Raw genomic sequence first — 72,089 nt, 5'->3', positions numbered from 1 at the left:
CCATTGCTTGAGTTTATCAGTAACACCTCTACCATGAAAACGTTCTCTATTGCTTTTGCTTATATGATGTCTGAGAGGCAAGACAATGTTAATTGGGCTCTTGAGTGGTGTCGTGAGCTGTTGCATTCTAAAGATCTCTATCCCAAAGTAGTTGTCACTGATCAGGAAATGCTTTGATCAATGCTGTGGAAATCGTTTTCCCTGATGCAACTACTCTGTTGTGCTCATATCACATCGGACAAAATGTGAGAGCAAAGTGTAAAACGGATTGCAAAGTGAAGGATCTCAAAGGCAAGGATGGGAAAGAGATCAAGCCTGGTTCGATGGTGAAGACTGTGATGGCTGCATGGATGGATATTGTCGATTCCGAAACGGAGGATGTAACGCCCTATTTTTATTACTTATTTATTTATTTGAGTTTAGAGTCTTTTCCGTTATAATTTAATTAATATGTTTGATAAGTGATATTTTTATTATTATGTGTTGATATTTATTAGTAGCCCCTATTTTATTATTTAGTGGAGAAATATATTTAGTGGAAGTATATATTTAGTGGAGAAATGTATTTATTGGAAGAATATATTTAGTGGAAGTATATATTTAGTGGAGAAATATAATTATTTAGAATAATGAGACTTTGGGGCAGAATTAGAATTAAGAGAAAATAAATAGGTTAAGGTTTATATAAAGAGGAGAGTCAGAGTAAGAAAATAAGGATTATGTGCAAACTGTTTTTGGGAGAAAGATGAGAAACCTAGAGAAGAGAAGAACCATAGAAGAGAAGTCTGTAGAATCCTTGCCATCAATCAATCTAAGGTAAGGATGGGACTATCATTCAATAATCTTGAGTCTATGATTCTGAAAATTTCATTTAACATGTTGTAGGTTTAGTTTTTGAGAATTGGAGAATTAGGGTTAAGAGTGATAATTGATGATTTATGTTATGTTGTCAATTTGTGGTTATTGATGATTGTTGTTGTTAATGTCATATTATGAATTGGGTATGAATTATGTTGAGTTGTTGTTGTTGATTGTGATGATTTTTAATGAATGTGAAGTTCGAATAATATAAGTTGCTTTTCCTGATTTTTCTTATCTCTGCCCCGAATTTTGAAATAGAAGCTGGTATTGATCGGTACAAAATTGGTCTTAGGTGTAAACAAGAAAGTTGTAGGTATGGATGTTAGTTTTCTAATGCCGTTGGTTTGACGTCAAAACGATTTATAGAACTTGAGTTATGGTCAAATTACTGCACGTAGATCACAGTGAATTTTTATGGAAATTCTGCACAACGTTTTAGAATTTGAAACGAAACTGGTATTGATCGGTATAGAATTAGTCTTAGGTGTAAACACGAAAGTTGTAGGTATGGATGTTAGTTTTCTAATGCCGTTGGTCTGATGTCAAAAAGATGTATAGAACTTGAGTTATGGTCAAATTACTACACGTAGGTCACAGTGAATTTTTATGGACTTTCTGCACAACTTTTTCTAATTTGAAACAAAAACTGGTATTGCTCGATACATAATTGGCTTTGGGTGTAAACATGAAAGTTTTAGATAATTTTGTTAGCTTTCCAGTGGCTTTAGTTTGACATGAAAATGACTTTTAGTTTTTGAGTTATGATGAAAATACTCCGAGGATGTCTTAGCGAAATTGTACGGTGACAGCATTCTCTGTTTCATGTTTTTGCGTCTTTTTCACACGTCTCTGTTTTAAATTGGTCTTTGGTATAAACATGAAAGTTGTTGATAATTGTGATATCTTTCTAGTATCCTTGGTTTGACATGGAAATATGTTTATGTATAATTTATTATGTTTTTACAAAATTGCATGATGAATTGTTGATGTTTGAATACGATGTTATATGCTGAATTCTTGATGTTTGAATATAATATTAACGATGATCTGTGAAGTTGTTATAAGATGATTTAATGTTGTTACTGATGATATATATATATATATATATATAATCGTATATGCATTATGTGAATTATAAGTGATGTTTTGAGACGATGATTACATTTTGATATTGTTATATATTGAGATTATTGATGTGCTGCCATGTTGCTGTTTACTATTGATTAAAGCTGCATGTGTCGTCTAAGATGTGAGATGTCGATCCAAATTATTGGAGTCATATAAGACGTTCATGTTGTCTAAGTTGTAAGATGTTGAGTCCATGCATACTCATTTAAAGACGAGGGCTCATGCCCCAGGAGCTTTTGCTCAATAAAGACGAGGGCTCATGCCCTAGGAGCTTTTTCTCAATAGCGACGAGGGCTCATGCCCTAGGAGTATATTTATGCTCAAAAGCGACGTGGGCTTATGCCCTAGAATGGTACCACATGCATGAGTAAAATGATAGAGTTGCATAGTCGAGTTAAGTTGCATGTCGAGTCAAGTTGTTAAGTTGATTTATGAAGTTGATATGAATGTTGATTATGAAGTTGATTATGATGATGATAATGATGCTACACGACCATTGTTATGATATGTTGATGATGTTTATGTTGTTAAATATAATTGTTGAATTATATGCTTAACATTATTGTTTGTGAATCTCACCCCTTCTGCTTGGAAATGTTGCTCTTCGTATGAGTAACTTGCAGGTGATCGAGAATAAGTAGCTGTTGATTGCTGTCGTGAGTGGCTATCTCTCACTGTGTCTTTAGGTGCTCTGATACGTAACTGCATGGGAACTTTTGTGGCTATTTTCTATTCCTTACGCACTGCTTATGATTTTACATGACTATGATTTAGTTTTTGGATTGTTACGAGATGTTTTGATGAGGCCTTCGTGCCAAGACTAATTATGTTGTTGAATTAAAATTCGCTGCAAAGTTTTTGAATATTTATGTTGACCAATTTATGAAGGATGAATTGTTATTTATTCTATTTATGATTTTTTAAGAAGTGTAGCATTCTGTTTATGTTGAATGACTCTGATTTATATGTGAAATTTTTATGTTGGGAAAACGGGGTGTTACAGAGGAAGCTTATATTGATAATTGGAACCGGTTCAAAGTTGTATGTGGAATATTGCCTAAGTTTTTGGAATATGTTGAAAAGACAATTTTGGATCCGGTTAAGGAGAAGGTTGTGAGGTTTTGGGTCAACAAAGCAATTCATATTAGGAATACTACAGCAAACAAAGCTAAATCTGCACACGCTCGGTTGAAAAAATATATGAGTAGTAGTATGGGTGATTTAAGTACAAACTGAAAATCTGTTCATGAAATGCTAGAGTTGCAACATACCACAATACATGCTTCGCTTCAAACGAGCATTATCATGCTTGAACATAGGTTCAAAGGAAAGGTGTTGTGGTCTAGGTTGATCCGAAACATTTCAGGGGAAGCTTTGTATCATCTCGTAGAAGAAATAATAAAGCACTTGAAATTGGTACGGATAAATCAAGATGTGGTTGTTTGAGTTTGATCACTCACGGATTACCGTGTGCGTGTACGATTGCTTTGAAGATCAAGAACATCACCGCCCTCTGTTTGGATGAAATCCACACTCACTGGAAGAGGTTGGGGTTCGAGTACGAGGTTGACCCGAAGCTTCATAAAGCAAACATATCTCTACTGCCAGAATGGGATATTCTTCAGGTATTTTTTTTTGGAAAACTGTGTTATTTTAGGTTCTGCCCAGGATTTGTGTTTATGTTTTCTGTATTGGTGCAATTCGGATTATATAATCCGAACTATGTTGTTGTATTCCGGATTATATAATCTGAAATGATAGCCTTTACGCCCCATGCAAGTGCATTTAAGACTCATGCAAAAGGTGTATCAGGATGTTCCAGATTTTATAATCCGGAATGTTCATATGCATTCCAGATTATAAAATCCGAACCGTATCAGTGCTTAGAACAGAATGCATGTTTTTGCCTATTTTTCAGCAACAACAAAAATGACAGTTTTTTTTACACATTGTAGGCCCAGTTTAAGGACGCCGATTACAAAATCAAGGTGCATATGAAAGAACAATTCCGACAGTTGGTTTTATCGGAGACCACCCCTATGCGTCCACCACCAAAGGAGCTCCAAACAAGGATAAATAAAGCATTCGATCGACAAGGTAGTCCCATTCGCTATGGGAGATTGTTGACTCCCAGGAACAATAGATACAGGGATCACACACAAAATCAATAGGGACAAGTAGAAAGAGTGCACGGAAAATCAACATGTCTCCTACTCCTCCTAAGCTGATTATAAATAATCCGAAGACAATACTGGTTAAAGTCCACATACCATACAAAGACCAAATCCCACTTTGGATGCATGATTTTTTTGAAAAGGTTGAGGATGTACCTGATGATGGCCATTGTGAGTTCTGAGCAGTTGCGGTCATACGTAACTTGACTATTGATGATCACCAAATGATCTGTTACCACCTTTACAAAGAGCTTATCGGTGTAGAAAATGCTTGCTATCGAAGGATGATTAATAATGATAGGCGGTACGAAGAGGTCTCAGACGCACTGTCCTTTAGCGGTATTAGGAATGTACCACCTGATAAATGGATGACCATGCCAGATATGGGTTTCCTCCTTGCACAGAAATTCAACCACGCAGTTGTTGTGTTGTCCATTGGGAAAGGGTGATCAGGAACCTATTTCCCTCTATGTGGTCGACCGCCATGTATCGATCAGATGATGTGTCTGGCATATGTGAATGACAACCATTTTATGGCAGTGGATTTAAAGGATAGTTGTATGATTCCTCCCACTTCCCCTCTATGGAGACGACACTCTTGAGAGGATGCACAAAGCTGGCCTGATAGATATGTCAGTCGGATGGAAGATTATAATGAGCTAAGTCGGGCGGCAGGTGAAGAGGTGATAGGAAATGAGGAAGAATTGTACATTATTGAAAATCTTGATCCCGATGAGAGAGTTGGTCCTGGTCTTGGTGTGAAGGTTGAAGTGGATGATAGTCCCATTGATCTTTCGACGCCATAGATTAAATTTATATCACTAGCTTAGTTGAAATGTATATCATTAGGTGAAATGTGTAATGATATAAATTCAACTTTTTGGGATAATGATATATATAAATAAATATATATATATATATATATGAAATCATTTTTTGATATAATTTTAAGTTAACTGTCTTATATATATATATATATATCTATATGTATATGTATATGTATATCTATATGTATATGTGTATATATATATATATATATATATATATATATATATATATGGGTTTTGCTAGAAGACACCTTTTATAAAGGTGTCTTTTAGCAAAATTATAACTAAAAAGTGGAAATCACACCTTGAGGTGTGGATTGCTAAAAGACACCTTCATGAGGGGCTTCTAGCAAAACCCTATATATATATATATATATATATATATATATATATATATATATATATATAATGATTATTGAAAAACAATGATAAAAACCACAATGACATGCAAATCTGGCTGTTCTGTTTCAATTCTGTGTACTGAAGCAGTTCGGATTTTATATTCCGGACGAGTTCGGATTATAAAATCCAAATTAATTTGAGGGTATTTTTGGAAAAAATAGGGCGCGCGAGAATTCCATAGGGTGGGAAAAGTAATACTCAATTTTTTTATTTGAGTAGGGGGTGGATATTAGACTATAATTTATTTTTTTAGGCCCACGCCTTTTAAAGGCCTGACTTGGTTGAGTTGTTTGCACCCCCAGGGCCGGGATTAATGATCAAATGTCTCTTCAGAAATTTGAACATGTGTTGCCTCCAGTATTTTCCCTTGGATGCCCCTTCATGAGTATTGGTACGGTTGGTGTTGCGGTAAGTGTAAGGTGAGTTATAAGGTACACGCTGGATGAAAACTTAATTATTGTTGAGTAACATATACGTTAGATGATCTATAAAAACGCTTATGGTTTTTGATTAAGATTCATTGTCCAACTCACTTATGTGATAATTCTTAGCCCAGCGTAGATGATTCTCGGGTCTTTCCTCATCATCCAACATTGGTATCAAAGTTCATGCTTTCAATATGTGTTCGCTGACTCCTTGTTTCTAAAACCTTCCTAAGATAGTGGTCAGGAAGCATGTAGAGTTTCCACTTTAAGAAGAGAATAACTAAATGAATGGAGTGACTCACATTCCTCTAACTTCCCTTATGACCCAATCCTTTAGAACTTTCTTGTCCCAAAATCTTAGATCATATTTAAACATATATTGCGTTTTACCAAATACATGTAGTGACACATACAGGGGCGGAGCCAGGAATTTCAACTAGTGGAGGCACTATATTGTATACTTTCACATTCATCAAAGGTGGACTCAATTGTATACTTTCACATTCCTCAAGTGTTTGAGGATTAGGATTAGGAGTTGATGATTGTTCTGATTCTGAAATTGGTTTGTAAAATCTCTTCATTGAATGTTTACTGCTGCAAATTACAAGTTTATTCATCAGAGTAGAATCAATTTATAATTCTAAAAACACTACTTTTTTTTATAAGTTATAACTACCCTATAAACACTACTCATGAGTACATAAAAATCATAGGAAATCAATCATAAAAAGAACATAAAATCATCAACACAAACACTTAAAGCAATAAAATAACAGTAAAGTTTAAGATTGTTGAATAATTCCAAATAATCACTCATCGAACCCTAACAATAAAGTTTACAAAATCAACATAAATTCAATATCAACAAGGTAATAATAGATGTTAACTCTCATTACAATAATAAACAAATAAAACAAATAAGTTTAAAATCATAAAAATAAGGAAGAGAGTGTACCTCTAAGATCACCATCAATGGAGGAAGAGAGAAAAAAAATAAGGAATAAGAAGATTAGAGACACAAAGGAAGAGGAAGTTTTATTTTGTAAGAAGGATGTGGAAGTGGTTGATTTTTTGATGTTGTTGAAACAGAGAGGGAGTTTGTTTGTTCCTTGTGAGATAGAATGAAAGAAAGAAGCGTGCTGTGAATTGGTGAACTGATGGTTGGCGGCTGTGTTGTGTTGTTGGTGAAGCAGAATTTTGTTAGCCAATTGGGCCTTCGGCTTGGGCAGTTGGGTTGTAAGTGTTTGATATGTTGGAAATTACTAAAACAATTGTGGGTGGGGTGTTATTAACAGTATATGTATATGTATAAAAAAAATAGAAAAATTTGTGCAGGCAGGAGCCCCTACAACCATGTGAGTGGCTCCGCCCCTGGACACATACCTATATCTTACCAACCTATATTCCTAATTTTTTTTTGAGCAAGTATTTTTAGAATGCTTTTCAACAATTCATGTATTTTTCGGTACAATTATGTAGAATTTTTCCATGAATATTAGGGCCATCAGCGGGGCTGTCTTGGACATTTTTGAGGCCTTGTTCTAAAATTATGCGTAGAAAATACCCTTAAGATATGGGTAGGAGTAGGCCGGAAGAAATTTGGGCGTACAATCACCTGATTCACAATTCACTTCAGTTCATGATACGAGTTTGGATACATGGTACACAACCTTGAAAGTATTCGATATGTGAGGGGTATATATGGTCGGTGTGCTATTTTTGTTCGTGGTACATTCTAAGGATTACACTATGAATAAAAAATTTCATTTATTTTCATGTCCTTGTGAGTTTAACTCAATTGGTAGGGACATTGCATTATATATTCAGGGGATAGAGTTTGAACTTTGAGCTCTCCACTTATTCACCTTAAAAAGGTGAATTATAACCACTAGACTACAAAATAATAAAAAAATAGAAAAAAGGAAAATGAGAAAATGGGCAGAGCTCCTAAAGAGGTCTTCCCAGTCATGATTGTGGTGACAATGGCTAACTCTAATGTATCCACAATCCTGGTAGAAAACGGAGAACTTCAGATCTATTTTACGAGAAGTTATTCATAAAACTAGGTTTCACAAGAGACATCATTTCAACGTATGAGGGAACATATTTGTTCGAGTTCAATGGAACAATCTCTCACCTATGGGTTACTTGAACATCCTCGTCACATTTAGAGATGACGAAAAATCTCATTGTACAATCAAAGTCCAATTCTTGGTCGTCTATTGCAAATTTATATACAATTGCATCATTGTCCGACCAATATTGGTAGCATTGGAAGTTGTACCATCTACCATCCGCAAGAAAATGAAGTATCGTAACTCAAAGGGTGAGGTGGTGACCTTATGCGTAGATATTAAGGGAGCACGAAGTTCCTAAAGGCCCTGCAATAGAGTTTGGAGGCGGTCATGATCTGAGAACAGGAAAAGACCAAATAGACTGGCCCCTCTAAACAAGCAATAAAGAAAACTTCCTTTCCCCATCAAGTGAAGTGCACGAGCACACACCGAAGACCACAACGACTTCCACTCCCAAAAAATGGATATATGCCCAGGCAGCACCCAGAAGGTCGAGCTCCGATCCTGATCTTTATCCAAAAACCAGCGACAAGCCCCAGAGATAAGGCAAAGTCCTAGAAACAAGTGAAAAGTCCCAAAGAGGAAGCTAAGTTTCAAAAAAGTTTTTAAAAAAGTAGTAGCTTTTTAAGAGAGGAAACAACATCTTATCTCTTTCAAATGCATTATACATAACATCTTGTGAATATGTTTAAAATAAGTTTTGTCTCACAAATAAGTTGGCAAAGTTTCTACTTTGCATGACGGCAAACTCTTAGTCGGAGCCACGAGCCTGAGCCTAGATGAAAGAAAAGAGACTCACTTCTAAGTCAACCTCGTTCCCAAATGGATGGGCTATAATGAGGCGGCCTAAAAAGACCCGTTTCAAAGTTGACCTCGTTTTTAAACGGCTGAGTCTATAATGGGGTGGGCAAAGAAATAAAACTTCCTTAGATGTACCCGTTCTTAAACGGCTAGGCCATAATGGAGTGGTCAAAGAAATCAAACTTCCTAAGTCGACCCCGTTCTCAAATAGTTAGGCTATAATAGAGTGGTCAACGAAATCAAACCGACTAAGTCAACCACTCTACTAAGTCAACCACTTTATTAAACGGCTAGGCTATAATGGAGAGGACAAATAATGCATAGCTAACGCCCAACCCTGAAAGACAGGTAACAAGGATATGCTAAATGGAAGAGAAGACTTATTCCCACATCTAGACACTATGGGCGCAAAAGTAAGTACTAGGTTTTCACTTGGATGGGGAGGTGAGCTACAACTTAGCCGATTACGCATCCCTAATCAGCCTCCAATCATGGTTTCTCCTATGGATATTAACGAACGTGACCAATCTTATAAAAGAAAATCACAACAAAGAAACTCAAAGTTTAAACAACAATGAAGGTACAAAGTTATCATTTTGAAATAATCATTGAAATTACAATTTTTGAGTGTGTGTGAGCGCACACACGCGTCTACAGGTACAAAGTTATGATTTTGAAATAATCATTGAAATTATAATTTATGAGTGAGTGTGTGTGTGCATGCGCACGTGCATGTGTGTGTGGATGATCAATAGTATAAGACGAACTGAGGTGCTTGACAAACCTAGTGCTAGTCAACAAAGCCTAAATAAAGTTCTACAAAAGAAATCATCTAAAATAGACCTAAAGCAAATCAAATATCGTCGATCGAACATGCTTAAGATGGGCAAATTCTATGAAGAACTAAGAACACTCCCAAGGAGCCCCCATTTTCATATTCAAAGCAAGCAACCTTGATCGGACATAAGGCTGTTGCCAGGAAACTCCAGAAAAGGGAATTGTGAACGACTATCGTCCCCCATGGGGAAGATGGGCTCTTTGCATCATTAGCTACAACTTTGGGCGGACAACATTATGCATAATTATGGTCATATTCATATCGGTACCAAACCGATTAAAGCGGAAGCCCGAACGGGGAATTTGGAAAGGAGTATCAAAAACAAATAGCATGGCCATGGGAAGAGCGACGTCGCACCAGCTGGTCCAGGATTCGATCTAGGTCTCCATCAATGGCTGAACACCATACCCGTGAATATTCTCTCCGCCGCGCCACCGACCTGAGACATCTAGCTGAAGCTTACCAGAAGTAAAACATATATCTTCATTCAACCAAACATACTAATCTTAAAGCGGTTTGGTGATCCAGCGTAAACCACCATACTATCCACGGTACCTCCGACAAAAGGAAATAAGAATAGTATGATTAGTTAACGACAAACAACATCCGATGGGAAACTCAAGCAATCAACCCATCTCTCACCAACCTAGTGTTAACCCACAATTTGAGTATAATTGTGTGAGCCACGTTCTCTAAAGTGGGCTCTAGCCTCATGCATATTACTTCCTCTTCCTGTAAGACCGAGGAAGGCTATTTCAATGAATTTCAGTGACATAATAAATTATCAAACGAAGGATACAAATACAAAGGTTTTGATAAAACCGCCATTTGAAATTCTTTGTACTTTTTTCGACATTTGAAATTGGTTTCCTGATCGTTGGGAGTTTATTATACAATTATTTGAATTTTCTGATGTATTCCTCCAAGGATATACTCCCCTTTGATATAGCATAAAGTCTATTTTTTAGTCGGCCTTTACTATTGAAGAATAATATGGAAGATATAGAAACACAGATGATTAAAGATAAGGAAGAGGAACACACTACACACTAGTGACTTGCATCACAAGCTAATTGAACTCTTAGCTAGTTTCATAGTTATAACAACCTACAAAGTTAGTTAGAGTTCAGGCTACAATCACATATGTAATGTACATGCTAGCTTAGTGTAGTCCACCTACCGTTTCTCTATAAATAAATGTGATATTGTTATCTCAATTCATTCAATACAATTCACCATTTTTCTTCAATATTCCTTTTCTTCTGTTATTTTCTCTTACAGTTTGGTTTCTCAATATGGTGTCAGTAGCCTCTTGATTCAAGAGAGCTTCTTCTTCCACTACAATTTTCTCATCTTCTTCTTCGTTTTTCACCTCTGTTTTTCTGTTTCCATGGCACCTCGCAACAACAATGGTGCAAGTTCTTCATATGAGGTTGCTCTTGATCAAACCAGCCAGTATTTCGTTCACCCTAGTGATGGTTCATCCTCTGTAACGGTTGCGCCATTGCTGAATGGTTCGAACTATCATTCTTGGGCTTGTTCGATGCGTAGAGCTCTTGGGGGAAAAATGAAGTATGAGTTTGTTGATGGCACCATTCCTCCAGTTACAGATCCGTTTGAACCTTCTTTTCGCGCATGGAATCGGTGCAACATGCTAATTCACTCATGGATCTTGAATTCAATAGATCCTTCAATTTCTCAATCTATTGTTTTCATGGAAAACGCCATGGATGTGTGGAATGATCTCAAGGAGTGTTTTGCTCAAGGTGATTTGGTACGAATTTCTGAACTCATGCAAGAAATCTATTCTTTACAACAAGATTCTAAATAAGTTACTATGTTTTACTCTGAATTGAAAGTGTTATGGGAAGAACTAAAGATATATTTGCCCATGCCTAGTTGTAGTTGCAGAGTTCAGTTTTCTTGTGAAGCTATGCGCACTGCTTGGAAAAATCATATTTTGTTGTATGTTATGCGCTTTCTTACTGGTCTCAATGAAAATTTCAACATGGTTAAGTCTCAGATCCTTCTCATGGATCCTCTTCCACCAATGAATAGAATTTTTTCCATGGTATTGCAGCATGAAAGGCAGGGTAACTTTACACATGTTGAAGATTCTTTACCCTCTATCAATGCTGTGAATTCTGGTAAACCTAAGCATGGTAATTCTGGAAATATGTACAAGAATAGCAATCAAGGTTCTAATTCCAACAAGACTAAGGTTTGTACTTTCTGTGGTAGAAGCAATCACACCATAGAAACATGCTACAAAAAGCATGGATACTCTCCTCATCTTCAGAGAAATTTCAATAATTCCTCTTATGCTAATCATGATGCATCCTCAGAGACTGAAGGTTCCACTCCTGATGAGACTAGGAGAGTTGCTTCTACATCTATTACAAATGAGCAATATGAAAGGCCAATGAGTTTACTTCAGGTTTCATCTTCTAAACAAGATTCAGTGCCTGCACAAGCTTCTGCGAATCAGGTTTATTCAATGCCATCTGGTCATACACCAAATGGTAAGCACAGTAGTAGTTCTATATTTTCTTTAACTTGTCATAGTTTTGCTCTGAACTCCTGGATCATTGATTCAGGAGCTAGTGATCATATATGTGGAAATATTCAATGGTTTAATTCTTACAATGAAATCACTCCCATGCATATAAAATTGCCTACTGGCCACTATGCAATAGCTAAAGTTTAGTTCAGATCTATCAATTACTCATGTGTTATATGTTCCTGAATTCCAGTTCAATTTGTTGTCTGTGTCAAAAATATCTGATTCACTACATTGCATTGTTATTTTTTATGGTTCCAAATGTATTATTCAGGAAAAGAATACTCAGAAGATGATTGGTTCTAGTGAAAAGAGAGAAGAATTATACTACTTGACGCTACCAGATAAGGTTGCTTTCAGTTCAAGCACCATTGATATACCTTTCACTACTTTACCTGATAGTGCCCTGTGGCATTTCAGATTAGGTCACCTTTCCTTTTCTAGAATGAATGCTTTACATTCAAAATTTCCTTTTGTAAATGTTGATAGCAAAGCTGCTTGTGATGTATGCCATTTTGCTAAACATTGAAAACTTCCGTTTATTCCCAGTTGTAATAAAGCAAAACAGTCTTTTGAGCTAATACATTTTGATATTTGGGGTCCCATTTCTGTTAAATCCATACATGGTCACTCATATTTTCTTACTTCAGTAGATGATTTCAGTAGATATACCTGGTTAACTTTGATGAAAACAAAAGCTTAAACTAGACAACATATTATTGATTTTATTACTCTCATTGAAAATCATTTTTCTTGTCAAGTTAAAATCATAAGAAGTGATAATGGCCCTGAATTTCACATGCCAAAATTTTACTCCTCTAAAGGAATTTTACATAAAAGAAGTTGTGTGGAAACTCCTCAGCAAAATGCTAGAGTTGAGAGAAAACATCAACACATTTTAAACATAGTAAGGGCTTTACTTTTTCAATCAAATCTTCCAAAACAGCTTTGGTCTTATGCTGCTATTCATGCTGTTTTCATCATGAATAGAGTGACTAGTCCTATAATTGACAATAACACTCCTTATTTTCTCTTGCATAAACAGTCACCTGATCTAAATCAATTGAAAGTTTTTGGTTCTTTGGTTTTTTCTTCTACTTTACAAGCAAACAGAAATAAACTTGCTTCTAGAGCAAGAAAGTGTGTTTTTTTGGGATATAAACATGGCATTAAAGGAGTAGTTTTACTTGACATTCATAATAAGGAAATCTTTGTTTCCAGAAATATTACACATCGTGAAAATATTTTTCCTTATCAACCTGTTTCATCACCACCTCTATGGAAATACTACGCCAACACTTCTCCTACATCCTCAAATCAAAACCAAAATTTTAATCCTTCTATTCATGATGATCTTACCTCTTCTAACCAAAATTCTCTTCATATTTCTCCTACACAAACACCACATAACATAGGTAATGATGCTCCATCTACTCCTGACCCTACAGATACTCCTTTACCATCATCCTCAACCAATACTAGAATTAGGAAGGCACCCTCTTATCTGGAAGATTATGTATGTAATTCTTCATTCTCTTCTGCACCACCACCAAAATCTTCAGGTATTCTTTACCCTATTGCATCTTTTCACTCTTATGCACATTTATCATCATCCTATAAAGCTTTTTCTTATATCACACAATGTACTGAGCCAAAAACCTACAAAGAAGCTTGTCAGTCTGAATGTTGGTTAAAAGCTATGGAATCTGAACTAGATGCATTAGCTAAGAATGGAACACGGTCCATTGTTGATCTTCCCAACAATGTGAAGCCTATTGGTAGCAAGTGGGTTTACAAAATTAAACACAAAACAAATGGCAGTATACCCAGATTGGTTGCTAAGGGATACAATCAAGTTGAAGGGATTGAGTTTTTTGACACTTTCTCCCCAGTAGCCAAGCTTACCACAGTGAGAATTTTACTTGCCAGAGCTTCAATCAAAAACTGGCATTTACATCAGTTATATGTAAATAATGCTTTTTTACATGGAGATTTGCAAGAACATGTTTACATGATCATACCAGAAGGTGTCTCTATTGCATCTCTATGGTTTGAAGCAAGCAAGTAGGAAGTGGTATGAGAAGTTGACCTCCTTGTTAATAGTAGAAGGTTACACACAGTCACCATCAGACTACTCCGTCTTCACCTTTTAGCAAGGTTCTAATTTTACTGCTTTGTTAGTTTATGTAAATGACATCATTCTTGCTGGTTCATCTATCACAAAATTCACTAGAATCAAAACCATACTTGACACTCATTTCAAGATCAAAGATTTGGGAATTCTAAAGTATTTCTTAGGATTAGAGGTTGCTCACTCCAAAAAGGGGATCTCTATTTCACAAAGGAAATACTGTCTTGATTTGTTAGATTCTTCTGGTCTTCTAGCCTTTAAACCTGCTACCACCCCTTTGAATACTTCAATCAAATTGCACCAAGACAATAGCAAACCTTTTGCTGATGTGTCTTGTTGCAGGAGACTCATTGGAAGACTCCTTTATCTTAACACTTCTAGACCAGACATCACACTAGAAACCCAACAACTAAGTCAATTCTTGCATGCTCCCACTATATTACACTACAAAGCTGCCTATAGAGTCATTAGATATTTGAATCATAACCCTGGACTTGGTTTATTCTTTCTTAGACAATCTGAACTACAAATTCTTGGTTATGTTGATGCAGACTGGGCTGGTTGCATTGACTCTAGAAGATCAACAACAGGCTTCTGTTTCTTCTTAGGTTCATCCTTGATCTCATGGCATGCAAAGAAGCAGGCAACTGTTTCCAGGTCATCCTCAGAAGCAGAGTATAGAGCACTTTCCACTGGGACATGTGAACTACAGTGGCTTCTCTATCTTTTGAAGGATTTACAAATCACTTGTATCAGACAACCTGTGTTATACTGTGACAGTCAGAGTGCAATTCACAAAGCCTCCAATCCAGTGTTTCATGAGAGAACTAAACATTTGGAAATAGATTGCCATCTTGTCAGAGAAAAGGTGCAAAAAGGAATACTAAGGTTGCTTCCTATACCTACTGAAGAACAGCTTGCAGATTTCCTCACCAAACCTTTGCCACCTCCAAAGTTTAATTCATTTGTTTCCAAGCTTGGCATGATCAATATCTATCATGCTCCAGCTTGTGGGAGGATATTGAAGAATAATATGGAAGATATAGAAACACAGATGATCAAAGATAAGGAAGAGGAACACACTACACACTAGTGACTTGCATCACAAGCTAACTGAACTCTTAGCTAGTTTCATAGTTATAACAACCAACAAAGTTAGTTAGAGTTCAGGCTACAATAACATATGTAACGTACATGCTAGCTTAGTGTAGTCCACGCCTACAGTTTCTCTATAAATAACTGTGATCTTGTTATCTCAATTCATTCAATACAATTCACCATTTTTCTTCAATATTCCTTTTCTTCTGTTATTTTCTCTCTCTTTTCTGTTACAGTTTGGTTTCTCAATATTAACCACCTTCAATGCGAAGAATTTCTTCTTTTATGTTTCTAAGGAGCCATGAAATTTCTTCTTTTATGTTTCTAAGGAGCCATGAAGTGAGAAATACATAATTTAATATCCACTCATCTGCATTTTGTTTTTTTGTTTAGCTTCTAGATGAATCGGTGATCTAATCATCTCATTTACAGTGCTAGTAATATGGTATTCAAGGTACAAGCTTCCCATTAAAGGTAATATTTGATATTTCAAAGATAAGGAAATTTGATTGAAACAAGGCTTGAACAATAATGAAATGACTGAATAGTGATGGGTTTAGGTTATTTAGGGGAAGATGAAAATACTACTAAAACCGTAATGAAAAATGAAATTATGATGTTATAGCAATGCTTCAAGGTGTATTTTAGTGTCTTGCATCTTTTTATTCGGACAAAAATCACTCTTCTTACAATAAAGGTAATTTTTTCACTTTAGTTTTTCAGCAATCCTCTCTCTCTTTCTCTCTCCCAATTAATTGTTATGAAAAGAAAAATAAAATTGGTAACGTTATTTTGGCTTCTCCTCGCTCTGGCTTTCATCAACGTCCATCTTCCCTCGGTTCTGGTGTTTGTGCAGGAGGAAACCTAACTCTAAGTACAATGTTTATTTTGTCCTCCTTGTATATTTCACATCGTTTCATGAAGCATTTTTTAATATCAGTACCATCCCAAGTAGTTTGGCTTCTTGAAAAAAAAAATATCAGTCTCAAGTATTTGGAACATTGTACAATTAACTTGTTTATTGTGCAACTTGGCAAAAAAAACAAAAAAAATAAACTTGTTGATTATGCAACTAAGAAATTTATTTGTTATATGAGAAGGGTTACAAATACATGACAGTGGTTCTAATACACATGTCGAGTTGTTTATTCCCATGAGACTATATTACTATCTGTCAACATCCTCGCATTATGGGGATGGTTTGTCTACTCTTCATAGAAAATGAGAAAAAAGAATAATCAAAATTATTTAGCAGGAGATTTTCCAGCAACTGGAGTTGCAGTTTTTGATGCAGCTGGAGTTGCAGTTGTTGATGCAGCTGGAGCTGCACCTGGAGCTTGACATACAGGAGCTGTTCCTGTAACTAAAGGTTTTACATTGGAACACTTAGCTGTGGTTGGTGCTCCATTGAATTTGAGATCAACATTATTTAGCTCGACACCATCACATGGTACGGCACTGCTGCAAATAAGAACCACTCCTTCTGCAGTTCCTGAGGTTCCCTTAACATTCTTGAATGAAATCTTGCTTAACTTTATTTTTGATGGATTCTAAACCATTGAAAACCATGCAAGAAATGAACAAAAGTTAGTCACTTAAATTATAGTTTAATTGTAACATAAGCTTATGCACATAAACAAAACAAGATATAAGTTATTGAGTGATTACCTTTTTGGAACATTGGTTCCATGGACAATACTCTTGGTCTATGATGACAGGGTTCTTGACATTCGTCATGGTAATATCTTCAAAATGTATATCAGAAACAGTAATTGTTCCCGGTGCATCAGGCCAAGTCTTGATCCTCACACCATTGTCGGTTGCTGTCAGAGTACAGTTCTTAATTGTAATCCCCTCTACATTTTCTTCAGTCGTAAACTTTCCAAGGCTTCCAACACTAAGACCATGACCAGGTCCACAATTCACACCTTGGACAGTGATTTGTTTACTACCATCACCTATTGAGACACAGTCATCTCCGGTACCGATGTTGGTGTTAAGAATTTTAACATCAGTTGATTTTCCCAAGTGGATTCCATCAGTGTTGGGACTGTCTCCAGGGGCAGTAATTGTGAAGCCATCAAATGTAATATTTTTGCATCCGAAAACCATAACATGGAAATTTTTGCTGTCCTTAGAAGTAACGCCGCGGACGATGGAATTGTTGACGAAATTAAAACCGAAATTCTGTTGAAATTGAACCAGAAAAACTCATTTAAAAATTAAATAGCTACAATTATTTGTCCATATGTAATCAAAATGATGATCAAGTAGATTATTTACCATGAAAACTTTCGAGTTACTGTTTTTACCACTCCAAGCAGCTGCAGGTGCAGCTTTTTTATAAACAGTTGCACCTTGACCATCAAAAACTCCTTTGCCTGATAAGGTAAGATGGTCCATATATAGAAACTTGAACCATTGTTCAGTCCCTTTTATTACACTAGGGTCTGCAGGTGCTTGAATTGTTCCATCAACTTGAAGTTCAATAGGGGCCTTACAAGGACCTTTAAGTTCTATTCCATTCAACTGGTATGTACCAGCTGGAATCACAATTTTTGCTGCAGTTGTTGATGCACATGCTTCATTCCAAGCACTTGTCAAAGCCTTATTATGAAAGAAAAAAACACATTCAATTAGAAAATAAATTGACACTTTATTTAGATTCCCTGCATTTTAAATAACACAAAGTCACACACATTAATTGATCTCAAATATCGATTTAAGATCGATGGAGTTACATTACTCATGCACCAATTCATCTTAATAATCTTCACAGTTAATTCGAGATCATTAAATATGTCACGCTTTATGGAATCCAAATCCTATATATATATATATATATATATATATATATATATATATATATATATATATATATTTTGTCTAAAATGTAAAATTATTGTTTTCTCAATGTATACCTGCCCGATATCAGAATTTGGTTTTCCTCCAAATTTTGATATGTCAAGAACCCCAGATTGAGCTGCACAAAAGTCAGCAATGAATAGGAATGAAACAATAATGGCAGTGCTGAACTTCATATCTCCTTTGATTATTGTTTTTTTTTTCTTTTTTTTTGAGAAATCTTTGATTATTGTTATAATGTTCTCTTGAATGAATGTGGTTTCAATGTAAGGAAGGAACGTTATATATACTTATGGGTGAAGCTTCAACACCATTAACATGCTACGGTGAGCAAACTATTGTCTAAATATGTCTCTTTCTTTTTTTAAATGTTTGGTTGTGTTTCGCGGGTCTATTAATAGTAATTTTTAGAACATGTCAACATAGGGAGTTAACTATTTGTATTAATTATAAAATATAGTAGTTAGTAGTATTAATTTAAAACAATTTTAAACAATACGAATAATTTACAATTAATAGGAATAGTCAACTTTCTATACTGACATATTCTAAAAGCAATTTTTATAATACTAGTATGGACACCTGTGCATGGGCTAGAACTTCGAATAGTTGAGGAAGAAAATACTTTGATGTATCAAGTGTCGGGTAAAGTTCAATATTTGAATAAAAAAGTGGAGGTTGAACAACAAATAATTATTAAATAATAAGAATATATTTAATAGTAAGGATGTTACAAAACTCGACATTATATCACATAATAACGATAAAATGTTTTTGATTTTTTAAAATAAATCCACCGGAGAAGAAGACAATTTTTCAGTGATCACATTAATAAATTCATACTCGTCGTTCAATAATCATAAATAGGAAAATAACAAAGTTTTCAAGATTCAACTCAAATTACAATAAACAAATTAAATCGTCATCCCCGACCCTAGTGTTACAGTATCAGAGCTCGTAGCGACTACATGCTTATTCAACTACTAATAACTAGACTAAACAGAGGGCATCCCCTCATCTCCACCTTCTAAAACATCTCATAGCTACTCCTTGGCAACCTGAATATTTGTACTCAAGGTACATCCACCATACAGAAAACAACACAACAAAATAAGGGGTGAGAAATCCTGCCATAACATAATAATAGGGAAAAGCACACATATTAAATAAATATCAAAATAATATAATCTCCACCATATCTTCACTCTTAAAAGTTATTATGCATAATCTCTTCTTTTCACAGATCACTACAACACATCACTTTCACACTTACAATCACCAAGCACAAAACGTCATCATATATATGCACATGGACTCTCCTATCGACCTATATGAATGTGGTACCCCTCCTACTCATCATTTTGCCAGAGTTATATTACTGGACTTTTCTCATCATAGTTTGCCAGAGGTATGTTACTGGACTTCTCCATCAGTCATGCATTCCATCAGTCTTAGACTATATATGAATGCATACAAATAAATTCGACATGTAACACAAGTATACACATATTCAGATAATTCACATATTAATGCAAGACTCCCACTAAAATGCACGACTCTAATGCAAACACACAAATCATCATCATACTCTTCATCATCATATATCACTCGTCATCGTTATTTGTATATCATTCTCATCATCATTATATACACCACTCTCATCTTCATCATATATAAACATCATCACTCTCATCATCATAATGATATAGTTATCGTCATCCTCATAATCATTAAAATATAAACATTATCATTTCTCATCGTATTTATTTGCTTTCATATATATAATATCAATCGTCATCACTCTTCGTCACATTATGGATTCCTCATCATTACTCTCTATCAACCGTTTATATCACCACCTTATCTCTTTATTAATCCAACCCTTACGCATGACTCATTTCTACGTCAACATCCCTCTATTTTATTTCCTTATTCATTTTATAGGAACACTCTATTCTCGCCTTTATTCTAGGCTCTCTATAAATTTTATCTCTGATATCATATCCTATTCCTCATTCCTAGTCTCAAGATGTTTTCTTATTCATTATCATCACATACAACTTACCCTCCCTATCTTATATCTTATTACTTTGTTCTGATGTTCATAGTCATCTATGCGTTATCCATTTCCTTAATCTTAACTTCATTCTAATTTAAAGTTATTATCTCACCTTATCATTAATCTCGACTTCAGCAACTTTCCTCACTAAGACTACATTATAATTCAAGGTTTCATTCTCTCGATACTAGTCGTTATTATTATCGTCAACCATTATACTCTTTCCTATTCATCTTGCCCTCTTCTAATCGATCCCCGTTTTATTCATCATTATCATCATCCCTATTATCTTTCAGTACTTAATATACAACTCCTTATCTTCCCTTACATTTTGTCTTAACGACCCTCACATCGTTTACAATCATCTACATTAGACTACCATATTCTCTATTCATTTTTACACCTTATATGTTATTATCTAACATTGATCTTAAGTTCTTTAACTAACTTGGCTCTTTTACTCTTTCACTTAACGGTATTCCTAAACTCATTATTGGTTTAAGGATATTATGTATAACTTCATCAGTTACTCGGAAAAGCACCTACTTCATATCTGCTTTTATCATCATCTTATACCCCTTTTACTAAATCGTGTGTTTTTAGACTCACCACGTACCCACACTATTTGCTTTATTGAATTCTCTCGTCTTAATTATAAACCTTATTTAGCTGGATATCTTTTCTCACTGTTATTATCACCACCGACCTTACCCAATGTTTTAACTCCTAATCGCAACATAACCCACTTCATCATTTACTCGTCACCCTAAACAAGATATGTCATCGGTATTACTCGTCATTCACAAACATCATTTGTTACATCATTCATCATCACCATTCAACAATTATCATCTCAACATAGATCTTCATCATACGACAGTAATCTCTATCATTAAACAACATCTTACACGAGCATATGTACACATCACATTCCTTTGTTATTCATTACTACAATTGGAATCTACTCTCGAGCATATGTACACATCACATTCCTTTGTTATTCATTACTACAATTGGAATCTACTCTCGTCATTCGTTCTCTTCATCCCTAAATTTAATTTACACACTAATGGATTTCTTAAATTCGCTACTACTTTTATATATGTTAAAGAGTCCACTAAAAGGATTGTACTAAAATTTCACTAACAACGCATCATGACCCAGGAACGGTGCTTAAATCATAACTCAAGTTCTAGAGGGATTAATAGATTCCATCCAATGGTAAATGAAATCTAAAACCTTTATATACATATTTCATGAAGAGATCTAAACCCAATTCGGTATAGGGAATGGTGGAAAGATTGGTTTTCCTGAACCTAGGCAGATCGTATGGCCGTACTAAACCCTTCATAGTATTTTGATCATAACTCACGTTGTGGATCTCCTCTTGAGGTGAGACACAATTCATTGGAAAGATAACATCCATACCTACAACTTTCATGAAGACACCTAGGCTCAATGCAGAATAGAAAAGGGTCAAAAAGGCACAAAAACGCAACACGCACAGTTCTAACAGCACAAAAACAAGGCACAACAAAACAGTCACCCATGAGGGGCTGCCTTGCTGCGCCCAGGCGTGGGCAGGCAGTAACCGGTGACCTGCGCTGCAGCTTTATACAGTTCCGGTTTTGCCGTTTTGTTCATAAAAACTCAACCGTTAACCCGATCTCAATTCCGTTTTTGCCTACGTGTTTTACTCAATTAATCCTATCATACTTTTCTGAAAAATCATATTTTTACATCCCAAAAAACCAGAATCACTTATTGTCCAAAAACACTCAAAATTACTTCTACTCGAAATCCCAATTTTCTCTCAGCGATTTCTCGTATTTCAACACCACCTTCTTAATTCGTTCGTCAGCAATCTCTAATCACAATCTCGTATCATATTAATAACTCCTACCCTAACCTCTTTACAGCTCCACAAATAAAAGAAAAAGATAAACCCTAGAGATGAATAGATTCTCTCCCTTACCTCGAATCCGTAGAAGCCTTCGGTTTGGCTCGATGTTGCTGCACTAGAGTTCCGCTTCTCTACCTTTGCTTCTCTTCTCCCTTTTCTCTAATCAACCAAAACTGATTTCTAATCCCTAATATTCCTATTTATATATGGGTTCACTAATCTCTATAATTCCCTTTCTTTACTACGCACTACTCTTTTACTTCTCCCCTCCCCCACTTATTAAAATCTTACTTTCTACACCCACGACTCTATTTATTTTGTTTGGACTCTCCTTTTCGTTCCTTTAAACTTTCTCAAACCACCTCCCACTCCACATCATTATTTCTATTTTCTCAACAACAAAATAATACCCAAGCACAAGGAGCATCAACAATAATAGTAATCAAAACTCCACCTATTAAACATCGTAGAATTAATTTAAAAATATGAAATTGGGGTGTTACAGCGGAGGTTGTGCTTCTTGGTGGTCTATCACATTAATTGAGAGATGTTAATCTATCAATTGTGAGTTAAAATTCGACATTGGATGCAAGAATAGATGTTGAGAAACATATGAGGGAGGTTATCCATATACCTAATGCTTTAGGACTTTGGGTGAAAAAATGATGTCAATCTCACTTTGTGTTGTTTCTCTTTGACTAATATGATGATACAACCCAATGTAGGTTCCCATAGAAGTCGCAACATTTATAATGATTTGTTTTCTTAGTTTTTGGGTGTTATTTTTTAAATTTTTTATCTTAAATTTTAGCTTTGGGATGTCATTCGCTTTCAAGCAATTTTTTATTCAACCTCTATTATTTTATATTTCTTCACTCTTCTTTCCTCTGATTTGACAATGGAAAAATGTAAACTTGTTCTGCCACGTTGACAAAATACATGCTTATTAGACATTTTAAATTGATATAACATTTTATAATGAATCTATTACTTTGGTAGCATAATTACCCAGAATTTTCGATTCCTTCAACAAATTCATAAAATTACCAGCAACTCATATTATCAATTATACTGTCACGGATAAAACACACTCTCCTTAGTTTTTTCTTCTTATAATTCTTCTCTTGTTCAAATTCCTTTTTCATCTTCTTTCTTTTTCTAATTTACTTTATATCTTCTCATTAAAGAAAGGAACAAAGACACCCCTATGTGAAATAGCCACCAACTCACATTTTTACCATGTTATTCCTCTTATCTTATTTTGCTATCTTACCATATCATAGACACAAAAAATCTCACACTTAAGGGAGAGATGGTAATGTGTCATTTGTAAGTAAAACTTCTACATTGGATGCAAGAGTATATATTGAACAACATATAAGTTAAATGACAAATATACCTAATGTCTCAAGGTTTTGGATGAGATGTGGTGTCAATCTCACTTATGGGGTTTCTCTTAGCTAAATGTGATGATCAAAGTCATTACATGCTCCATTAGAGCTCCAAACATTATGATAAATTGTTATCTTAGTTTCGAGAAGACCTTTTGAGCGTCGTAAATGATGAATTTCAAGACCCTCTGAAAGTGATGATACCGAGAAGAAAGGGTTTGAGTTCTTAGATATGTGCTGGATCATTTTTGAGGGAAAGGGTTTGTGTGAGAAATTAGGGTTTACGTTCAGAGGGTGTCGGCGGTCGATCGTACGGCGGCGGCAACGTTTGAGAACTTAGATCTGTGCATCATTTTTGAGAGAAAGGGTGTGAGAAATTAAGGTTGAGGGATATGCGTACGCGTGTTTCTAATTTTTGACAAGTAAAAGTGGGAAAGTGGAATTTTCATAGGGAGGCTTTTTCCCTTCAGGCATTATTGCCACTGTCCAGTTTTTTCCCTTCAGGTATCCTATCTGCCGATGTGAAGACATGATGTATATTTTGCAATAATTACAAAATTGCCACCGCACTATATTCAACTTCAGGTAATTACTGACTGAGGTCAAAACCATGATGTTAAAAATCTTTTTTCTAGTAGTGGGATGTCCTTTGCTTAATTTTTTTTATACTAAATATAAGTTTTTGGATGTCGTTCACTTTCATGCAATTGCTTTTATTCAACCTATGTTCTTTCAAATATTTCCACTCTTGAACTTTAATATTGTATATGGTAACCATGGTCCCAATCCTAGATAATAGAAGAGGGTTGTGTTTGCATCTGCAACAAACATAAAAAAAAAAATGAATCTTTATAGCCAACCCCACTTAATGGAATAAGGCTTGGTTGTTGTTGGTTGTTATTGTACCTTCACTTTTAGTCTTTGGTGGAACCTGACAATGAAAAATACAAATGTTTTATGTTAAGTTGACAAAGTGATATTTTAAAATGACGTGGCACTTTTTTAATTGAGTCTATTTTTTTTTTTTTGGTAAAATATTACTCATAAATCTCCATCTTCTTCAACTAACCCATAAAATTATCAATAACTCGCTTTATTCCTAATACTTCCACGGATAAAATACAAACTATTTTTTTCCTTATCATTTCGCTCATGTTCAAATTTCTTTTTCATGTTCTTTTTTTTTTTTAACTTTCTTTCTCTCTTTTCATTAAGTATAGGAACATAAACCTACATCCGTTAAACCACCATCAATCCACCGTTTTTACTATGTTGTGCTTATGTCTGGCCTGATTTGGCTATGTCACCAAATCACAAATGCATCAACTCTCACATTTAAATGAAATATGTTAATGTGTCAATTTTGACTTAAAGTTCCAAAGTGGATGCAAGAGTAGATGTTGACAAACATATATGTGAGATGACCAATATAAGAGTATATGTTTAAGTTTTATATTAAATTTAAGGTCTAGGATGCCGTTTGCCTAGTAATTTAAATCCCTTCACTTTTGGTCTTTGATGGATTTAATCATGGATAAACTCTTATGTGATTTGTTGAGTTAACAAAAATACTTGTTTATTAGACACATTTAAATGTTGTGATGTTTTTTTTTTAATGGAGCCTAAATTTTTCGTAAGTTAATTACCCAAAAATCTCTAACTTCCTCAACAATCCCATAAATTATCAGCAACAATGTTTATTCTCTAGTATGGACACCTGTGCCAAGCCCAGTCTAGTATCATTCTCATTTGTGTGGTTGATCTCTGTTTCAATGATTGTATCATATCCCAATTTGACTGTGAGGAAGCAGAAGAGGTTCCTAGTGGTAGAACCCTGAAGTGGATATATAGTCTCATACTTGAGGAAAATAAGTTAATATGTCAATTCTGAGTTAAAGTTTCATATTGGATGTAAGAGTATATGTTGAGCGACACATAAGTGATATGACTCATATACCTAATGTCTCAAGGTATAGGATGAAGATATGATGTCAAACTCACTTAAGTGGATTCTCTTAGTCTAATGTAATGATCAAATTCAATGTAGCATCCCTCGAAAGTCTCAACATTATGATGAACTATTTTTTATTTTTGGATGTCATTTCTATAATTTTTTTATTTAAATTTAGTTTTTGATATCTTTCTCTTTCATGTAACTTTTTTTATTCAACCTCTATTATTTAAAATTCATTCAATTTTAATCTTTGGAGGAAAATGACAATGGAAATTTGCAGACGTGTTATGTTGAGTTGGCAAAATACATGCTTATTATACATTTAAAATTATGTGAGGTTTTTTTAATTAGATATAGTTTTTTAGTAAAATAATTACCTATAAATCTCGTACTCCTTCAACAGACCTATTAGATTATTGGAAACTCACATTATTCCCTATACTCTTACAAATAAAACACACAATAGTTATTTTGTTTCCCTTATCTTCTCTCATGTTTAAATTACTTTTTCATATCTGTTTATTTTCATTTAATTTCAAAAAAAAATTCCTCGCGAAAAAAATAAAAACATAAACCTCCCTCCATGAAACCACCACCAACCAACCTTTGTGCCTCTATTGAGATAAATCTGCAAGTGCATGGTTTACCGAAATAGTAAAAAGAGTATTTTTGTGCAAATGGGCAAAATGGGGAGCGCCTATGCTATATTCCGGTACAAGATCTTCTAATTCTTTGCACAAGATATTTTTGTGTGAGATCTTCATATTTTTGGCACGAATCAGCTCCAATTCTCCTTTCTTTTGCTCCAAGACTCAATCTTTTGAATATTTGTTCCTCAAATATAATAACTTGCAATTGAAGTAAAATAACTCTAAAAGGAAATAAAAACATATTAAATCTAAATAAAATAAACTTAAATATTATATAAAAAACACTAATTTCCGACTCATTATTGACTCATCGGCCTCCTTTTGACATTATTTGACTATGTCATGTAATTAGGACATGAAGAGCTTCACATGTTGTGTCACCTCCAACTCCGACCCACCTTTTTTACCATGTTGTGTCTCAGTTTGACATTATTTATCTACATCACTAAATTATAAATACAGAGACTCTCATACTTAAGAGAGAGATGTTAATGTGTTATTTGTGGGTTAAAGTTTCAGATTGGATGCAAGAGTAGATGATGAGAAAAATATGTGAGATTACCCAAACACCTAATCCATTAAGGTTTTGGATGAACATGTGACGTCAAACTCACTTTTGTGAAAATTTCAAACTCATATAATTACCACAACTTACTTTATTCTTTATACTCTCACAGACAAAACACACTACATATTTTTTTCACTTATCATTTCTCTCATGTCCAAATTTCTTTTACCTATTCGTTTTTTTCATTCTAATTTCTATTATCACTTCATATGAAAGAAATGAACATAAATCTCCCCCCTTTAAACCACCACCAACCCACTTGTTTAAACATGCTCCATTTGACCTCCTCAATTTTAGCTTTTGAATGTCATTCTCTTTGTTGCTATTTTTGTATTTAACCTATATTATTTCAAATTTCTTCACTATTAATATGTAGTGGGATCTGACGATGTAAAATGTAGTTGTGTTATGGTGAATTCACAAAGGCTTAATTGCAGTTTTTGTCCCTTAAGTATCACGATCTTGCAATTTTGGCCCTCTTTAAAAAACAATAACAAATCAGCCCCTTGCAATTTTGATTAAGTCAATGCATATGTGGCACCCATATCACTTAAAGTGAGGAGCCAGGTGTGGCTTTCAATTTCTTGGGGGGCCAAAATCGCAAGATGTGATGATACTTAGAGGGTCAAAACTGTAATTAAGCCTAATAAATAAAATGATATGGGTGCCACGTATGCATTGACCCAGTCAAATTTAGTCTGGGGGGCCAAAAGTGCAAAAGGGGGTAAACTTATGGGGCTTATTTCCTATTGTTTTTCATAGGAGGCCAAATGGCAAGATTGTTATACTTAGGAGGGAAAAATTGCAATTAAGCCATTCATAGAATACATGTTTAATAGACATTTTAAGTGAAATGTGATATTAATCTCATTTGTGTGATTTCTCTTAGCATAATATGATGATTGAGACTCCCCCCGAAGTCCCAACATTATGATGAATTATCTTAGTGATTGTATATCATTTGTTTAATTTTTATAATCTTAAAATCAAGTATTTAGATGTCATTCATTTTCATCCTATTTTTTTATTTAACCTCTATCATTTCAAATTGTTTCACATTTTGTCTTTGGTGAAATGTGAAAATGGAAAGATGCAAATTGATCGTACCTGATCAGAATGTGACTACTGGTGTTTTGAATGCGGTGGTTGAAATGGTGGTGGAATGCGTCAAGAATTCTTCTTGGAACGGCAGGGGGAGGGGGTGTACTTGCAGGCACTCCGACGCTCAAGTCAGTAGAGATCAGAGAGTGAGGGTTAAGAGGGATAGATAGCTTCTACCTTAGGGACTGCTAAGAGTCCCCTATATATAGAGGTGGAGGGCTGTAGAACCGTTTTGATGGCACATCTGCGTCTGGCGGTTACGAAATCGTGGGAAGTGTAATCGCCAGAGAGATTATTGCGGGAACGTGCAAAGAGACGTTGTGGTTCGTTTTGAACCAGTCTTGCATGCTCCGTGCACCCCCTCATGGTGAAGGGGTATGTCGCAAGTAATATTTCCAGACTTGGTGTTTGGGCTTTGGATTTTATTGGGCCTAAGTAAATGGGCCTAAGATCCTTTTGGTCGGTCTAGAACAGTAGCCCCTAAGTCGTTGCTCTTGATGAAGAGTGATGAATTACAGGTGGGCAGGATTACTATTCGTAGACAGTCAAAGAGGATAAGGAAAACTTGAGCTCGTTGATGACACTCTGTCATTACTAGTTTTGTAGACATTTTTCATGTAATTCTTAGGGTAATTCATCAAGATTATGAAGCTGAAAGCACTCAAAAATGAAGATTTCATATTGCAAACACAAGTTCAAATCGGGCGCTGAATTTATACATTCGGGCGCCGATTTTTAGCCACAGGAATGCTGATTGAGTACTAGAAAAATCGGGCCCCGAATTACAGAGTTCGGGCACCGATTTGCAACTTCTAGGACGCGTTTCTTGTGAACTCAGGCTCCAAAATTGTGACTCGGGGGCCGATTTTGAGCAGCCTATTTATAGAAAAGTGGGTTTCTGAATTAAGGGTTCACAAATTTTGAGACCTAAAGGCATATTTTGAAGCAGAGACTTTGGAGATCTGGTGGGCAACGATCAAAACAAATAGTCAATCATCCAATACATGTATGAATCTTTCTTTTTATGTTAGTTAGCTTATACTTTAGCTATGAGTAACTAACTCTTTTGTGGTTAATCCTGAGATGAATCTGATGTAATCCTATGGGAACCCAAGTTTGTTGAACTCCTTTGAATTTCAATGAAAGTTTAGTATTTATTCATATTACCTTGTGTTTAATGCTTTTTGTATGTTTATCATCGACTACTAACCCTAGCTTTATGAATATGCAAATTGATCATAGATATTGAATGACCACTAACTCTGGCTTTTAACTCTGAACTAGGTAATAGGTTTAACCTAAGTAATCAAGCAAGAGATAGATCATTATTAGGTTATGACATAGGGATTAACGTTCTTTTAATACCTCCAACGGTTTCGAATTCACTTAAAAGATTAAGAGGTTGTCACTTGCAGGGAGAATTCTAGGTCAAGAGATTGGGTAGAATTACTAAGTTAATTTGTCGTGAAACTAAATAATCATTGTTTGAACTAGGAGTGCAAATTACCATAGGAGAACTTCGGAGGATTCGAAGGACTTAACCATAATTCTCTCAATTTTCTAAAACCAACTTTTATTTGCTTTTTAATCAGTTTATGTTACAAAACTACTCAACTGCCTCGGGCATCAATATAAATATTACACATCCTTTTTAATAATGAAATTGCTAAGTAGAAGTTAAATACAGTCCTCGTGGAAACGAATTTTTATTACTTCGATTGAATTTGGTTCACTTGTCAAATATTCATCACTTGTCTCCATGTATTTACGCTTCCTCGGCTTCCCGTGATAGGGACCGTTGGTTCTAACGAAATTACTTTGCAAGTTCTCCGCCAGAGAAGAGGTTGAGCCGAAGTGACGTATGGGAACGCCTTGGATTTTGTGAACCGTTTGTCTTGGATAGCTTGAACAATCATGAGGATAGGGCAAGCACATGTGGGAACACGCTCGCTATTTACTCAGTACGTTTGTCCATGGCCAGACAAGTTCAATAGTTGGATGGTTTGTGTTTGGCATACGGATGCTCGTTTTGCCTCTAGTCATATGGAAATATTCCCTCGTCAGGAAGCTTGGTCGATTGTCATTCCGCAATTAATGCCCACGTCTCGAGGGAATGATTGAGGAGACATGACATTTGATTTCCAAGTGACACATATAAAGGCTATTATGGTACTCGAGTACCTAATGCCTGGAGAGTGTTCTTGGTTTGTGTTTCGAAGGTGTCATCAGAGCCGTTGATCACAACCTGATGTTTGAGGAGCCACCTCCATTAATCAGAGCTCTTGGATGGATGATGAGGTTTGATCTGGACCATGGATTTTCCAATTGAGTGGAGAGTTGTATGCGAAGGAGTGTACCAGATTGTACCTGCGTGACCTTTGAAAGGTTTTTTGAATTAGATATAAATAGTTCAAACGCTTGTTTGGAACACTTTTATCATTTCACGTTTTAGAAACTCTGAAAAACTTCCAGGAGTTCTTTTCAAAGGTGAAGTATTTCCAGTCCTTCCTTCAACTTCTCACTTCAAGTCCGTTTCTTCATCCATTGTAACAAGTAATGCTCTGATTACGTCCTTTCCTTTTGTTTTCATGGCTGGCTTCTATAGTTTCCTGTTTAAGAAACCATAGAAATGCATGTTTTTAGGGTAGAAATTACTCCGACGCAATGGTTTCTGCTATTTGTTATGGTGGTTCCCACTGCGCGTAAAGAGTCTTAGGAGTTTTGCTGTCAGTTTTCTGTATTCTAAGAGAAAACATTGGCGACAGGCTTTAGTTTTTCTAGGGTTACGCCTACTTGTCGTCATGCACTATCGTTGCGGTTGCTCCCCGTGTCTGACCTAATTGAATTGCTGCTTATGTCGGCAGAGTTTTTTGAAAAACCTTTTCACGCGACGATCAGACCTGTTGGTTTGAAGGAGAGATGGGTGTGATCTTTTGGGTTGATCCTCTCTTTGCTTTTTCCTTTCAAGTTAGATTGTGGCAAGCAGTTCAAACAAGGATAGTGGGGCTGTGCATGCCGATTTTTGGGTGGGAGCGGAACCCTTGGAAGCGGTTTCGCTCTTTTCGTCTAATGGGGCGGCGAAGTGGGTTTTAGCTTCCTTTCTCCGCCTTCCAAGTGAGCGTATTTGAATGGATGTAGTTGTGTACTTCTCAACTGAGCCCAGATTCCTTTGCCTATCTAATGGCTTTTGAATTGGTGTGTCGCGTCTTGCGTCTTCCTGCTACCAAGGAGTTATTCTTCGCCATTTTCGTCGTTCAGCGGGGATTGGACAAAAATGGCGGGCACAATTGGGTGTCCTTTCGTCAGCTTAAGGTGTTGTTTGAGGCCTCAATAGTGAGACAACAAAGTTCCAGAGAAGATTCTTCTTGGACAGGCCGCGCACTGAAGTGGCGCTGAAAGTAGTGGAACGTCCCCTGAAGAACTCACTGTTTAGTTTTATGTTTTTGATGATGTTCCTTATCATAGCTTAGATAGTTTTATGTTTTTGATTAAGTAGCATATTAAAGCACCCTAGAGTCTATATAGTTTGATCTTAATGTTTTGTGTCGTTTGATAAAGTGTCAAAATTCATTTTAAATCAGTTTGAATCGACTCATTATAGTCTGAATCGATTCAATGAAGTCTCTAACTTTATTTGAATCGATTCAGATTTATCTGAATCGATTCATGCATGCATTGTCTCTTTTTTGCTTAAATCGTCTCACAAAACTCTCTGACTTGCATTGAATCGATTCATACGATGTTTGAATCGATTCAATCTTCATCTGGGTACACTTGAATCGAGTCACATGTACCTTGAATCGTATCATCCTTCATACTTCTCTGGTGTGGGTCTTTTTGCTGTCTGAATCGATTCAAACATTTAGTGAATCAATTCAACCTGTTGTTTTTGTGCAAAAATTTAGTCTTATCACCTCTCTCTATAAATAGTCTCCTCCTCATAACTCTCAAAATATTGAATCATTTGCATCTATTCTCTCTAGGTCTTAAAAACTCATTGCTCATACATTCTTAAAGATTAAACATTTTTTCTTAGAATCACTTTGTCTTTGAGTGTGTAGATTCTCTAGGGTGCTAGTAGGGATTCTAAGTTGGTTCTCTCAAGAAGATTGATTGGGCTTAATCAAGGCTTCAAAGGAAGTGAATAATCTCATTCCACCTCCAAAGGACTTGGGGGTCTTTCTAATCGTTCTTGATATCGAAGGGGTTAATTTACCGGACGTAGCATTGAAGACTTGAGTGAAGAGTTCGAAGGAGTGCATGGGTAATTCATGGATCCGAAGATTCAAGGAGCACCAAATTCAAGGGGTACTTGAAATTTGGGGGAGCTTTATTTTACATAGGAGTTGAAGAATTAGTGCTTTAATTTGAAGGAACTCTTGTAAACATTGTAATCAACTTTTCATACATAGTGGATGACCTTGGTGAAGGCGTACTTCATCAAGTAGAGTAGAGGTAGCCCTTAGCGAGGAAGAACAAAGGTGAACTACTATAAACATCGTTGTTCTCTCTCTCTCTCTCTCTCTCTCTCTCTCTCTCTCTCTCCCGCTCTCTCTCTACTTTTGTTATAGCACTTGCTTATTTGAATAATTGATTAGTGAATTGCTAGTTTTGATCTAAGTAGTATTTTCTCAAAAGATTAATCTAAATCCTTTTGATTTAGGTTAAAACAATTTCACTTGGATCAATTAATTGCAATACCAATTCAATTATTTAAATTCATGTGTTGTGTTCTCAATTGATAATTAGGTTTATTGTCATATAAGTTTGGTTCGAAAAATGTATATTGTTTTGCATCTTGTTTAAGGATTGTTAATAATTAGCTGTGTCAAAAGATTTGTATCGTGAATCTCTCAATTCTAAGATAAAGTCTTATTCCACATATATTTGATATTTCATTGTTTGTGTTTGTTCAAGCAAATTTCAAATAGTCAATTTCAATAAAACTTGTTTTTATCAAATCTCCATAAAAGTTTTTTTCAAAAGTGCTATTCACACCCCCCCCCCCTCTATCTTGGTATTCAACTAGACATATAGACCAACAAAAGTGGTATCATAGAGCTTGGTCTCTTCTTACGGCTAACTACCGGAAGAGTTGATCCATATGGTTAGTAAGGATGCCAAGGGGGCGTATAATAGAGCACCTATTTTCGATGGAGAAAATTACGACTATTGGAAAGAATGCATTTACTTGACTCCAAGACTCATAACCTATAAAACAACGATTTCGCAACCGCAGTGCCAAGCCAGTAAAACAAACAACGAAGGGTGAGTTTCGAGAACATGTAATAGTATAAAATAAATGAAAAGTACACGAAAGAAATCAAGCTTAAATATTGTATAAAATCAAATCACATTTAGAAGAATGTTACATTATCATCTTTAACACAAGTCATTAAGATATTTAGAACAACAATCTACTCTCACATTCAACCAGTTCACCCACAAATCAAAATTAATATGCATGCTCTAAGACTCTACACTCTTCAATTTCTTCGGTACCATTATATTTTTGAAGTACTTGGTTAGGAGATCGATAGTACTATGCCACCACGTGGATGGACGAACAATTCACCTTATCATGTTGGTCTTATCTTTATTGACAAGCCGGGAGGGGGAATATCATGGTGGTCTTATCATAGATAAGCCGGGGAGGGGGATATCATGATGGTCTTATCATCGATAAGTCGGGGAGGGGGAATATCATGGCGGTCTTATCATTACTGATAAGTCGGGGGAATATCATGGTGGTCTTATCATTCTTGATAAGCCGGGGGAAATCGTGGTGGTCTTATTGTTATTGATAAGCCAGATGAAGTTTGACCTCATAGACTCTCTCCTCAATCCAAGACACTTATGCCAAAATGATTTTTACTTTTAAACCTTTGACAACTAGTTTCTCCCCTCGTTGGCCTAGGACACCCCTCCGGGGTCCCATCTGAAGCTGGGTCGAAGCTATCATTATTTCAATCTTTACGGTAATCTTAATTTCAAATATATCAATTGTCTTTCGTTCCATATTTTCGTCTTAGTATGATTCACAATACTTTCGAATTAATACGACATAATTTCAATCTCACATGTTAATCACAATACAATATTTCATCTCACAACACCACATATTCAAGGTATTAACTAAATCTCACATAAGCATATAACCATTATAAAATATACAGCGACACACATAATTTCAATCAACAAGAGTCCAACCAACCGAATAAGCACACATTTCAATATCAGCACAATAACTAACTCACATAACATATTTCTAACAACACATACACTTAGTTCAAATAATAAATCACTATCTATAGTCATATATATATATATTTTTAATACCAACGATTCATTTCAACAAGATCAACATCATATAACATCACAATTATATTAATAATTGAATAATTAATCAATTCAATTATCTGTAGCAAATAAAAAAGAGTAAGCAAAATACAAACTTTATCAAATACATAATTTACCACAAATTCAACATAAATTAAATCAAATAACACCTTAATAAAGTTTCTAATTTCTCTTTTAACCTCACACTTCTAAATTTGCACACTAGTTTATTCTTCTATAAGGGCTACAACCGTCGTGGTGAGCCCCGAATAAACATGCGGGAAATACAATTTTCCCGTTCATCCCATTTAAGTTATACTCATAATCTCGAACTCTTCTCTCTCACCCCAATACCTGGATTGGAGCTTTCACATAATATAAGGAATGTGAAGGAAGAAAGAAACTCGAACAGTTTGACAAATCCACACCACCCTTTCGTCAAACACCGCGACTTTAATTTTTTAATCCAATTTCCAATCGTACTAAAGTCTAGTGGGCAAGATAATTTATCAATATCAACAATTTCTAATAAGGGAAAGGTGTCATACTCACTCAACCAAAAGAAAACAAAGGCAGGCACTGCAATGATAGGATGGCGCTACAACGTAACAACATCAAGTGGTGGTGTTCTATGGTTCCCTGTAGGTGATGCTTCATGGAAAACGTGAATCTATGGGATAATTAAAGAGAGATGCCAAGACAACATGATAAGGCAGAAGTGGAGGCAATTGGTGGGTATTATTTGGAAGAATCAATCGATCGATGCTACTGTTACACAAGGAGGATCAAGATATCCACTAGAAACTAGATTTGTTGTGGATTTTAGGCGATCAAAAGAAGAATTTATAGATGAATGATTCTTGGTGGTGGCTGCATAATTATAAATTTTGATTTTGCAAATAGTGGCGGCAGCCTTCATAATCACTTCATCAGATACATATATGTCTATGGCTTATTTGGTCATTAGGTTATTAGGGTTTAAACTTGGATGTAGCAAGCCTTCCTTCCACGTTTCTCTTTCTAATAATGATAACTAGACCTTGCACCCGTGCTGCCGCACGGGTCATATTGATGGCAAACAAAATATTCAATTATACTTTTAATTCATAATCTATTTGTGCAAATACAATGTTAAAAATAATAATACAACTTAAAAAAAAAAGGAATAAATCATGCTGGTACATTACGAAAAATTTCCTTGTAAACAACATTGTATTTAGGATGATTTGAATGATTCAAAAATTCACCGCAATCTAAAATATGAGAACCATCTCCCCCATATACTAAAAAATACAGGTGTTTCATTTGTTGAAACTGACATTAAATTATATATGGTAGTTTGTCCACAAAGATTAGTTTTCGAATAGTTGTTCGAAACGAATATCTTAATCATTTTGGATACTCGCCGCTACATAGGGAAACATAGAATTACGATTTGAATAATAATTAACTTGAGATCAGTTATGAATTGACGATGGGTAGATGTCGAAAAATTTCCTTTCCAGGAGAAAAAAGGCAAAGTTTATTTGAATGCATTTTGTGCCTTGTAACTGCAATCTTGGTTTAACAGTCACCGCAATTTAAGATATTAGATGCACTGATGGATAAGATAACATGGTTTCTTAGATTATCTTGTAGTGAATAATTGCATCAGTTCTTGCTTCTTAAAAAATTAGAATATTAGCTATACGTAACAGATATGAAGTTATGATTGATGGTAATAATGTTATAAGCAATGAGATTATAATAAGGTACGTTGTTCATAGAAGGTTGCTCGGAATGATAACATAATAGAGATCAGTCAGCAATTTACTATACTAAGATGTCAAATAGCGTCCTGTTCAGCATTAAGTGACAAAGTTTAGCAGAAAATATTATTTGTACTTTAACTACTATGGTTTAACAGTCACCAAACTTTAAAACATAAGCTGAACTGATCGCATGCATTTTGTAGATACAGTGAGTTGCAGTGTAAGGTTTTAATATGATGCTTTTTTCCAATCGTATAATAGAGTATGTTGCAGAGAAAATATATTGTCAGTTATCGCTTCACAGAGATTTAGGAAATTAGTTATACTTAACGGATACGAAGTGGTGATACCAGTGTAACTAAATGTGGACCTTTCAATACTCGTGCTCTTTTTCTCTTCAGATTCAAGTAACTATAACTGTGTGCACCTTCATTAGAACCTACAAATTAAAAAAAAGTTTTGAACATCAAAAGGTAAGAATTAAAAAAAAAAAGTTCAGAACAATCAAAAGGTTTATGTCATTAGATAACAAAATTATAATTGTTCCCCATCTGCAAAATGTGTAGAAATTTTTTTATCAAATAAACAATAAAATATTAACAATCACAACATTCTCATGTCTAGTCCATCTCAAGGAAGTTTGAAAATTGAAAAAACCAAAGAAGACACAATCAAAATAGATAGTTAACTGAATCAGATGCTACAGGAAATTTATTTGCAAAAGAATGAACACCGGATATCACACAACCATGATTAGAGAAACAGATTAGAGAGAACATACATACCTTCTATTAGTTTCTTTCTTACGGAAAACATAATTCGAAGTTATTTAATTCCTCAATGATTCAGTTACTCTCAATTTCACAGCAAATAATCTAATACCATAAAAGATAAAGAATCATAGACAAAACAATAGTTGTAACAAATAAAAGCTAAAAAAAAAAAAAACTTAAATATAGATGATAGCAGCAGAAGAGGCACTGGTCTGTTTTCATAACCGCAACCACCGCCTGAATTCTTCAACCTGTAGTGGGAAGGGTGAATTTTGTGTTTGTGATTGTGATTTCTGGTGATGCAATTTCACAAAGGTGGGGTCGGAAATTAGGGTTTTCCAACACTTACTTACATACCTGAATCGAAGAAAAGATCTTATAGGAAGAAACGAAAGTACAACAAGGATAAGATCGCTAGAGAGGATCGAGGGGACTGCCGGCGACGGAGTCATTGTCATGGCGATGATGGTAATGACGTGATGAAAGTTGACCGCGATGATGGTTTGTTAACGGTGACGACGGTGACGGTTGGTTAGTGATGATTGTTTGGTTACTGCACTGATGGTGTGGATAATGAATGGTGATAGTGAACAGAGAAGTGAGAGAGAGGGAGATGGAACAATGAAAAAAAATGGTGTATTGAAGTTGAAAAAAAAAAAGATGACACAGATAAAGTAAAAGAGATGGTTTATTTCGATTTTCATATATAAGCATCAGATTGACTATATCATTAGTTGTCGACATGTTTAAACAATGAACAAATTTTTGGAAAAAATTTACTATATGAAGGGAAAAAATGGTTGAAAATCACAAACTTTTGGGTTTAGATTGCGAAGGAGAAAAAAGGGTTCAAGACCGTTTGGAAAGAAAGGAAAAAGAATTAATTGGTTTTTAGAAAAGGGAGTTTAATGTTGGATATCATGTAGTAGAAGCCATATGATATCACAAAAACAGTAAGTGGCTTGGTGGTTAAAATGCTTTGAAGTAACCAATATGTCATGGGTTCGAATCTTTGGAGAGAATTTTTTTCATAAATATTTTTCAAGTCATGGGTTCGAATCTTTGGAGAGAATTTTTTTCATAAATATTTTTCAAAACCCTTAAAAAAGGCAGGAGGACACAAAGGTAATTGTGAGATATAAATTAGGTTTAGGGTTTTCATATTAGGCATGCATTGTGAACCTTTGTAATATACTAGACCATTGACCCGTGCTACCACACGGGTCCTACTACATAGAAGTTAATCGAATCAATGAAAAATAATGTAACCATACATTGCCAAATTGTACAATCAGCACAACAGACTTAGTGTTGTCATGGGTTGCAAAGTAGTTTTCAATATCAGTTGCAAATTCACCTCAAAGAGAGCAACGGATCCTGGTATTCCTGAAACACCAAATAACACAATCAACTCGATCATGAGAATAAAGTCATCAATTGAAATAAACCGATAAGTTATATATTGCACATCTTACTCTAAATCCTCGAGTGTAAGATCAATGACTTTGCTTTTTCTTCCATTCTTTTCGGTTTCGCGTACACCATCTTTCTCAACTACATGACCAATGACATCTACAACAAAAAAATATGCATTAACATTACAGCTAGTAACAAATTCGCAAAAAAAAAAGGTAGGATTTCATACCAGCAACCATGTCCTCTGATGGAGAGATCAAAATGTCTTTGAAAGACATGAATTCAAACACGTTCCGAGGTAAATTGCCTGCATTCACCTTAGTAAATCTCGCATTTTCCGCCATGTTAAGTTTGTGCTTGTGTGGCAAGAGTTTGTAAGGTCCCTCATTAAATCCTACCATGACATTCTCTAACTTATATGTTCCTCCTTCTTCAACCATTCCTTGAATCGTTGGCACCAGGAGCTTACGAACAGTGGCATGGATCCTTCCTAGCTAAACAAAAAATAACATGTCATCAAAAATAAACCATATTATATGTTATCATAGTGGCAACTTGAAAAAAGGATCATTTATTTATACAATTGAAACATATAATATACCTTCTCATCAACCAATATCATGTTCATGAAGATAACATCGTCTGGATTTTCCTTATCATGGATCAGCCATATATGGGCCACACGAACAATCAACTTCAAATACCTCCTTCCACCTGTCACAGCTGAGATGGGGGTGAAAGTGTTTGCCATATTAGCAAGTGCAAGAAAGAGTTATATTTGATATATATTTGCTTAAAGTAGAGAATGGTTGTAATAGCACAACTAAGTGGTATTTAAATAGGTAATTGGCAATTTTCTTCGTCAGTTTCAAATGTGAATAATCGTAGTGTTCTAAAGGTAATAATTACTATTCAAAAGTTTTTAATTGCCATTAACGACGTTTTAAAGCCATTAACTACGTTTCTAATTGTCATTAATACTACGTCATAATACTATTCAAAATCGAATCAACCTTCCCTCAAAAAAAAAATCGAATCAACCTTTAAACAGCAATAATTTTTTGAAATAAGTATGTCATAATTGTATTTAATAGGTAGTAATTGGTAGAGTGGTTAGTGCATAATGCATAAAATCAACTAAAAGCGTGGAGTACCGTGGATTAAAAGGACGTTAACGACGTTTTTAATGGTCATTAACGGCGTTTTCAAGCCATTAATTACATTCATAATTGCCAGTACGCAATAATTACTATTCAAAATCGGATCAACCATGATATGTGTTATTTTTTGAAATAAGTACGTCATAATTAATTTTAATAGGTAGTAATTGGTAGAGTGATTAGTGCATATTTTAGTGGTAAAATTCGAGGGAAATTTCACCTTGAAACGCATATCATCCTACCACTCTGTATCAGATAGCACAGTATGGTGTAAATAATCCATGTGTGAAACATTGAAATGTCAGTAGCCTAATGCGACAGGAATTAGTGTATGCGTGAAACAGCAAGGCGTGTATGCGTGAAACAGCAAGGCCTAAAAAATGTATGCGCGAAACATCTTCAATTGCCATAAACTTAGGGATGTTTATGTGTATGCGTGAAACATTTTTAATGGCCATTAACGACGTTTTCAAGCCATTAACTACGTTCTTAATTGCCATTATAAGTGAGCATTAGTAGGTATTCAATTGGCAGTAATTGGTAGAGTGATTAGTACATGTTTCGACTTGATTAGGCTTTAATAGGTATTCAATTGCATTAACGAAGTGAGAGAACTTTTTTCAAGGTCGAATAAACGGATGTGATCAAATGATTGAACATATGAGATTACTCGAGCAATTACTACATGTTTAGGAGGGAAAAAAGCTAGGGAATTAGGGCAAAATAGGGAGGATTAGGGCAAACATGCTAACCAAGCAAGTCTATCTTTTATAATAAAGGATATTGTGGCTTGATGGTTAAAATGCTTTGAAGTAACCAACATGTCATGGGTTCGAATCTTTGGAGAGAATTTTTTACATAAATATTTTTCAAAACCCTCAAAAAAGGTAGGAGGACACAAAGGTAATTGTGAGATATAAATTAGGTTTAGGGTTTTCATATTAGGCATGCATTGTGAACATTTGTATTATATATTAAGATAATAGTAGTAGTAATAGTATTAGTATTAATTATAGTATTAATAATAATTTTACCCTCTCAAAACTCTTTATCAAATATTTTTCATGTATAATTTTAAAAATTTCAGGGTGTTGCATCTGCAGTTGCTAAACCGTAATTCTATAGGTTATGACTCTTGAAGTTAAGTATATGCCTCCATGAAGACTTGTTTTTTGTGGTCTGTTATTTTGGGGTAAACTGCCGCTCTGATAGTGGCACAGGAAAAAAGATTTTATTACTTATTTAGTTTTGTACAAGATAACCATTATCTATAATGTAAAAGAAAGTATTTTCAAAAGCAAAAGATTCAATGTTAATAATATTACAATTTTCAAAGAAGTGATTTGTGAATATGTTCGTTATGAGTCAATGTGGTACCCAAAATCTTGTTGAAGAATTCTTATGTTAATAGAAAAGTTGTTTTCATTTGACATTTTCCTCTGCGAATCAAACTCTATTTTCGAACAAATAATAGTAATAATTATTTTTGGGATTTAGGGTGTCACATTCGGCATGCATTTCTTCAATAGAATCTTGTAAGTCCTTATAAGTGGGTTTAAAATTGGAGTAAGAATCGGAGTCGGAGTCCGAGAAGATTACCTCATTTTTAGCTTTCTTCATTTGACCCATGAAGCATAGGTCGTCTTCATCCTTGTTTTTGGTGTTACTAGTTTTGTGATTCCTTGATAGCAGTAACCTTGGGCTACCATTCCATTGTCACATATCTCAAAATCTTATTAGTGCAATCTTGGTATTGTGATTCCTCATTTGCATGGAGGAGATAGTTTCACCATCTTCCATGCAAAAAAGATCATATTATTGCACAAGGGTATTAATTTTTTTATTGTTTAACATCATCGATTTCTTCATGAAGGGTTTCCAATGCATCCCACATTTAGCGGTCTTACAATGAGAGAAGGAATGATACTCATTAACCCCAAGAGAGGAGATGAGAATATTTTCTGCCTTCAAATCGTATTCGACCTTCTTTTTGTCATCGTCGTTCCAATCAGCTTTAGGCTTATCTAGGACAACACCGTCTTTGCCATCGGCGGCAATTTGAGGTTGATACCGCGCATTGACAAAGGTATCCCAAACATCCGTGTCCACCGATTGGATATGAACTCTCATGCATTCATTCCAATAGTCGTAATTTTCTCCGTCGAAAATAGGTGCTCTATTACCCGCCCCTTGGGCTCCTTATTAGCCATATGGATCAACTATTCCGGTAGTTAGCCGTTAAGAAGAGACCAAACTCTATGATACCATTTGTTGGTCTATATAAGGTTGCAAGTTAGAGGGGGTGAATAGCTTTTTGAAAAGTTTTTCCGGAGTTTAATAAAAATTGATTCTAACGAAATCAACTATTGGAATCATGCGCGAACAATCACAACAATAAGCAAAAAGATAAACCTATGTGGAATAAGATTCAATGTAGAATTGAGTGATTCACAATAAAAATCTTATTAACAATTAAACTTTAATGTGCCTTGAACAATTTACAAAACTATAGACAATTTCAAACCAAACCTATATGAACAATAATATCAAACTATCAATTGAAAACACAATGCATATGAAATTGAAGAATTGAATAGATTTCGCAATCAACTGATCTAAGCAAATTATTTGAAACCTAATTCAATGAATTAGATTATCTTTTGATGAAAAACAACTTAGATCAACACTAGCAATTATGCTAACAATTATTCAATTAATCACATGCAATATTAAAAAGTAAAGAGGATAGGGAAGAGAGATAACAACAATAATTTTATAGTATTTCACTCTTTCTAGTCCTCACTAGAGCTACGTCTACTCTTCTTGATGAAGTACGCCTTCACCAAGGTCATCCACTAAGTAACAAATGTTGAATAAAATGTGTTTACAAGAGTTCCTTGAAATTAAACCTAATTTTTCAACCCCTATGAAAACATTCCCCCAAACATCACATAACCTTTGAATTTGGTGCTCCTTGAATCTTCGAATCCTTGAATACTCGTGCACCCCTTCGAACTATTCACTCAAGTCTTCGATGCTACGTCCGTTAAGCGAATCCCTTTTGACTTCAAGAACGGTTAGAAAGACCCCCAAGTCATTTGGAGGTGGAATGATATTATTCACTTCACTTTAGAACTTTGTTTAAGCCCAATCAATTTCCTTGAAAGAACCAACTTACAATCCCTACTAGCACCTCAGCAAATCAATGTGACTCAAAGCACAAAGTGATTCTAAGAAAAAGTGTTTAATCTTGAAGAATTTATGTGCAATGAGTTTTTGAAACCTAGAGAGAATAGTTGTAAATGATTCAATAAATTGAAAGTTATGAGGAGAAGAGTTTATATAGTAATGGTAATGAAGGGCAAAAATTCGAGCCAAAACAACTAAATGAATTGATTCACTAAATGAGTGAATCTATTCAGACCTCTATAAGACAACCTGAAGAAGGTAGAATGCTATGAAGATTGATTAGCAACAAATGATTTTTGAGTCGGTTCAGACTGCCCAGAATGAATGTTGATACGATTCAAACTAGTGTGAATCGACTCAGAATAAGTCAGAGACATATGATGAAACGATTCATGCATTTTTTAGATAAGACAGAGTGAATCGATTCAGTCATGTCATGAATCAATTCACACAGAGTCAGAGACTTTTGTGATACAATTCAGATATGTATGAATCGATTCATGCAGTAAAATATGGAGTTTTGACAGATGATATGTAATAAAAAGGAAGACTTGAGACACAAGTAGGCTTGGGTGCTTTAACATATTCTAAGATAACAATCCTCAACTAAAAACATAAAATGATAAACAAGCTAACATCATCAAAAACTATCTAGAGGCTTCATCTTGTTCAGAACTGGAGCATCAGGAGGAATACAATTCTAGGAGCCAAGGAGGAGATCTATCTTCTCTATCTTTTCTAGGGTATGTTTTTATTTCTTATTATTTTTGTCTTCGGTATCATGTGTAACTAGATATATATAGGTTAAGGTTCTAAGATGAACCTTTGTTTATTTTTGGTGGATAATAATTTAATTTAATGTCGTTTTATTTTAGTTTATTTTATGTTCGCTATTAAGGGGGAATCGAGTTTTTTTTTCATCACAATTACTAACTAGAACAAAGACAAAAGACACCGCACTAGAAGGTTAAAGTAAAAAACATTGCACTAGCAAGGTCAAAGAAATAGACTTGGCTGCTACTCAGCCAAAGCAAACTAGATCCAAAGTCCGACTTAAAAATGATGCAAAACACTTCCAGAAATCATCAAAATTGGAACCTCTCCCAAAGGAAGATCCAAGATAACCATAATACATAATACATCTCTAAGGATCCCATAACTATCCATAATACATACACAGATGTGTTGCCATCCTACCAACATGCCATTACCAAACTAATATCTTAATGTTATCTACCACTCATCAGCTATCCCCACTTTGTAAATGAAGATGTAATCATTCCTATATAATGTATTTATAATTGTTATTTTACAACTGTTTATGATGGGATTTAAAATCGTTCGCTTGAGTTTTACCAGATCGTGTCATTATCACTATACAAAAGAGAGTCCTTTCAAATTGATGAAAACTTTCAAATTGATTGCCAAATATGAAACTTTTAAAAAAATAAATAATATTTTCCTTATATATACTACACAATATAGTATTTACGAAACTATTATATCCATTTTATAAGCCGATTCGTAAATTTAAGAATTTTTTTTCTTTTAGGTTAAAGTGCACTTTTCTTCCCCTAAGTTTCAAAAAGTTGCGATTTTAACCCCCTATAAAAAAAATGAAAATTTTGGCCCTCCAAGAATTATCCCCTTTGCAATTTTGATCCTTTTTGTCAATTTTGACTCGGTCAATGCTGAGTGGCATGCTACGCGTGTAATAACTAATTAAAAAAAACAAAAAAGCCACCTCCGTATTTACGGCTGAATTAAAAAAAATGGGAAGAAGAAATTGGAAGGGTCACGTAACGAAAAAAACTTTATTAGATTCAACATCCATAACAACAAAGCACAAAAATTCCAATTGATTTTTTTTTTTGCATCATTCTTTTGTTGAAGTGTTGGGAACGGATTGCTAATTTATCTCCTGTTTTCTCCTGTGATAGATCTAAGCCGTTCATTTATTTTAATGACAAATCAATGGATATAAATTAAAACACATCAGTGGTCTTGTCTTTTTCCCTGTTCTATCCTTCGGTTCGATTTGCCTTACCTTCTCCAGTTTTCCCTTTATTTCCTCACAAACCCACCTCAATCCTCCTTGTTCAAAAGACCCATCCCCATAAATTGCAACTCCAAACTAGCACCGTTAGCAACAGTGTTGAGTTGGACACCAAAATCAAATACACCAACACAAAAGGATTTAAAGAAATAGACTCTTATGATTTATGTAGAGCTTGCACAATGTTTCTATGAAATATAGCAGTAGGCAAACTAATGTTGCAGCTCAGAATCTCAATACAAAAGCCTTTTATTATTCCTATGTGTTACTGTAATCACAATCTCAACAATTGTATTTGTCCTTCTGTCTCTTTGATTCAATGAAATCAGTTTGCTCTTCTAACCATGGACGATAGACAAAGGACTCAATATTCATCCTACAAATGAAATAGCATACACGACGGCGACGGAAATATAGATGGATCTCATTCGATTTATGTTGATATTTGATCGAATAATATGAAGCGGTTGCTCATGTTTTACATGAAAAGGGAAAGGACAAAACAGGGAAAAAGACAAGACCACAAGACCACTGATGTGTTTTAATTTATATCCATTGATTTGTCATTAAAATAAATGAACAGCTTAGATCTATCACAGGAGAAAACAGGAGATAAATTACACTACACAGGAGGCAATCCGTTCCCAATAAGATCATCCTTATCTCCTCGTTTTGTCTCTTCTTCTTTCTCTTCTCTCGCCCATACGTGTTTGATTCAAAATATAGATTGAAGCATTTGTATGTGTGAACCTTCATCAAGAACTGAATCCTTTGTCAGAAACGGAATCAGTGGTGGAGGAAACGGAAGCGGTAGCGGAAGCGGAGGAGCCAGTCCAATCAGTGATTCCTTTCCAGATCTTGTGAAATGTTGATGACCCAACTGTGGTGAAGTGTCATAAGATTTTGTGATAGGGGTGTAATGATTCGGTTTGGATTGGTTTTTAGTCAAAAAAAAGTCCGAACCGATGAAACCTTCATCGGTTCGGTTTGGTTCGGTTTTCACTGTTTTTCAAAAAGAAACCGAACCAAACTAACCGGTTTGGTTCGGTTTGGATTGGTTCGGTTGATCGGTTTGTTAAAAAAATACAATTAAAAAAAAATCATATTCTCATAAAATATTTCATTGAACTAATTGTATTTCATATTTTGTTTTTTCATGTTCTCTATTTTTCAAACAACTTTTTATAAATAACCTTGCTCAATATTTCATACATATGATCCAAGATTCATTCATCCATCATTCTTTGTATATATATTTTCTAAATTTTCTATGGATGCACACATGCACTTTTTATTTAGTATACATATTTTTATAGTTTTATTTATCGTGATCAAAATTTTGTTACTATAGGGATACACATTCAATTTCTGCTTATGTTGACAAAATTTTCTAGGCTTTACGGTGTTCTAATCTTTTTGAATGGCTTTTACGGTGTTCTAATTTTACAGTGCGCAAATCGCAATTCTTTTTTTAATGGTTTTTTCTAATCTTCACTAAACAATGACATATAAGTTATAACGTGTTTAAATAAATCAATGGTATAGAAATTGAACATGGAAAACAGTGAAATATAATGAGTATAAATCAATAGCATAAACATGATAAAACTAACCAAGAGATGAACAATCTCAGCGGTGACCCGCGGTGGCGATGAACAATAGGTGGCTAGGGTTTCTTTTTTAGTAGAAATGAAAGAGTATGTCTGATGAGATGAGATGTCAGATAAAGATGAGAGAAAGTGAATTAGTTTTGGACTTTTAATTTTGGGCCTAACCATAAGTTTGTGTGAGGTAGGATAATATTAGTAAAATAAGGAGTGTAGTTATCATCGGATTGGTTCATCGGTTTCACGGATCTCAAAATGAAAAACCATGAACCAAACCAAACTAGATCGGTTTCAATTGGTTCGGATCGGTTTCAAACTGAACCAAACAAGGTCGGATATTTTTTCGGTTTGGTTCGGTTTGGACTATCGGTTTCGTTGGTTTAGTCCGAACCGCTTACAACCATATTTTGTGATAGATAGTTCGAGTTTTCTATTAGGGTATGTGGACAGAGGAGTTTGTTGCTACCGCTTTGCAATTAGGGTCTGTAGGATCGAGAAATATAGTGAGCTGGTGTGTCTTGGTGGGTATGCAATATTGCCTTGGTTCCATGGTGCCTATCTGCAGATGGCATGGAATATTTTGATTCTTGCTTCTTGTTGTTATAATAAATTTGTTGTTTCAGTTTGATTCTTGCTGCTATAATATCATTATCAATTTCTAGTTGTGGTTGTTGGAAGAAAATGTGTTTAACATTACCACCTTAAGTTTTGATGATAAGAATGTATTAAAAAGTCAATTGAATATGCTAATATTTGTTAAAGTATGCAGGACCATAGACAAAATTGTATAAGTCTTAAATCAAAGTATTGGTTCTGGAAGAACAAAAGAGAGAAATGGAATTTACAAAGGAAGCTTGTGTTGCAAGATAGAGTCTGAAGACTATCAGATTCTGAAGACCATCAGAGTCTGAAGTTCATCAGAGTCTGAAGTCAAGAAGTTGGGTTAGTTAAAGTTTGTTATTTGAAGACACATCATTGAAGAAGGGATAGAAGCCTGGAGCAACGACTATTTCAGAGGAATTAGAAGGCATTGTGTAACGCCCATTTTAATTATTTAATTATTTTTAATGAGTTTTAGCATATAATTATATGTGGTTTATGTGATTTATGAGATTTACGTGATTTATATGATTTTTATATGATTTATAAGATGTGCGTGACTTATGTGATTTTTAGAGATGTTCTGAGACGTTGTGATTTATTTTATTGCTAAATAAAATAAGATTTGAAAATAAAATAATTATTGAGATGTGGGGCTGTTTTATAAATTTAGAAAGTTTAGTGGTTAAGAGGAAATAGAAAGAATAGAAGAGGTGTTATAAATAAAGAAGTTAGGTTTAGAGAAAGAGAACGTACGATCAGTTTCTGGTGAAAAAGGGAGAAAAGTCAAGAGAAGAGGAGAGAACCCTGGAGGCTGCCGATTTCATCTGTTATAAGGTAAGGGTGAGACTATCTTTCACTAATATTAAGTCTGTAAATCATTAGGTTGCATCTAACATGCTTTAGGATGAGTTTGTGAGATTATGAGAAATTAGGTTTTGAGTGAGAATTGATGATTATATGATGGAAAACCAATGAATTGATGTAAGAATCGTGTACAGACCTTAGATAATCCATAAAGTGATGTTTAGAAGTTGTTTTCAGGTTAGAACCATGTGATTAGGTGAAAATTTGAGAAAAACTGAATTCTGCCCGAGCCTGATATTCATCGCTCGTAACCGCGAGCAGTCCATTTACTCGCCACCGCGAGCAATCCCACTCGCCACTGCGAGCAACTGGTGCATTCTGCCTAAAATATTTTTTTTGTGATTTTTCGCAGACGTAGCCTTGAGATGACCTTTGGTAGGAAATGTAAGTTGTTAAGAGGTTGTGAACTGTCCAGGAAGTCCAAAAATACAATGACTAAGATTATCAATGATGTAAATTGTTATTTATGTACTATATGTGTTATTTATGATGCTTATGGTGATGTGATGTTTAAGATGTTGTTAATTATCATTTGATGTTGTTATGTTATGATGTTGTTATGATATGAATTTACAAGTGCTGCACATGTTGTTGATGATCTTTATTAAGATTTAAATGTCGGTCTAAGTCAAGAAGTTATAAGATGTTCATGAAGTTTCTAAGACGTAAGATGTTGAGTCCATGCATACTCATTTAAAGATGAGGGGTCATGCCCTGGACCTTTTGCTCAAACAGAGACGAGGGCTCATGCCCTAGGAGCTTTTGCTCAATAGCGACGAGGGCTTATGCCCTAGGAGTATATTTATGCTCATAATGTGATAGAGGCTTGGCAAGTGCACCAAATACTATCGAAGTAGTAAAAATATCGATCCCACGAGGACTATTTTTAATCTCAAGAAGTGAATTACGTTGGAACTTAGGATGTATAAAGGTTATTTTTGGTTGCCACTAGGCAGAAGTTTTGGTTTAATTGCATAAAAGTAATGAGAGATAATTAAAGATTGGTTTAAAAGAATAAGAGAGAGATGAGTTTAGGTCTTACGAATCATCTATGTTCCCCTAATTGGTATGCTGCACCTATTCTTATGAATGATTTCTTAGTCCAACGATAGTTAACAAAATAGTCCTAATCAATCCCTTGAGTTAGAACCCTCTTCTCAAACTACAGCCCCTAATTCCTTAGGTGGTCTAATAATTATTGAAGGTTTAAGCATGTTAACCTAATATCACTAACAAACGATTATCTATTCCTAGACTAACCATGTTTATTAGAACAATTCAATTTGGTCTAAGTCGAAAGCTATGGTCAGTAGTCATTCGTTCTCACAAAATCATGTTTATATTTGATCAGGATATAAAAAGCATTAAGAACAATTGAATTGAATAAAGACTAAATAATCATTCACAGTAAATAGAGTTTCACAGCATCATGTATCAATTAGGGTTACAAAGAATCATCTAAGACTTAACCTCTAATGGATTTAGCTACTCATAATGGTGTTTACAAATAACATAATCATTAAAGGAATTAAAACATACACAAAGTGATGGAAGGATGAAGAAATCATCCTCCTTGGCCGTCTTGTAGTCACAAAATCGCACTTTGCTCTCTAGAATTCGTAACCCTTGTTTTTGGAATAGACTTCAGCTTAAATAGGCACAGAATATTGCCCAAATCGTGTCTCGTTTTAAGTGAATCGTGACACGTTTTCACCTTGTTGAGCAAGAAACTGAATTAGGGTTTCCCAAAATCGTGTCACGTTTTACCAATCGTGACACGTTTACCTCAATGTTGAACCCATGTTTCTGGTCTTCGCCAAATCGTGTCACGTTTTTGCCAAATCGTGACACGTTTTCTTTTTGCATTTTGTTCAGTTTTTCTGCTCTTTTTGTTGCATAAGTCTCCTTGTGAACTCCATTTTGTGAACAAATTACATAAAAATTACGTAATGACAAGATATCATCACAACCCCAAACTTAAACCATTCCTTGTCCTCAAGGAATTTACTTGCAAAGCTGACAATCGAGAGTAAAATAACAATTACCTGATCAAGAGATAGTACCCAAAAGTTCACACCTTACTAGCTAAAGATGAGCTAGTTTGACTTGTACGCATCCACCAATTCACAACTCCACGCAACAAATTGAAAAAGGTTCACACACAGTCGACATGCGATCTACATATTACCATACGCTTGAAAAGTTTCTAAACGTCAATCAAAATCAACGTCAATGCACACTTTGAGGTCTTTGAGGGTTATAACGGGGCTTAGGTGAAGGTGGGATAAAATTTGGATAAGTAGGCTAAACAAAATTTGATTTAGGCATTCCTACGGAAGTTAAGCACAAAATTCAATCCAACATTCATTCACCTTATTGAAAAACAATTACAAAGGTACTAGAGAATATTTATAACAATTGGGACAATCGAGTTTGAAGTTACTCGGATTTTCAATGTTTTGTCCCTTTTTCATTCTATTTTCATTTTTTTTTGCTACACCATATTGTGTGTATTTTTCATGACAAATTCTTTCTTTTGTTCTCTTATGTTCTCTAGTACCCCCACCCCAAACTTAGTTGGTTGCAAATTCCAATAGCAACCCCAAACTTAATCTTTAGTAACATTTTACAATGCCTAACTCAGAAAAATAATAAGGGACAAGTCCAAAAAGTCTCTAAGCTTGTAATGTAGTTTGTCACCGAACAAAAAGTTCTAATCCTACCGGCTCAAAGTGGTTAAGAAAAGGATAAAATATAACAATTAAAATCAGGATAGGCTTCAAAAGTCTCACAGGACCAAGCACTTTTGCCTCAGTGTGCTAATGACAAAGATCAATCAACGGTAGAGAAAAATCGCAAGTAAATGCATGGAACACTTTATATAAGTAAATTGAAAAAATAAAATTTTGCCATGAATCCTTACAGTTTAGATATCTGGGAGTTGTGACTACCTATATTTAACTGCCGTACACTTCGTCTTTGAAACACAAGTCACTCCTCCTTTTGAACTTTTGGAATACCACTTGAACAAACATTTGTTACTAAACTGTAAAAAGTCAACTAAACAAGCAAATACATCAATAATAAACAAGTGCATGAATAATTACAAAAACGGGGGGTACAACCGAGTTAAACTTAACCAAAGCAAATAAAATTGTTCGAACATAAAATTAAGAGTACATAACCAAAGTGCTGAAACAAAAACAGAAAAATAACAAAAGGTGGACCATCAGTAGTCCACTCAATCCTGCATCTGGTCCTCCGGAATCCATGTGTTGGGGTTCTCCTCCTCATAAGTGTCTTCCCCAAAGTGATATCTAGACTGGGCGCCACCAGCAGCAAAGTCAGCTCTGATCTCCTGCTCTCTAGCCTGAGCTCGACCTCTGGTGGCATCAAAGTAGTGGTCCATAGCCTCTTCAGACCCATCAAAACGCTCAAAAGAGCTTGTCATCTTTCTCATATTGAGGCAGACCGCCTCGGTGAACTCCTGACCAAATCTCGGACGGTTCTAATACTCCTGATCTGACACCTCATTCATCCAGTTAGCGTGGCCGAACATGTAGTCCAGCATCATAGGATGAATAGGTGCATAGCCACCCTGTTGGCTGTTCCCTTCTCCAGCAAATGTCTGACTCTGAGGTGGTGGCTGGGACTGACGTGGTGGCGGTGGCTGTGGATGTCCTGCTGCTGCCTCGGCAACCTGAATGGCATGCATCATATCCTGATAATCCTTGACGAAGCCATCCATATAGGTATCGGTGATGGGCTTCATCATTGCTGCACTCAAGTCATTAGCAAACAAATTCCACTCCTCCTCCTCACAAAGCCAATTGATAAGGCTCAAGTGAGGGAGTGCCTTCTTAGTACCTAAAGCAAACATATAAATATTGTCGGTAATTAACTCACCAACATTGATGGGTGCACCATCAAGAATAGCAGACAGAGTAAGCAAGCGGGGCCACGGAATCTCTGAAGTACAAGAGGTGCCCTCCAAAGTTTGCTTCAGTAGAAACTGGAATAGATGTGGCTGGTTGTTCCTGTGCAGCCATCATAGTGGACATAGCGTCATGAGCCTTAGCCAAGTCTTCTTTCATAGCAGCCAATTCGGCACGGAGCTGAGCATTTTCTTCTTCAAAGTTAGCCATAATCCTTCTCTTGTGAAATCTTGTCTGATGGATTCTATCTGGTTGGTAGACTTTGCGAACACGAGCCACTTTTCAGACTGCGGCGGACAAAACCAGGAGGCAATGAGCACGAGAGAAGTCTTTTGTGACCAATGAATGCATATGATGCATGAAATGTGCTAATGCATATGCAAAAAGACTCTTTTTTGTGTTATCGAAGGGTTTTTAGACAAACTAGAAACTTGTAAACATTACTAAACAACAATTAGCATAAACGGGGAACAAACAACCAACATATAGTTTTACAAGACGATTCCCTTTGAAATGCTAAGCCAAGGGATAGACTTTGAAATGTAACAAATGGAAATAACAACAGGAAATGGAAATCCCCAAGCATAGGAAGTGGAAGCCTCGTCCTCAGACTCAGACTCATAGCTGTAGTATCGGGCATAGAAGTCACGGGCCCCCTAGCCCTCTTGGAGTCTCTCATAAGCAACCTATCTTTCTCTTCGATCTCTCTCCTAGCCTTAGCTAACTCTTTCTTCAGTTTCAAGACCTCATGAGTCTGCTGCTCATCCTTTCCATCCAAAGTCATGATCAGGTTCTCAGCCTCATAGTATCTAGCCTTCCACTGATGCTTCTCCCGACTCTCCATAGCTAGATGCTCCTGATACATCTCCAGGGTAGGTGGGAGTAGAGGCAAAGGCATGGTAGGAACAGATGCAGACACATATCTCATAGAGGGGTAAGGCATACCAATCTCCTTAGCTCGGTTTATCACCCACTGTGTATAGGCCTCATGAGCAACACCGGACCTTACTCCCATATGCTTCACCTCTTTCTTCCGAAGTTTGGACCAAGCATCCATGAAATCCTCTCTTATTCCCGTGGGAGCATTGGAGTAGTAAAAGAAGTAAGGAGCTGTAGCAAGATTGATGGGCTTATCTTTCATCGGAAAACCAAATTGTCGCAAAGCAAGCTCCGGGTTATAGTTGATTCCACCCCGGGTACCAAGAAGAGGTACATTAAGAAACTTTCCACCTCCAAAGATAATTTCCTTAACCCTAGAAGCGGGAGTGAGCCACACCACTTCATTAGGAGTGAGAGCCATAATCCTCTGTGAAATAGACCAATTCTCGGGATTGTCATGGAAAGACTTCGGAAGGTGCGAAATAAACCACCTATGGAGGAGAGGCACACAACAAAGAATATATCCACGGCCTTTGTCGGAACGATCGTGGATAGCATGGTATGTGTCAGCTAGCAAAGTAGGAACCGGATTCTTGGAGTGGAAGATCATAATAGCATTCATGTCCACGAAGTCATCAAGGTTTGGAAAGAGAATAAGCCCATAGATGAGGAGTGCAAGAATAGCCTCAAGGGTGTCCTGACAAGTGGTATTGAGGTTGGCTTTCCCAAGAAGATATTCTGAAGTGAACCCTCGGATGCGTGCCTTAGTGACAAGATTCTTGGAGACATCGGTGGTCTTGAGATAGAGATCTTTAGCAATAACCAATGGAGTAGGAGGATTCTCAAGTCCCGCGAAAGGCACCCCCTTAGCAATAGATAGAACCATCAAGGAAGAATAAGCCTCTAGAGTAGGCACCAACTGAAAGTCGGGGAAAGTAAAGCACCGATACTCCTGATCATAGAATTGCACTAGAGTGTGCACAAGCTTCTCGTCCACATTAGTCTGGAGAATAGTAAGTAAAGCCCCGTAACGATGTCGGAAACCAGTCGGATCCTCGACCTTGAGTGCCAAATCTCTCAAACTAGCCAAATCCACTTCCTTGAACTTGTAGGACTTAGTCTTCTTCATTCCTACAATGTTTACAAATTCAACTTGTCTAAGCCCTTCGATAACAATGCATGACAAAGGTTTATGCATGTATGCATGTATGCATGAATGCATGATTATGTTCAAGTTCGGAGAAAACATGGTGGGTTGAAGTTCAAAGTCATGGAGTCACGGGTGGACACGGTGTCCGGTGAAACTAGGGCTTTAGGAAATAGTAACCGGGTTCTAAAAGGGTTCCCAAGTTGCAACCTCTCCAACGTATATCATGGTGTCACGAGACAGCACTCGCTCCATGATTATCCGTGGAAGGTCTAACTTGAGTGTAGTATCGCGTGACGACTAAAACTCGAGACAACACTCGGTTTAGCCTCCGCACTACGTCCTAGAAAATGGCCATGGATGGGTTTGGTTATCTACGGTTCATAGCGTCATAGAACAATTAGAAGTAAAGTGCCTAAACGCGACAACACGCGTCGACAACATCACCCCTAAAATGCCTCAACTATGTGGGATTGATCGCATAATCCAAAACACGAGGCAACCACCGGAATGAATTGTCGACTATATCCCTCCTAAATCCTAAGTTCACTCAGCCCGGGTGCAGGACTTTTGATATTCTCACCCCACACGTTTGCAAGAAATTAAACATTTATTCACATAGGAAAGCAAGTAAAAGAAACAAGTAAAAGAGCGCAAGCGTGGAAATAAAGACTAGGCGTAACTCTCGAATCTCCCCAGTGAAGTCGCCAGCTGTTTTATCTTGGTTTTCGGGTGTCAAACATTGATTACGTTTCAACCTTTTAACCGGTGATATCTTATTTTTTCTTGGGAAGGGAAAAAGTAAGCAAAACCCTTGAGAATCGAGGTCCGGGAGTTGTTTTCGCTACGGGAAGGTGTTAGGCACCCATAACGACTATAGTATCCTATAGGAACCGTCTTTAATTTCTACGCGCGCGCTTTATTTTTAAATGCTATTTTGAAAATGATGTTGAGCCAAAAGGTATTCTAAGTGAAGAATTGGAGGGAGAAGAAAGTGTTTGATTTTTTTATTTTAGTTGAATTGAAGGAAATTTGTTCCTTGCCTATGTACCCGTTTAAGGGATCAAATCCACCGTAGTTCTCTTCCAAAAATGTTTTTGTTTTTGTTGGTTGATTTTAATTTTGAAAATTGGAATTTGAAGAATAGAAAGAGGCCTCAAGGGCATGAGATTGGAAAAGGGTGAAGTGAAAGTTAGTTATTTGCAAAATATGGTCTAAGTATCATTAAGATTCGTTAAGTTTTGATTTAAGAAAAGAAAAGGAAAATTCAATGGGATTTTGATCCCAAGGTTTATTAAGAAAAGCATTTGAGTGAAGTTTGTTCGTATTTTTGGAAAGAAGATTTTTCTAAGTATAAAGCCTAAACATTCATCTAAACATACAATCCTAAACATACATCTAAACATGCATATTCTAACTATATACCTAAAGTGATGTGTGTGCATGTGTCAGTGCTTGTGTCGGTGTACATCATTAGAGTCCATTGTCCTTATTACATCATACCCTAGATACATTCTATGGTCTTGCAAGAAATTTAAATTGCATGAAAGTAAAATATTACAAGAACTCCTAAGTCTTTACATTCTAATTTTTGCATGAATCTTAAAGTGTAAGAAATAAGATGAATATGGGATGAAATGGGAATGCTTATGAAATGTATGAGACATGAAATGAAATGGTTAGTAACACATGGTAATATCAAAAGAAAATAAAGCAAGAAGACACTATAACATAAGGCATAGAAAAACAACCCAAAACAAAGGCCAAATGAGTGCAAAATATGACTAAAATTTGCTCATAAAATGCAAGAGTCATGTGACCTATAATTCTCACATCCCAACACACTTTTAAAGGTTTAGAATCAGATTTTGGAATAGAAATTAAGGCAACATGGTTAACTTGTCATTTTTTTGGAAGCAAACTTAGGCATATTTGCATTATTTATTTACACAAGTAACTTGTAAGCTAAGTAATTAATCAAGATTCACACTCATGCAGCAATATTAAACACAAGCAGCAACAATGAGCTCACAAACCTCAAGCAACATACACTACAAACAATTACCAAAGGCTTGAGGTGGATTTGGACAATTTCCATAATATTTTTCACATGAAATCAAGAAATAATGCAAGAAAATGTGATAATGCTTTTCAACAAAATTTTAGTAAACAAGATGCATAGAAACATCACAAAAATAACAAGAGACATACATGAAGATTTTTAGAATTTCCAAAGAATTTTAGACACAAAACATGCAAAATTTCACAAACTTTAACAAAAAATAGTAAAGAATTAATCAAACAATACTACATATTTTTTTTAAAATTTCAATACATATCATCATCACAAACACATCAAGAAAGTGGTCAAGAAGCCATAGGAAAGTTTTTAGGAATTTTTTTAAAAGATTTTTGGATGAAACAGAGGTGCAAATAGCAAGGTGCAGTGTAGAAAATAGCAACAAACACTAAAAAACGAATACAGGAAGAGATCCAGGCCCAAACCCAGGGTTAATGGTGGATCTTGGACTATCCAGATGCCTCAGAGGCGTTGGATTGATCCAAGTCCATCACAAACCTAGATCTAAGGGCTAGGGATGCATGGCGCATGATAAGCTCAGAGAGACACACGAAAGAAACGAATCAGGACCACACATCTAATCAAGCAGCAAGATCAACGGTTGACACAAGATCCAGGAGTGAACCCGACCGGTTCACATGAACCAATCCGGTTCACGCCTATATAAAAACAAGAGTGACCGGTCCAATTCATTTCAAACCCTAATTCCTCTTTCTTCTTCTCAGACTCTCTCGTTTCTCTCATGGCTTCTCTCATGGTTTTCACTCACTACGAACATGGATTCAAGCCATAAATCACAGATAGACCACGAATCAGCATAGATTATGCACGAAACATTTCGATTTGGATGTTTGTTGAAGGAAATCGTTCAAAACGTTTCGTTCTTGACATTTTTCGAAGAAAATTGTTCGAAACGTTTCGATCTGGATGTTTGTTGAAGGAAATCATTCAAAACGTTTCGTTCTACACTGATTCGAACAGGTTTGGTTTTGAAACTTTGCGGTCTTTAGGGTTTTCAACTCTTTTCCTAATTTTTTTTGAAACCAAACCCTAATTCATCCTATTTTCTTCACTGATGATTCTAAACTCTGATTACGAAAATAAACGGTGAATCTTTACAATTTTTGAAATTAGGGTTTCGACCTTGAGATTTTTCAAAAGCTTTTCAGGATTTTCAATTCGATTCACCGTTTATCTTTGATTTTAAACCTTCGATGATGATTATGAACAAAACGAGAAGGTTTCTTTTGAATATACCTGGATTTAATTGGAGATTCGAACGAAAGATCCTTGAATAAGCTTCTGATTTTTCTGGTAAGCGTTGAACCGAAAATAAATCGGTGAAACTCTCTTCTCCTTCTTCACCGGTTCAAATCTTGCTTCGATCCTCTTCTTCTCACTCTCTCCGAACTGTGATCGCGCAATTTCTTTGAAATTGTGCTTGAATTGCAGTTTTTCAATTCGATGATGAAGATTCGAACTCGAATCTCTGAGAATTGTAATGAATTCAGCTCAATTTTTGTTCTGGAATCTTAGGGTTCTTCCCTGTGTTCTTCGTGTTCTTGGAACTTTTTGTTTTTTGATCGTAACAGAATGGAGAGAGAATGTGGAATCTGTTTGTGTGATGTGGCTTATTGTGATTGATTCTGGCTCTGCATTGAATGATGTGGCCTATTTATAGCTGACAAGTGTGATGATTGGACCAATGTGGAATTGCCACGTATGCCTGGACCTATTTTGGACTGGATTCTGGACTTAGGACCTGAGGGACTAATCTGCAATTTGTGAAGGTTAGAGGACTGGACTGTAAAAATAATAAGAAAAAGATAAAAAAAATGACCTGGACAAAAAAAGGACCAATTTGCAATATTTGGAACTTTGGGGACTAAAGTGTAATTGACCAAAAAAAGGGACTTAAACGAAGATTGACCTAAAAATAAAAAAAAGTCTTAAAATAAAATGACATAAAGGGCCAAAATGCAATTTTAGAAACTTTAGGACTAAAATGAAATTTAAAATAAAATTGAATTAAAATTGGTAAAATGGAAAATAACGTAAAGTGAAACAATTAAAATTGACAAAACGGACTAAAATGAACCAATTACCTAAATGAGGTACTTTAAAGTAACCTCTCTCTGTCGAAATTTCGTGTGAAATGACCAAAATGCCCCTGGGGCTAAAACGACTAAAAATGACTCAGATGCAATCTTAAAAGGGATTTTTAACAGAGAATTAAAGCAAACATTTATACAAGCAAATTAAAAGACTCAGAGACAATTTTAAGAGTTTGAACAGGGTTTTGACACATGAAAGGACTAAAATGCCCCTAGGGGCTAAACTGACTCAAAATGACTTCAAATGCAACTTTTAAACTGGATTTTGTCATAGAATTGAAATAAAGACTTATTCAAACTATTTGAAAGGACTCAAACAAATTTTTAAAAAACTGAAAGAAATTTTGACATAGGAAATGACTAAAATACCCTTCTCTATGAATTTTGTAAATAGTATTGAAATAAAATGCAGTGAAAGATGCGATTGATCAGAGACAGTTCAAATGACTTAAAATGTAAGAAAAGAAGAATTGAGTTAGTATTTTTAGGTCCAAAATTAGGGTATAACAATGTTATACTTTTTGATCACATTTTCAAGAAAATTATTACAAAAGTGGTTCCCCCCATCACTGATCAAGACTCTAGGTGTTCCAAACCTAGTGAAAATGTTTTTATGCCGAAGTTAACAACAGTTTTGGCATCATTAGCAACACATGGTATCGCTTCAACCCATTTTGTGACATAGTCAACACAAACAAGAATATGAAGAAAAGAGTAAGAGGAAGGGAAAGGTCCCATAAAGTCGATGGTTCAACTTCAATGATTCCTGATAGGGGCATCTCATTCCTCTTTGAGATTTTACCTGTCCTCTGACTTTTATCACATCGTGCAACAAAGTCGTGGCAATCCTTGAAAAGGGTGGGCCACCAGAATCCACTTTGCAAAATTTTCGCAGCGGTTCTTTCTCCACTATGGCGGCCCCTATAAGCTGAGCTATGGCAGTGCCACATGATACTATGATTTTCCTCACCTGCAACACAACGTCTCATCAAACCGTCAGTGCCTACCTTAAAAAGATAAGGGTCATCCCACACGTAGTGGTTTGCATCTTTGAAGAACTTTTTCCTCTGATGATAACTCATGTCATCAGGAACTATGTTGTCGGCCTTAAAGTTCGCAATATCAGCAAACCAAGGCCTTTCTCCAATAGCAAGCAGCTGTTCATCTGGAAACTTGACCTCAATGGCCTTTTCCTTCTTTGTCACCTCATCATTTTCCAGCCTTGAGAGGTGATCAGCTACCACGTTCTCTACTCCCTTCTTGTCACGAATCTCAAGATCAAACTCTTGTAACAAAAGGATCCACCTCAACAGTCGAGGCTTTGAATCCCCCTTGGTTAAGAGATATTTTAGAGCTGCATGATCAGTAAAAACAATGACTTTGGAGCCTATTAGATAAGAACGAAACTTTTCCAATGCAAAGATTACCGCAAGCAACTCCTTTTCAGTTGTGGAATAGTTAACTTAATTTTCATTTAAAACCTTGCTTGCGTAGTAAATTGCATGGAAAAATTTGTTCTTGCGTTGGCCTAGGACTGCACCAACAGCATAATCACTTGCATCACACATAAGTTCAAAAGGTAAATCCTAATCGGGTGCAATGATTATAGGTGTAGTCACCAACTTGGTTTTAATCAAAGAAAAAGCATTTAAGCATTCAGAATCAAAATTAAACTCATTTTCTTTGACCAAGAGGTTACAGAGGGGCTTTGAAATTTTAGAAAAATCTTTTATGAAACGCCGATAGAAACCAGCATGCCCCAACAAACTTCTAACTCCCTTAACATTAACAGGTGGGGGAAGTTTCTCTATAACCTCTATCTTAGCTTGATCCACCTCTATGCCTTTAGCACTTATTTTATGCCCCAAAACTATTCCTTCAGTCACCATAAAATGACATTTTTCCCAGTTTAAAACAAGGTTAGTTTCGGTGCATCATTTAAGGACATCATCTAGGTGAAACAAGCATTGATTAAAAGACTTACCAAATACAGAAAAGTCGTCCATAAATACCTCAATGTTCTTCTCTATCATGTCAGAGAAGATGGAGAGCATACACCTTTGAAAGGTCATCGACGCATTACACAGCCCAAAGGGCATCCTCCTATAAGCAAATATACCAAATGGACAAGTGAAGGCAGTCTTCTCTTGATCTTCCGGAGCCACAGCAATCTGATTATACCCTGAATACCCATCCAAAAAGCAGTAAAAGGCTTGGCCAGCCAACCTCTCAATCATTTGATCCTTGAATGGTAACGGGAAGTGATCCTTCCTTGTTGCGGTATTCAACCTCCGGTAGTCTATACACATTCTCCAACCAATGACGGTACGGGTGGGTATCAATTCATTTTTCTCATTAGCCACCACTGTCATTCCTCCTTTCTTTGGCACCACATGAACCGGACTTACCCATGAACTATCAGAGATAGGGTAAATCATACCTGCATCGAGTAACTTGAGCACCTCCTTCTTTACCACTTCCTTCATTGTTGGGTTTAGTCTTCTTTGAGGTTGAACCACATGTTTGTATTCAGCCTCCATATGTATCTTGTGCATGCAATAAGCTGGACTAATACCCTTCAAATCAGAAATGTTCCACCCCAAAGCTCTTTGATTGTCCCTTAACACCCTCATCAATTTTTCTTCTTCTAAAGGTGTCAAGGTGATGTTGATGATTACTGGTTTCGAGGCATCCTTGCTAAGAAATACATACTTCAAGTGAGGAGGAAGTTCTTTCAATTCTGGATTTTTTTCTCCTTCTCCACTCAAAGTTGGCATACTTGTAGAGTCTTCACCAATTATCTTTTCGAGTTTCACCGGTTCCAATTCTTGCTTGCTTGCCTCAAGTTGCTTGACACATTCACTTACCTCAAGATCTTCATCAGGCTCACAACTCTCTATAGAATTTACGATTGCTCTTTCCATTGGTTGTGTCGGTTAAGGCTCATGGGAGTTGTCTTCAACTATTTCTTCAACAACATCAATTCGGCAATACTTGGGATTTTCAGTTCGGTGTTTCATTGCCTCAAAGATATTGAACACCACTTGTTCATTATGGAATCTCAACATCAGCTCACCCATCTCAACATCAATCAAGGCACAACCAGTTGCAAGGAAAGGTCTCCCTAGAATGAGTGACATCTCTTCATCTCAGCCATATCTAAGATCACAAAATCTGCCGGAAATATTAGCTCATTAACTTTCACTAACACATCTTCAAGCACACCGAAAGGATAAGAGATTGACCGATCAGCTAGAGTGATGATCATTCTTGTTGGCTTTAGGTCACCACATCCAAGCTTCTTCATCATTGAGAGGGGCATCAAATTGATACTTGCCCCTAAATCACATAGAGCTCTACCCATGTCTACCGACCCAATGGAACAAGGGATAGTAAAGGCACCAGGATCCTTTAGCTTTGGTGGAAGTTTCTTTTGGAGAATAGCACTACAATTCTCGGAAAGAGAAATGTTCTCATCATCTTTTGGCTTCCTTCTTCCCGTTAACAATTCTTTCATGAACTTAGCATACACGGGCATTTGATCAAGAGCTTCACCAAAAGGAATATTCACCTGGAGTTGTGAGAAAAGTTGCATGAACTTCTTGAATTGTCCTTCTTCCTTCTTCTTCTTCTTTGCTAGATGAGGATATGGAAGCTTTACATATGATGGAATAACTTGTGGTTTATCCCTATCCCTCAATATTTGACTCTTCGACTTCCTCAAGATTGAGTCTTCATATATCAATTTCTCACTTTTTTCTCCCTCTATTTTTTTCTTCTTTTCATTTTCAACTACTCCTTAATCATTCTCCTTTTCAACTATCTCCTCATTCTTTTCAACTTCACCATCACTCTCCACCTCCACTACTACTTCATCAACCTTCTTTGGAACTTTTGGCTCTAAAGGTGTCAACACCTTTTTGCTTCTTAATTCAATAGCATTGCAAGACTCATTTTTAGGGTTCTCTTTAGTGTTACCTGAGAATCCCCCTTTGTTTTGTTCAGCCAACTGCTTAGCCAATTATCCCAGTTGAGTTTCAAGCATCTTCCTGGAGGCTTCATTGTTCTTCCTTTCAGCTTCTTGACTTTTCTTCATCTCTTCAAAGTTTCCTTGTGTCATCTTCATGAAGTTAATCATAGTTTCCTCAAGAGCTGAAGGCTTTCCTGGTTGTTGTTGTTGTTGAGGAACAAGCATTTGAGAGTTCAAAGCATTGTTATTTGAGTAGCTTAAGTTTGGATGCTTGTTGATGCCCAGATTGTAGTATTGATTTTCCCTTTGATAATTCCCCATGTATTTAGCTTCCTCACTGGTTCCTTCAGGTACACATTCACCATTAGCATGTCCTTCTCCACACATATCACATCTGATTGCAGCCACTTGTTGTTGCCTGTGGGCCAAAGTGAAGCCTTGAAACTCCTTAGTTAGAGTCTCCAATTGCTTATTCATTGCTGCTTGGTTTGCTAAGATTGCAGTTTGATCACTCACCCCAAATTCTCCTCTTTCTTTCTTTTTCACATCAGCACGGTATTCGTTTGTAGCCATGCTTTCAATTAGAGATTGGACTTCATGATCAGTTTTAGACTTTAGACTACCACTAGCTGAAGCATCGAGAAACATCCTATTGTTGTGTGTCAAACCATCAGTAAAGATTTGAAGGTATTGCTTTTCAGTGAACTCATGATTAGGATATCTTTTTAGAAGCAAGTTGAATCGCTCCCAAGCATCATATAATGACTCACTTTCCCCTTGCCTAAAGTTTGAAATCTCTTGTTTCTTGTCAGGATACTTGGCCATAGGAAAGTATTTCTCCAGAAATTTCAGCTCCAGTTCATCCCAAGTTTGAATAGTTCTCGTTGGTAAAGATAGCAGCCAATCTTTGGCTCTTCCCGTTAAAGTGAAAGGAAACAACCTAAGTCTCTTCTGACTCTCCGTAACATTAGCTGGAGGTACACAAAACTCACAGGTTTCAGCAAAGTGACTCAAGTGCTCGTGAGGACTCATGAGGTCCGTCCCATCAAATTGTCTCTCCTTCAACCCATTATGAACGGATGTCTTGATATCAAAAGCCACAGGATTAGCGGGCTGAAAAGTGTGAGTCAGGCGACCACGGTTATTAGCCAAACCATAGTCTCCCAACTTAGGTCTCTCTGGTTGAGGTTCTCCCATTATGACCGATTTAGGAGAAGAGCTTGTTTCATATTCAACTGTTATTGGCTCCGGTATCGGTTCTCGTGCACTAAGTGGGACAGATTGAGACAACCTTTGCAACCGGACAACTTTCCGAAGTGCTCTAGCAGTCCTTTCTATCTCTGGATCGTACTCTAACTCGTCAGCGCTCCGTTTACCTCGCATAAATAGCAAAATACCTTAGTAGCACTGCACGATAAAAAATAATTAATTAATACTAAAACAGAAAAAAAAATTAAAAACAGAAAATTAAATTGCAGAAATCCTAAATTATAACGTAATTGCCTTGTTGAAACGAATCAACAGTCCCCGACAACGGTGCCAAAAACTTGATAGAGGCTTGGCAAGTGCACCAAATACTATCGAAGTAGTAAAAATATCGATCCCACGAGGACTGTTTTTAATCTCAAGAAGTGAATTACGTTGGAACTTAGGATGTATAAACGTTATTTTTGGTTGCCACTAGGCAGAAGTTTTGGTTTAATTGCATAAAAGTAATGACAGAGAATTAAAGATTGGTTTAAAAGAATAAGAGAGAGATGAGTTTAGGTCTTACGAATCATCTATGTTCCCCTAATTGGTATGCTGCACCTATTCTTATGAATGATTTCTTAGTCCAACGATAGTTAACAAAATAGTCCTAATCAATCCCTTGAGTTAGAACCCTCTTCTCAAACTACAGCCCTTAATTCCTTAGGTGGTCTAATAATTATTGAAGCTTTAAGCACGTTAACCTATTATCACTAACAAACGATTATCTATTCCTAGACTAACCATGTTTATTAAAACAATTCAATTTGGTCTAAGTCGAAAGCTATGGTCAGTAGTCATTCGTTCTCACAAAATCATGTTTATATTTGATCAAGATATAAAAAGCATTAAGAACAATTGAATTGAATAAAGACTAAATAATCATTCACAATAAATAGAGTTTCACAGCATCATGTATCAATTAGAGTTACAAAGAATCATCTAAGACCTAACCTCTAATGGATTTAGCTACTCATAATGATGTTTACAAATAACATAATCATTGGAGGAATTAAAACATACGCAAAGTGATGGAAGGATGAAGAAATCGTCCTCCTTGGCCGTCTTGCAGTCACATAATCGCACTTTGCTCTCGAGAATTCGTAACCCTTGTTTTTGGAATAGACTTCAGCTTAAATAGGCACAGAATATCGCCCAAATCGTGTCACATTTTAAGTGAATCGTGACACGTTTTCACCTTGTAGAGCAAGAAAGTGAATTAGGGTTTCCCAAAATCGTGTCACGTTTTACCAATCGTGACACGTTTACCTCAATGTCGAACCCATGTTTCTGGTCTTCACCAAATCGTGTCGTGTTTTTACCAAATCTTGACATGTTTTCCTTTTACATTTTCTTCAGTTTTTCTGCTGTTTTTGCTGCATAAGTCTCCTTGTGAACTCCATTTTGTGAACAAATTACATAAAAATTACGTAATGACAAGATGTCATCAATTGGTACCACATGCATTTGCATTTTCATGATGATTTAGGATGATTTAAGACGATAAGAGTTGAATAAACGAGTCTAGATGCATTGTCGAGTCGAGTTGTAAGTTGTGACGTTTTAACGAAGTACCTCATGATGAAATATTTGGATGATGTTATGTGACAATGATTAAGACTGTTATGTGATGTTATATTGCTAAGATGAATTGTTGTTAACTATGTGTTTGAAAATAATTGTTGAATTATAAGATGTTTATGTTGTTAAATGTAATTTATGATTTATATACTTAATATTATTGTTTTGAGAAATCTCACCCCTTCTGCTTGAAAATGTTGCTCTTCATATGGGTAACTTGAATGTAATCAAGATTAGGCGTGGTCGTGAGTAGACTCCTCACAAGTGTGTCCTTAGGTGCTCTGATACGTAACGGGATGAGAGTTTTGACATGTTTACTATTCCTTACGTATTGTTTTATGAGATTTCTAATGAAGTTGTTAGATTGAACTGATTATGATGTTTTAGACTATTTATGAGACTTTTATGATGAGGCCATATGTGCCAAAGACTATTTTTAGATGTTGAATAATTCCGCTGCAAGATATTAAGTACTTTGTTGATCGAATTTTTGAGGGATAAATTATTATTTATTCATTTATGATATTTATGAAATGTGACATTCCGTTTACGATGAAATTACTCTGATTTTATTAAGAAATTTTTATGTTGGGAAAAATGGGTGTTACACATTGGATGCTTAACGACTCTTTGATGTGCTGACAATCCTCAAGGTATCTCTCACACCTCTACATAAAGGAGTGAAGACTTGAAGATTGTAAGAGACTCAACAACAAATATTTACTAGTGTCAAAGCACTTCTGAAATTGTTGCACATCAAAGTTTATTTAGAATTTCTTAATAACTTTCATATCTTAGAAATTCTAGAGTCTTAAGAGTCTGTATCTGATTCGTATTGTGAACACCACTGATTGTATATCAAGTGTTCAACCGCTTAAACATTTTTCTGAGTAATTGTGTTTGTTTAGAAGTCTCTTGCTTTTGTGCTTGAGTATAGGAAATCTCTTGCAAGTGCGCTTGAGTATTGGAAGTCTCTTGTTGTGTGCTTGAGAATTTGTAATCAGATATTGATTTTAGTGAGCTCTCCTTGGAAGTGCGAAGGGGACACGACTACTTCCGAATTGTGGAAGGAACCTGTATAATTGCTTTGTGTCTTTCTCTTCTCTCTCTCTCTATCTTTATTTTATCCGTAGCATTAAACTCTGAACTTTGTTCTTGATTCTGAACTCTATCAGACTCTAAACATTGGAATCAATTTAAGAAGAAGAAAAAGCTAACACAATTCAACCTCCCTGTGTTTTTCTCACCTTCAGTGGCTAATTTTTTTATTCTCTCTAATTGCTGCTAATTTTCTTCATTTTCTTATTGTATGATGAATAGAAAAATGATTTTTTTTTTTTTTATATATGGATATTTTCATGATGAATGTATGAAGATATAATGAAGATGAATATATGAAGAAAATGGTGAGTTAAAAAAAAAAAAAAAACCGGATTTTGGAGAAAAAAATATATGTTTCAATTTTTTTTTTTTAAATTCAGCTGCAAATACACAACTGGTTTTTTTGTTTTTTTTTTTTAATTAATTATTACACATGTGGCATGCCACTCAGCATTGACTGAGTCAAAATTGACAAAAAGGATCAAAATTGCAAAGGGGCTAATTCTTGGGGGGTCAAAATTTTCATTTTTTTTATAGGTGGTTAAAATCACAACTGTTTGAAACTTAGTGGGGAAAAGTTCACTTTAACCTTTCTTTTATGGATAATGATATATCCAGCGAAAATAAATTTCACGAGAACATCTAGAAGGCGTATTACTGCTATGCTATTGAATTTCCACTACCCCCCACCAGCCCTTTTTTCCGGCCAGCATGTGTTGTTATTGGTTGCACGGCAATTCGGGACGACATCGTGAAAAAAACCCTCGCGATAAATTGCAACACTGTTCTAAAACATCAACAGTATTTAAGTAATTTTATGTAGTTTCTTTCAAGTGAAGTCTCCATTTTAGTTCCTTTTAATTCTTATCATTGATAAACTATTGGCTGATTTTTAAGTTTAATAAAAAAAAAAAACTATATTAATGGTTTCTTGTGATACATATTTGATACATTTAATGATTCATCCTTTATCATAGAGAGTTCAGTATAAAAGAAGGGAAAAATATTGCTTAACAATGTGACCAATAATATTTGGTAGAGACACATATGTTCAAAAGAGATTAAGCTTTTTCCAATATCACCGGTTGGAAGGGTGACGACAAGAAATAGTATAGGCTTTGATTCAATAAGTCATGAAAGACCAAGAGTCAAGAAGATTACCTGAAGCCATGAAAATCCACCAGAAGCAGACAACATTGTAATCGTGTTATGCTCAAGTTATCATTGATTAATCATGGGGCATAGTCGTTTTGAATGTTCTGGTCAGAAGAAATGGATCAAGGAGTGAAGAAGCCAAGAAGTCAGCTATTGTCTACTTCACATCATGGTCTATGCACCTTGCATCGCGAGAATACGAGGAAAATCAAGGGGATCTCTACTGTTTATCTCACAATGCTGGATCTGAGCTCTACATCGCGAGATAGACGACAATGTCAATATGTACACTTGCCTACCTTTCATTGCGAGTAATAGGCTCGTATCATGAACCATTTTCCCTAAAATATCGGAAATTGGATACCTATAAATACTAAACCCCTAGGTCAGTAAAATAACAATTTTTGTCGAGAAAACAAAGGCAGGAACCCTATTTCTGAATGATTGGAGTGACATGAGCCTTTCGAGAGCCAATCACTCATCAACTGGTTCTCATTCTTTTTTATTCATATCTAATCATATGTATGTGGAAACTATGAGTAGCTAATCCTCTTTGGGTTAGGTCATGAATGAGAAACTTCCCTGTAATTAGTTGTTCATTTAACTTTTAATGATTATCTGAATATTTAGTCGATTACTTTGTTATTTCATTTTGTTAATCCTTTCTTAATTCTTTTTTATATGATCAATGAGTACTAACCCTAACTTTGTTCTATAAATTGATTACTAGGTCACGATGATCACGAACCCTAACGATGATGAATCTTCAAAGGAAAACAAAGAAAAATGTGAAGGTTGAGAAGCATGCATCCATGGCAGAAAGGGAAATGTAACTGAATCGTAACAACCTTCTCTCTATAGAAGGAACTGATAACATATTAAGAAAGTAAAACATGAATTATGAGAGAGAATAAAGAAAGCATAGTGAAGGAAACTCGGTTATTTTCACAATGAATCTGTTACAACGGAGGTGAACACTATTTATAAGTTAACACAAGTGTAAGATAGTTAGCATGAACTATTGTACTCTATCATAGCTCTTGTAATTGTCATAACAGTTTTACATGCTTATGTGGCAAGTTTGTTAGAGCTATGAGAGGTGACTTGTTCCTCAAGTAATCTGTCCTCTTCTTCCATTCTCAACGCTTCGGATAACACGTGGATGTTGAGGTTCTGGTGTGAAGGGTTTATTAAGGTTTGTGATTTTCAGAAAACACTTGATTCTCTTTAGGAGAAATTTGGATTTGTGGTGAAAAAATGACGTGGTCAAGCTGATTGTTACCTATGAAGGAAGAAACGGCGGCAACAGCACACTGGTAATGCAAACCCATCATATCGTTCTCACCTCTTTCACTTTTCCAAGACTGCTTTAAAGAGATAGACTATACCCACACAACCACACTCATATTTTAAACGCTTTTCCCAAACTTCCCCAAAACCATTAAAATATTCAATTCAATTACCTTCACTTGTGAAAAGACATGAATAAGCGGATTAGGTTCAACTTTTCCTTTCAAAACAAGGTTCAACTTTTATTCTTTATTTACAATGGAATGGAATTACTTTGGTTTAGATTTAGAATTATGAAATTAGGGTTACCTACTACTAGTATACTTTTTATATTTTAATTCGCTCGTCTTGTTTAATTGATAATATTAGTGTAATGTTGATGCGTTTCTGTCCTTTTTTAGTTGAGTCTGTATTCTTAGTCATAGTTTTTTTATTTATGTTATATTCCATGTATGAAAGCGGTTTACAAAGTAAAAAAAATAATAATAGCTATGAAAACGGAAGATAGGAAACATGAGAAATGCTAAGAACACTCCTTATTCAAAGTTTTGCTTGGCCTTATGAAATGTGTGGTTGTCTAAGTTGAAGACAAATATAGTAATTTGTTATCCAAGAGAGATGGAAAATGATTGCTATTAATAGGCACAAAACAAAAACCAAACAATTAAAAAAAGAAAGAGACATATTTAGATAATAGTTTGCTCACCGTAGCATGTTAATGGTGTTGAAGCTTCACCCATAAGTATATATAACGTTCCTTCCTTACATTGAAACCACATTCATTCAAGAGAACATTATAACAATAATCAAAGATTTCTCAAAAAAAAAAAAAAAACAAAAAACAATAATCAAAGGAGATATGAAGTTCAGCACTGCCATTATTGTTTCATTCCTATTCATTGCTGACTTTTGTGCAGCTCAATCTGGGGTTCTTGACATATCAAAATTTGGAGGAAAACCAAATTCTGATATCGGGCAGGTATACATTGAGAAAACAATAATTTTACGTTTTAGAGAAAATATATATATATATATATATATATATTGGATTTGGATTCCATAAAGCGTGACATATTTAATGATCTCGAATTAACTGTGAAGATTATTAAGATGAATTGGTGCATGAGTAATGTAACTCCATCGATATTTGAGATCAATTAATGTGTGTGACTTAGTGTTATTTAAAATGCAGGGAATCTAAATATGTGTGTGTATATGACTATAAAGTGTCAATTTATTTTCTAATTGAATGTGTTTTTTTCTTTCATAATAAGGCTTTGACAAGTGCTTGGAATGAAGCATGTGCATCAACAACTGCAGCAAAAATTGTGATTCCAGCTGGTACATACCAGTTGAATGGAATAGAACTTAAAGGTCCTTGTAAGGCCCCTATTGAACTTCAAGTTGATGGAACAATTCAAGCACCTGCAGACCCTAGTGTAATAAAAGGGACTGAACAATGGTTCAAGTTTCTATATATGGACCATCTTACCTTATCAGGCAAAGGAGTTTTTGATGGTCAAGGTGCAACTGTTTATAAAAAAGCTGCACCTGCAGCTGCTTGGAGTGGTAAAAACAGTAACTCGAAAGTTTTCATGGTAAATAATCTACTTGATCATCATTTTGATTACATATGGACAAATAATTAATGTAGCTATTTTTAAATGAGTTTTTCTGGTTCAATTTCAACAGAATTTCGGTTTTAATTTCGTCAACAATTCCATCGTCCGCGGCGTTACTTCTAAGGACAGCAAAAATTTCCATGTTATGGTTTTCGGATGCAAAAATATTACATTTGATGGCTTCACAATTACTGCCCCTGGAGACAGTCCCAACACTGATGGAATCCACTTGGGAAAATCAACTGATGTTAAAATTCTTAACACCAACATCGGTACCGGAGATGACTGTGTCTCAATAGGTGATGGTAGTAAACAAATCACTGTCCAAGGTGTGAATTGTGGACCTGGTCATGGTCTTAGTGTTGGAAGCCTTGGAAAGTTTACGACCGAAGAAAATGTAGAGGGGATTACAATTAAGAACTGTACTCTGACAACAACCGACAATGGTGTGAGGATCAAGACTTGGCCTGATGCACCGGGAACAATTACTGTTTCTGATATACATTTTGAAGATATTACCATGACGAATGTCAAGAACCCTGTCATCATAGACCAAGAGTATTGTCCATGGAACCAATGTTCCAAAAAGGTAATCACTCAATAACTTATATCTTGTTTTGTTTATGCGCATAAGCTTATGTTACAATTAAACTATAATTTAAGTGACTAACTTTTGTTCATTTCTTGCATGGTTTTCAATGGTTTAGAATCCATCAAAAATAAAGTTAAGCAAGATTTCATTCAAGAACGTTAAGGGAACCTCAGGAACTGCAGAAGGAGTTGTTCTTATTTGCAGCAGTGCCGTACCATGTGATGGTGTCGAGCTAAATAATGTTGATCTCAAATTCAATGGAGCACCAACCACAGCTAAGTGTACCAATGTCAAACCTTTAGTTACAGGAACAGCTCCTGTATGTCAAGCTCCAGGTGCAGCTCCTGCTGCATCAACAACTGCAACTCCAGCTGCATCAAAAACTGCAATTCCAGCTGCTGGAAAATCTCCTGCTAAATAATTTTGATTATTCTTTTTTCTCATTTTCTATGAAGAGTAGACAAACCATCCCCATAATGCGAGGATGTTGACAGATAGTAGTATAGTCTCATGGTAATAAACAACTCGACATGTGTATTAAAACCACTGTCACGTATTTGTAACCCTTATCATATAACAAATAAATTTCTTAGTTTGCGTATTCAACAAGTGAATTCGACAATGTTTCAAATATTTCAATCGAAATTGAGCATAACGAGTATTCTAATCCAAAATACAAACAACAACGAAAAGTAATATAACAGATAATATATGGTCAGCAGCTATGGTAGGCAGTCTTCCCAACAGGTCCACCCATCATTCATAGAAGATACAATTTCCATACTATTCCTTACCCAACATTATTTTCAAGAAAAGGGCTTTATATGTTCCACTTGCATCTCAAGATCTCGCAACATCTTGGAGGTGTACTTATTCATAAAATCTGGATAGAACCAAACCCAGGCATATCTTAGCATTAACACGCTCCTCTAGAATAGAGAATAAAAAACTAGACAAAAAAAGTATGGGTGTAACACCAAGATCAAGCCCTAAATAGGGTTGAGAAATAAAATCACATTGCATAAACAAATTGTTATTACTCAATGCCGAGCTAGGACTGGTGTTCAATTATGTATCTATAGGTCTATTATTCTTCCTATTGAATTTGATAGGAATGGAAATTGAGATTGCCATTTTCTCCACAAATGGAGAGGATCTGCACCCCTAGAAGTGAAGGGTTTAATTTATGTATAAGTTACTAAATTTGAGGAAGCCACACCTTTAAAATTCCAAATTTCCTTTGTAATTTGAGGCTGATAGACTTATTTTTAAGAAACCGATGCCTTGGAATTTCAAAATAATTTGAGTTATTGCTTGTTTGTTGACATGTCAAGCTAAGTTACATGGTGATAAGCAATATATTCCATTTGTTTCACAATACTTGTTGCTTTTGAGGAAATTACACATACCTAGAAATCAAATAAATTTTGTTATTTTTAATGAAGTTCTCTGTGTTTTTTCAATAATACCCTTCTTTATTTATTATTTCATTATATTGTTTCTCTTTTAACGATAAATAGATAAGGGTATTACTGATAAGTCAATAATTAATGTGGCAATGAAACTTGAAAGTGACAAGTAAAGTGAAACAAACTTATTCTCCAAAAACGATATGTATTGTGAATCGGAGGGAGTATCATTTAAGGAAGATTATATTGCATATTTGAAGTCTAACTTCAACTTAAATTTTCTAAGATGACTCCGTTTGGATTGATGGAATATAACGGAGCGGAGCAGAATGAAATGTAATGGAATGGAGCAGAATGAAATGGAGATTACATTCCATTGTTTGGATATTTCTGACGG

General features: G+C 35.6%; 2 protein-coding genes, 1 long non-coding RNA gene and 3 pseudogenes across 3 annotated transcripts; 2 read left to right on the top strand and 4 right to left on the bottom strand.

The window, feature by feature from the left end:
* Positions 1 to 4,969, top strand: part of LOC146947139 (uncharacterized) — a 6,140-nt pseudogene extending 1,171 nt beyond the window's left edge.
* Positions 4,970 to 6,254: 1,285 nt separating this feature from the next.
* Positions 6,255 to 7,096, bottom strand: LOC146947138 (uncharacterized). The gene is made up of 2 exons (XR_015028311.1): positions 6,773 to 7,096; positions 6,255 to 6,411 (listed from the first exon to the last, which is right to left on the bottom strand). It is a non-coding gene; the product is annotated as an uncharacterized LOC146947138 (long non-coding RNA).
* Positions 7,097 to 16,395: 9,299 nt separating this feature from the next.
* On the bottom strand, positions 16,396 to 18,448 carry LOC146947137 (polygalacturonase). Its single transcript, XM_085744801.1, has 4 exons — positions 18,242 to 18,448; positions 17,604 to 17,927; positions 16,989 to 17,507; positions 16,396 to 16,870 (listed from the first exon to the last, which is right to left on the bottom strand). Exons 1-4 carry the CDS (start codon positions 18,359 to 18,361, stop codon positions 16,565 to 16,567), a joined length of 1,269 nt encoding a protein of 422 aa, XP_085600927.1. The 5' UTR covers positions 18,362 to 18,448; the 3' UTR covers positions 16,396 to 16,564.
* Positions 18,449 to 36,746: 18,298 nt separating this feature from the next.
* Positions 36,747 to 38,841, bottom strand: LOC146947136 (uncharacterized; annotated as a pseudogene).
* A 12,236-nt stretch (positions 38,842 to 51,077) lies between these two features.
* LOC146947135 (uncharacterized) lies at positions 51,078 to 60,648 on the bottom strand (annotated as a pseudogene).
* An 8,187-nt stretch (positions 60,649 to 68,835) lies between these two features.
* On the top strand, positions 68,836 to 70,892 carry LOC146947134 (polygalacturonase-like). The gene is made up of 4 exons (XM_085744800.1): positions 68,836 to 69,048; positions 69,344 to 69,667; positions 69,762 to 70,280; positions 70,399 to 70,892. The coding sequence occupies exons 1-4, from the start codon at positions 68,929 to 68,931 to the stop codon at positions 70,702 to 70,704; spliced, it is 1,269 nt and encodes a 422-aa protein (XP_085600926.1). The 5' UTR covers positions 68,836 to 68,928; the 3' UTR covers positions 70,705 to 70,892.
* The last annotated feature ends 1,197 nt before the right edge of the window (positions 70,893 to 72,089 follow it).

This window comes from Medicago sativa, chromosome 2, assembly GCF_051527215.1.
Source record: "Medicago sativa cultivar Bolivia chromosome 2, Bolivia_mono, whole genome shotgun sequence".
Taxonomy (NCBI): domain Eukaryota; kingdom Viridiplantae; phylum Streptophyta; class Magnoliopsida; order Fabales; family Fabaceae; genus Medicago; species Medicago sativa.
This window is presented reverse-complemented; position numbering and strand designations above follow the sequence as displayed.

Bases quoted from the DNA above. Each gene is read 5' to 3' on its own strand.
- LOC146947137 (XM_085744801.1), bottom strand. From the start codon at position 18,361: ATGAAGTTCAGCACTGCCATTATTGTTTCATTCCTATTCATTGCTGAC. The intron at 17,508-17,603 runs GTAAATAATCTA...CAATTTCAACAG, and splicing joins GTAACTCGAAAGTTTTCATG to AATTTCGGTTTTAATTTCGT. The intron at 16,871-16,988 runs GTAATCACTCAA...TCAATGGTTTAG, and splicing joins GGAACCAATGTTCCAAAAAG to AATCCATCAAAAATAAAGTT.
- LOC146947134 (XM_085744800.1), top strand. From the start codon at position 68,929: ATGAAGTTCAGCACTGCCATTATTGTTTCATTCCTATTCATTGCTGAC. The intron at 69,049-69,343 runs GTATACATTGAG...TTTCATAATAAG, and splicing joins CAAATTCTGATATCGGGCAG to GCTTTGACAAGTGCTTGGAA. The intron at 70,281-70,398 runs GTAATCACTCAA...TCAATGGTTTAG, and splicing joins GGAACCAATGTTCCAAAAAG to AATCCATCAAAAATAAAGTT.